The sequence below is a fragment of the Ipomoea nil genome, unplaced genomic scaffold (assembly GCF_001879475.1).
Source record: "Ipomoea nil cultivar Tokyo-kokei standard unplaced genomic scaffold, Asagao_1.1 scaffold1570, whole genome shotgun sequence".
Classification (NCBI taxonomy): Eukaryota; Viridiplantae; Streptophyta; class Magnoliopsida; order Solanales; family Convolvulaceae; genus Ipomoea; species Ipomoea nil.
The window spans coordinates 165,972-233,193 of record NW_017617998.1 but is presented as its reverse complement, the minus strand read 5'-3'; the positions used below and the strand labels follow the sequence as shown (position 1 = coordinate 233,193).

General features: G+C 37.6%; 16 non-coding genes across 16 annotated transcripts; all 16 read right to left on the bottom strand.

The window, feature by feature from the left end:
- Window positions 1–14,865: 14,865 nt before the first annotated feature.
- On the bottom strand, window positions 14,866–14,939 carry TRNAV-AAC. Its single transcript has one exon. It is a non-coding gene; the product is annotated as a tRNA-Val (tRNA).
- An 887-nt stretch (window positions 14,940–15,826) lies between these two features.
- On the bottom strand, window positions 15,827–15,900 carry TRNAV-AAC. Its single transcript has one exon. It is a non-coding gene; the product is annotated as a tRNA-Val (tRNA).
- Window positions 15,901–17,625: 1,725 nt separating this feature from the next.
- On the bottom strand, window positions 17,626–17,699 carry TRNAI-AAU. Its single transcript has one exon. It is a non-coding gene; the product is annotated as a tRNA-Ile (tRNA).
- Window positions 17,700–19,506: 1,807 nt separating this feature from the next.
- On the bottom strand, window positions 19,507–19,580 carry TRNAV-AAC. The gene has a single exon. It is a non-coding gene; the product is annotated as a tRNA-Val (tRNA).
- A 1,725-nt stretch (window positions 19,581–21,305) lies between these two features.
- On the bottom strand, window positions 21,306–21,379 carry TRNAI-AAU. The gene has a single exon. It is a non-coding gene; the product is annotated as a tRNA-Ile (tRNA).
- Window positions 21,380–23,675: 2,296 nt separating this feature from the next.
- TRNAV-AAC lies at window positions 23,676–23,749 on the bottom strand. Its single transcript has one exon. It is a non-coding gene; the product is annotated as a tRNA-Val (tRNA).
- Window positions 23,750–25,549: 1,800 nt separating this feature from the next.
- TRNAI-AAU lies at window positions 25,550–25,623 on the bottom strand. The gene has a single exon. It is a non-coding gene; the product is annotated as a tRNA-Ile (tRNA).
- Window positions 25,624–26,951: 1,328 nt separating this feature from the next.
- Window positions 26,952–27,025, bottom strand: TRNAI-AAU. Its single transcript has one exon. It is a non-coding gene; the product is annotated as a tRNA-Ile (tRNA).
- Window positions 27,026–29,285: 2,260 nt separating this feature from the next.
- TRNAV-AAC lies at window positions 29,286–29,359 on the bottom strand. Its single transcript has one exon. It is a non-coding gene; the product is annotated as a tRNA-Val (tRNA).
- Window positions 29,360–31,189: 1,830 nt separating this feature from the next.
- On the bottom strand, window positions 31,190–31,263 carry TRNAV-AAC. The gene has a single exon. It is a non-coding gene; the product is annotated as a tRNA-Val (tRNA).
- Window positions 31,264–34,357: 3,094 nt separating this feature from the next.
- On the bottom strand, window positions 34,358–34,431 carry TRNAV-AAC. Its single transcript has one exon. It is a non-coding gene; the product is annotated as a tRNA-Val (tRNA).
- Window positions 34,432–35,785: 1,354 nt separating this feature from the next.
- Window positions 35,786–35,859, bottom strand: TRNAV-AAC. Its single transcript has one exon. It is a non-coding gene; the product is annotated as a tRNA-Val (tRNA).
- A 2,288-nt stretch (window positions 35,860–38,147) lies between these two features.
- Window positions 38,148–38,221, bottom strand: TRNAI-AAU. The gene has a single exon. It is a non-coding gene; the product is annotated as a tRNA-Ile (tRNA).
- An 8,106-nt stretch (window positions 38,222–46,327) lies between these two features.
- Window positions 46,328–46,401, bottom strand: TRNAV-AAC. Its single transcript has one exon. It is a non-coding gene; the product is annotated as a tRNA-Val (tRNA).
- Window positions 46,402–46,802: 401 nt separating this feature from the next.
- Window positions 46,803–46,879, bottom strand: TRNAV-AAC. The gene has a single exon. It is a non-coding gene; the product is annotated as a tRNA-Val (tRNA).
- An 884-nt stretch (window positions 46,880–47,763) lies between these two features.
- Window positions 47,764–47,837, bottom strand: TRNAI-AAU. The gene has a single exon. It is a non-coding gene; the product is annotated as a tRNA-Ile (tRNA).
- Between the last annotated feature and the right edge of the window lie 19,385 nt (window positions 47,838–67,222).

Genomic DNA, 67,222 nt, shown 5'->3' with positions numbered 1-67,222 from the left:
TGGGAACGAAACGTGATAGATGAGAATAAAAATTAAATCAGCAATTTCAGTAGTATCATATTCAGAACAAAAAAAAAAAAAAAGGATGAGAAAGAAAAACTTCATAATAATCTGATTAGATGAATCTTGATTAAAAAGTCAATTTTTTAGTGAAATAAATTTTCATGCAAAAGGCAAATTTAACATTATTGGCTTCGCCCGGACTTGAACCGGAGACCTTCATATGTTAAATTGACGTGATAACCAACTACACCACCAAACCATTCGTGTTCCCATTGGCAATCAATAATTACGTTACTAGCAAGGGACCATATTAGATGGAGATCACTTTATTAGCGGGGTGATGCTTTTCCCCATACGTTTTGTTTAGTGTTGGAGAAATCCTTTTTTTTTCTGTGTGTTTTTATATCTCCAACTCCAAACATCAAAATGGATCCAATATGAATCAGGCCTGAGCTACCCTATTTTTTTTTTAGCTTGTGAGAATGGGATCGAAATGAGATAGATGAGAATAAAAATTAAAGCAGCAATTTCAGTTGTATCATATTCAGAACAAAAAAAAAAGGATGAGAAAGAAAAACTTCATAATAATCTGATTAGATGAATCTTGATTAAAAAGTCAATTTTTTAGTGAAATAAATTTTGCAAAAAGCAAATTTAACATTGTTGGCTTCGCCTGGACTTCAACCGGAGACCTTCATATGTTAGATTGACGTGATAACCAACTACACCACAAAACCATTCGCGTTCACATTGGCAATCAATAATTACGTTACTAGCAAAGGACCATATTAGATGGACATCACTTTATCAGTAGTGTGATGCTTTTCCCCATGCGTTTTGTTAACTGTTGGAGAAATCATTTTTTTTCTGTGTGTTTTTATATCTCCAACTCCAAACATCAAAATGGATCCAATATGAATCAGGCCTGAGCTACCCTATTTTTTTTTTAGCTTGTGAGAATGGGAACGAAATGAGATAGATGAGAATAAAAATTAAATCAGCAATTTCAGTAGTATCATATTCAGAACAAAAAAAAAAGGATGAGAAAGAAAAACTTCATAATAATCTGATTAGATGAATCTTGATTAAAAAGTCAATTTTTTAGTGAAATAAATTTTGCAAAAAGCAAATTTAACATTGTTGGCTTCGCCTGGACTTCAACCGGAGACCTTCATATGTTAGATTGACGTGATAACCAACTACACCACAAAACCATTCGCGTTCACATTGGCAATCAATAATTACGTTACTAGCAAAGGACCATATTAGATGGACATCACTTTATCAGTAGTGTGATGCTTTTCCCCATGCGTTTTGTTAAGTGTTGGAGAAATCATTTTTTTTCTGTGTGTTTTTATATCTCCAACTCCAAACATCAAAATGGATCCAATATGAATCAGGCCTGAGCTACCCTATTTTTTTTTTTAGCTTTTGAGAATGGGAACGAAATGAGATAGATGAGAATAAAAATTAAATCAGCAATTTCAGTAGTATCATATTCAGAACAAAAAAAAAAGGATGAGAAAGAAAAACTTCATAATAATCTGATTAGATGAATCTTGATTAAAAAGTCAATTTTTTAGTGAAATAAATTTTGCAAAAAGCAAATTTAACATTGTTGGCTTCGCCTGGACTTCAACCGGAGACCTTCATATGTTAGATTGACGTGATAACCAACTACACCACAAAACCATTCGCGTTCACATTGGCAATCAATAATTACGTTACTAGCAAAGGACCATATTAGATGGAGATCACTTTATCAGTTGTGTGATGCTTTTCCCCATGCGTTTTGTTAAGTGTTGGAGAAATCATTTTTTTTCTGTCTGTTTTTATATCTCCAACTCCAAACATCAAAATGGATCCAATATGAATCAGGCCTGAGCTACCCTATTTTTTTTTTTAGCTTGTGAGAATGGGAACGAAACGAGATAGATGAGAATAAAAATTAAATCAGCAATTTCAGTAGTATCATATTCAGAACAAAAAAAAAAAAAAAAAGGATGAGAAAGTAAAACTTCCTAATAATCTGATTAGATGAATCTTGATTAAAAAGTCAATTTTTTAGTGAAATAAATTTTGCAAAAGGCAAATTTAACATTATTGGCTTCGCCCTGACTTGAACCAAAAACTTTCAGTGTGTTAGACTGACTTGATAACCAACTTCACCATAAAACCATTCTTGTTCACATTGGCAATCAATAATTACGTTACGAGCAAACGACCATATTAGATGGAGATCACTTTATCAGTGGTGTGATGCTTTTCCCCATGCGTTTTGTTTAGTGTTGGAGAAATCATTTTTTCTTCTCTGTATTTTTGTATCTCCAACTCCAAATATCAAAATGGATCAAACATGACTCAGGCCTGAGCTACCCTATTTTATATTTAGCTTGTGAGAATGTGAACGAAACGAGATAGATGAGAACAAAAATTGATTCAGCAATTTGTCTAGTTTCATATTCAGGAAAAAAAAAAAAGATGAGAATGAAAAACTTGCTAATAATCTGATTAGATGAATCTTGATTAAAAAATCAATTTTTTAGTTAAATAAATTTTGCAAACGGAAAATTTAACATTATTGGCTTCGCTCGAACTTGAACCAGAGACCTTCGTTGTGTTAGATTAACGTGATAACTAACTACACCACGAAACCATTCGCGTTCACATTGGAAATCAATAACTAAGTAACCAGCAAAGGACCATATTAGATGGAGATCACTTTATCAGTGGTGTGATGCGTTTTCCCATGCGTTTTGTTTAGTGTTGGAGAAATCAATTTTTTTTTTCTTTGTCTTTTTATATCTCCAACTCCACACATCAAAATGGATCCAACATGACTCAGGCCTGAGCTACCCTATTTTTTTTTTTTAGCTTGTGAGAATTGGATCGAAACGAGATAGATGAGAACAAAAATTGATTCAGTAAGTTGAGTAGTGTCATATTCAGAAAAAACAAAGTTGAGAAGGAAAAACTTTCTAATAATCTGATTAGATGAATCTTGATTAAAAAATCAATTTTTTAGTGAAATAAATTTTACAAACGGCAAATTTAACATTATTGGCTTCGCCGGACTTGAATCGGAGACCTTCAATGTGTGTTAGACTGACGTGATAACCAACTACACCACGAAACCATTCGCGTTCACATTGGCAATCAATAATTACGTTACCAGCAAATGACCATATTAGATGGAGATCACTTTATCAGTGGTGTGATGCTTTTCCCCATGCGTTTTGTTTAGTGTTGGAGAAATCATTTTTTTTCTGTGTGTTTTTATATCTCCAACTCCAAACATCAAAAGGGATCCAACATGACTCAGGCCTGAGCTACCCTATTTTATTTTTAGCTTGTGAGAATGGGAACAAAATGAGATAGATGAGAACAAAAATTGATTCAGCAAGTTCAGTAGTATCATATTTAGAAAAAAAAAAAAAGATGAGAAAGAAAAACTTTCTAAGAAAACATTTCTAATAAGCTCGTGAGAATGGGAAATGTAACACCCCCGATTTCCATACCAAATTTAACCTTAAACATGCTGATAAGCTAACCATAAAACATACACAGCGGAAGACTAGATATGAAATAGATGGAAAACGTAGAGTGTCATGCCACGCTCACACAACGGTGAACGCACAGGCGTAAACATCTGCAACATAATCTATCAATCTCAAAACCAAAGTCAACGACATAACGTCTAAGTCTAAACAAAGGCACACCGGCCCAAACCAACATAAAGAGAAGGGGATATAATCTAACAGCTTCTAGACCGCGCCCTTATCTAATCAGCACCTGAAAGAAACACAGATATACATATTGGAAGACGCCCGGTCAGCGAATGATGCTGGTAACCCACCAATATATGTGAAATATCATATGCATATAGTTTATATGTATACAAAATCATTTGCGAAACAGGATATAGTATATATCAATTCAAAAGCCAAGATAGGGATCAACACAAGACTCTATGCACTCACAACAAAGATAAGGGAACACATCTCAAGACATCAAGAAGCAATAACGACTCACAAGAACGGCTCAAGGCATAATCTAACATCACACAGTAGATTAACACCCGACATGCATAACACAAGTGAATAAGGACACAACCATTGGCAACACATTGCCTTTGTGACAACACATGTCACAAATAGAGAAACACACAACAACGGCTACACAAGCCTTCGTGACATCACCCATCACGAATTGAGATGCCTACCTTGTGCCCGGTTCCAACCTTATGGCTACCCCCAACCTTATATCTAGTTTCAACCATTACCTCTAGGACCCCTGTACAACCAAGTCCAACCTTTTCCCTCTAGGGACCATCGTCCCCCACCAACAAGACCACTGATTCATAGTACACAAGGTACCGATCACAAACATGGCAACACATGCCACCCAAGAAATACGTGAACCCATCACACAGGTCACAAACTCCATAATCGCATCATGGCCAACACGAGGACCACTGCCGTACCTTGGTGACTCCATACCATTAATCTTGCAATCCAGGTACAGCCACACACACCACACCACAACAGGAATCAATCAACGGATCACAACGAAGATATGAAACCATACTCAATCAAGGAATGGATCACAATCCAACAACAACGATGATTAACACAAGTCATCATCCTCAATAGGATAGGACAAACAACACACACGCTAGCATTTAAACACCGAACTAGCATGCTTATCAAACGGGTATACCAAACATAGTTCCGAAGAACACACAAGACCCATCATGGTTCAAAGAATCACAAGGTTGAACACTTAGCACGATTCAAGACACCAAAACCTACATGGAATCCAACCATATAGTTCTAGACATACGAAACATCAAGAAGACACTCAAATAGTTCCACAAAAGAACACCGGGAAGTCAAAAGACTAAATACCGAGCTAAAAGAATCCCGGGGAACAAATCCCCAAACAACACCGTATACGTACCGCGGGTGGAGCCACGGGTGGACCTCCACCCGTGGTTCTGCCCCCGGGAACCACTCCCACAAGGCCTTGTACCCCGCGGGTGGGGCGATGGGTGGTGCCCCGCCCGCGGGTACACACCCTATACCAAAACAATCCCTTCGGGGATTTTCAACTCCAAACTCAAATTCAAGTTCAAAACATGCCAAAACTCACCAAATACAACAAAATGACTTGAATCAAAGGAATAGCCAAGCAATGGCATACATGAACCCTAATAACAAGCTCTAGATATGTACTTTCACAAGACAATGCATCAACAATCACATTTCATAGCAAAACACATGTAGAATCCAAGAAATCATCATATAGGTAAGAAAAATAGATTTTGTATAGCATGGGTTACCTCTTGTAGACAGAAACCTTCACTTAACACTTCACCAAGCCCCTAATAAGGTTCACCTTCCACACCCACTTCAAGAACACACCAAAAGATCATAAAGATTCTATCTTTAAGAAAAGACACCTTAGAAAACACTAAAAACACAAGATAAAAAAAGATCTTACCCTCCTAGATTCTCAAAGGTAGGAAAGGTGGAATCTTGGAGACAAACTTTGAAGATTTGGCAAAGCTCCAACATGGCTTGGAAGAAAAGTTATCTAACTTTTAGAGAGAAAGAGGAGCTCAAGTTTAGAAAGTGTAAGTGAAAAGAATGAGGGGTGTCCTCTAGGTTAGCTTGCAATTCTAACATAGGGTGAAATGTCTTTGCTACCCTTACTAAAATGAAGAGGTGTAAGGGAACAAGGGAACTACTCACAAAGCTTTAGATACAACACTTGACTTTGGGTTGACTAGTCAATTACTAGTCCCCGACTATTGAATTTTCAGGAATTTTAGGAATTAAATTATCAATTGAATTAGGATTAATTGCTTAATTAACCCCTTCATTGAATTTGGATTACGGGGTGTCACATCTTCTTCCCCTTCAAAGAAGCTTGGTCCCCGAAGCTTGTGTACGACGAATTAGATCAAACGATTAAATGGAACAACAATGTGACAAGAGTGTCAAGACCATCCTTATTTGGTCAAAACTCGAAGGATTCAAAAAGGTACCAAACATAAGCAAGAAGTCATGACAATCAAGAGTTGGAAAGAAATAAACAACGGAGATAAAGAGCATACCAAACTCTAAACCAAGCACAACCACCAACTTCTATCCAACCACCAAGGTCTAAACCTCTAACTTCTAGCACAACCCACTAATCCAACAAACCTACCAAACAAGCAAGCAAAACAAGCACACGAAGCAACCACAACAACTAGCAACGGTAGCAACAACTAAAAGATAGCACAAGCTAAGGAAAATGGGTGAACGGGGTTACCACAACACTGAGCTAGAACGACTTGCTCTCGAATCCGTCGGTGCTCTCCTCGGACCCATCGTCGTCTCCTCCTCTTCGGCTTGAGCTGGCCTCAATCTGATCTAGCCTCTGATGAACGGCAACAAACTGCGTCTTCATGAAAGCGAAGCCTTCTTCGATCATCCGGTTCTGTTGACGTAGCAAGGTGACCAAATGCTCCTCGTGCGTCATAGCGTAGTGCTCCCTTTTGGTTCGGGCTTCTCTTCTCCTTCTGTTTTATTCACTCTCGGAGTCACTTTCCTCGGCTTCGGCAGCTTCCCCCGCCTCGGTTTCCCCTTCTTGACCTACTTCTTCCTCATTCCCCATATCACCTCCTACGCTCTGAACTGCGAGGTTCAACTTTCCGACAGGGATCTCGAGCTCTGCAACGAACTCATCTCTTTCCTCAGACGGCTTCTAAGCAACCTCCTCCAGAGTGATATAATCACCATCGTCCAACTGAAACAAGTTGCAACTTCGTAGATTAATGGCATCCAACACCATTTTTCCCACGGGCTTCAGTATACAACCATCAACGCTCACACCCTTCTTGACAAGAATCCAGTTCAACACCATACCATATGGTAGACTCTTTCGGTTGTGATCACGGCAAAAGACCATATGTTGCAACATCAAGACTGGCAGATTGAACTTCAGCATGTTCATAAGACAAAAAGCAAAGGTGCACTCCAACTTTCCCAACAACCGACTTTTGTTGTTATTTAGCAACAAACAATCTGACACAAGCAAAACCAAAATCCTTTGCTCGACAGACAGCCACTTCTTCTCCGGTCTTGAAGCTTGAGTGAAACCACTCGTGCGACCCAACAAATAACTCAAATAGTCCTGGTACCCCATGGTATCCATACTAATCCATGAGTTACCACTGTACTAAGCAACTCCCGAAGCAGATAAACTCAAAAGCTGAGCTAGCCTCTTTTCAGACAAAACCACTTTCACGCCTCTCACTTTAGAGGTGATTTCAAGCTTACCACCATCCTTTGTCACAACCATGTGACGATAGAATTCCTTAACCAAACTTGGGTACGTCTCGGCCCTTATGGCGAGAAACCCATCAAGCAACCCTTGATATCTAAGCATATCCAACATAGAACTAGAGAAAGATTCCGGGTCGAAAGCATTACCTTCAAGAACGAGATAATGGGTATCCACCCATTCCGCTTTCCTTGCCAAACTTGACCTCCAAGGCATGATTGGAAATGACCCAAAACTCAACAAAAAGGACCCCAAGACTTTTCTCATCTTTTCTTCTTCACTCTCGCTGCCTCTCACTCTCTCGCTGCTCTCTCGGCGTCGCAGCAACATAGCAGGTCGACAGCGAAGCTCCGGCAGCAGCTGGCGACGGCGGCTTGGTCTCGGCGGCGACGGGTTGAGGGAGGGGGGTGGTCCGGCTGAACTCTACGGGTAGGGAGAATGGGAGGGAGAAGAGAGAAAATTTGGGAATTTAGGGATTTGGGAAAAATTGGGAAAAAGATGATTTAATTTGGGGATTTGGGTAAAGTGAGAATTTATGGTTTAGATGGAATTAAAATTGGGTAGGTTCTAAGAAGTATAATTAGCTTAAATGGTTAAAGGGTTGGGTTAGCAAATGGCACACTTGGGTTTAAAACTCAATGTTTACAAATAAAAGTCTATTTGTCTTTTAGGCTTCACAATAAAGGATTTTTATGGATTTTCCTTTCCAAGTTAAAAGAATTGCTTGGAGAATTTTAAGTGACTCACAAGAAGGAAAGGTTACAATTGTACATGTGCAACAATTATGGACTTAATCCAGTCCAAGCATGACTCATCTTAGGGATGAACAACTATCTCTATGAAAGGCTTGCACTTACAACTAAAAGAATCACTCATCAAGAAGGGCTTACACTTAGGTCCAAAAGAATCATTCACCAAAGAGGAAAACATAACAAGGATAACGAGAAGACTCCAACAGACAATCAAAGAAAACAAGGCAACACACGAAGGCACAAAGAACAAGACGCGTTCTAAAGATAATGGTAGGCTAGAAGAAGGTTACCTGCTAGCTCCTCCTCAACTAAGCCCTCGGTCTCTGCCTGTGATCGCCCCATCACGAAGACTCTCCCCGATGGCCTAGCCCTGGTCGCTCCACGGCTCGAGCTACCTCCTGCTGCTCCTCCGGCTCCTGGGGGTGGCGGCAAAGCCCTTTGATTGGCTTGCTAAGGGCACTCGGCGACCTTGTGACCCCTATCTCCGCAACGAAAACACCAGAGCGCTTGACCATGATAGTCCTGACCCGCATGCACCTTCCCACATCTACGACACGGAAACATCTTGGCTTGATTTCCAGGCTCCGCTCGATTGGGTCCTTGGGTTCGAGATGATGCATTCTTAGCTTGAAAACTCGGTCGCGGATTCTTGTAGTTGGAAGAATCTCCACTCTCGGTCCTTTTTCTTGCAAGCTCAAATGATCCTCGCTGTAGCTGCTGAACATGGTACAAATCCGTGGCACTCAGTTAAGCTTCTTTCAAAGAACTCGGCCTACTCATGGTTAGAGCCTTCCGAGCCTCGTAGTTCAAGCCAGCAATGAACTTCTCAACCTTGGCGAGCTCCGTAGGCACAAGCATCCGAGCGAAACGCGCAAGCTCTAGGACCCTCTTGTGGCACTCAACCACTGATAAAGATCATTGCTGGAGATGAAGGAATTCCTCGTACATTGCAGCTCTAACATGCGCCGGATAAAACCTCTCACGCATCCGATCCTTCAGAGCGGTCCAACCAAACTTAGGCTCCTCAAGGCAAGTTGGGCCCTCATGTATCCACCACAAATCGGCCTCAAGACTGAAGTAGAACATTGCAAGCTCTACTCTTCACTCTTCCGAACAACCAACAACCGAAAAGATGTTATCAAACGTCCTCATTCACTCTTCCAAGACAGTCGGGTCTTCTTCACCCGCGAAGGTCGGTGGCCTGTGACCCGACACGAGACGCCCCATGTCCCTATGCCCGGCAGGCTGAGGAGGTGGCACGGGATGGTTGTTCTGCAACAAGGACTCACTGAGGGTCTGCATCGTCTGCGTCAACTGCTGAAGGTTCTGGGAAAGCTGCTCATTCGTCGGGGTCTCCGGCGTACGTGCACGAGGACGAGGAGGCATCGCAAGTTTCTACAACAACAACACGATTACCAACACGACAACAAACAAGCAAACAACTATAAACAACGCTCAGCTCACCGCGCATCCTAAGAAATCCTATGCTTAAACACTTTAGATTCTTATGGTCACCTTATGGTCTCAACCCACACTTAGCCACTTAGAAGTCTAGACTCTATCATCCTAGGCTCAAACCTATGCTCTGATACCAACTGTAACACCCCCGATTTCCATACCAAATTTAACCTTAAACATGCAGATAAACTAACCATAAAACATACACAGCGGAAGACTAGATATGAAATAGATGGAAAACGTAGAGTGTCATGCCACGCTCACACAATGGTGAACGCAGAGGCGTAAACATCTGCAACATAATCTATCAATCTCAAAACCAAAGTCAACGACATAACATCTAAGTCTAAACAAAGGCACGCAGGCCCAATCCAACATAAAGAGAAGGGGATATACTCTAACAGCTTCTAGATCGCGCCCTCATCTAATCAGCACCTGAAAGAAACACAAATATATATATGGGACGACGCCCGGTCAGCGAATGATGTTGGTAACCCACCAATACATATGAAATATCATATGTAGATAGTTTATATGCATACAAAATCATTTATGAAACGGGATATAGTATATATCAATTCAAAAGCCAAGATAGAGATCAACACAAGACTCTATGCACTCACAACAAAGATAAGGGAACACATCCCAAGACATCAAGAAGCAATAACGACTCACAAGAACGGCTCAAGGCATAATCTACCATCACACAGTAGATTAACACCGACATGCATAAAACAAGAGAATAAGGACACAACCATTGGCAACACATTGCCTTTGTGACAACACATTTCACAAATAGAGAAACACACAACAACGGCTACACAAGCCTTCGTGACATCACCCATCACGAATTGAGATGCCTTCCTTATGCCCGGTTCCAACCTTTTGGCTACCCCCAACCTTATGTCTAGTTCCAACAATTACCTCGAGGACCCCTGTACAACCAAGTCCAACCTTTTCCCTCCTGGGACCATCGTCCCCCACCAACAACCACCAACAAGACCACCGATTCATAGTACACAAGGTACCGATCACACACACGACAACACATGCCACCCAAGAAATACGTGAACCCATCACACAGGTCACAAACTCCATAATCGCGTCATGGCCACCACGAGGACCACTACCGTACCTTGGTGACTAATGTCCCATACCATTAATCGTGCAATCCAGGTACAGCCACACACACCACACCACAACAATAATCAATCAACGGATCACAACGAAGATATGAAACCATACTCAATCAAGGAATGGATCACAATCCAACGACAACGATGATTAACACAAGTCATCATCCACAATAGGATAGGACAAACAACACAAACGTTAGCATTTAAACACCGAACTAGCATGCTTATCAAACGGTTAAACCAAACATAGTTCCAAAGAACACACAAGACCCATCATGGTTCAACGAATCACAAGGTTGAACACTTAGCACGATTCAAGACACCAAAACCTACATGGAATCATACCATATAGTTCTAGACATACGAAACATCAACAAGACACTCAAATATTTACACAAAAGAACACTAGGAAGTCAAAAGACCAAATACCGAGCCAAAAGAATCACGGGGAACAAATCCCCAAACAACACCATATATGTACCCGTGGGTGGAGCCACGGGTGGACTTCCACCCATGGTTCCACCCGCGGGAACCACTCCCACGAGGCCTTGTAGCCCGCAGGTGGGGCGACGGGTGGTGCCCCGCCCGCCGTTCCGCCCGCGGGTACACACCATGTACCAAAACAATCCCTTCGGTGATTTTCAATTCCATGCTCAAATTCAAGTCCAAAACATGCCAAAACTAACCAAATACAAAAAAATTACTTGAATCAAAGGAATAGCCAAGTAATGGCATACATTAACCCTAATAACAAGCTCTAGATATGAATTTTCACAAGACAATGCATCAACACTCACATTTCACATCAAAACACATGTAGAATCCAAGAAATCATCATATAGGTGAGCAAAATAGATTTTGTAGAGCATGGGTTACCTCTTGTAGACAAAAACCTTCACTTAACACTTCACCAAGCTCCTAATAAGGTTCACCTTCCACACCCACTTCAAGAACACACCAAAAGATCATAAAGATTCTATCTTTAAGAAAAGACACCTTAGAAAACACTAAAAACACAAGATAAAAAAAGATCTTACCCTCCTAGATGCTCAAAGGTAGGAAAGGTGGAATCTTGGAGACAAACTTTGAAGATTTGGCAAAGCTCCAACATGGCTTGGAAGAAAAGCTATCTAACTTTTAGAGAGAAGGATGAGCTCAAGTTTAGAAAGTGTAAGGGAAAAGAATGAGGGGTGTCCTTTAGGTTAGCTTGCAATTCGAACATCGAGTGAAATGTCTTTGCTACCCTTACTAAAATGAAGAGGTATAAGGGAACAAGGGAACAAATAACAAAGCTTTAGGTACAACACTTGTCTTTGGGTTGACTAGTCAATTGCTAGTTCCCGACTATTGAATTTTTAGGAATTTAAGGAATTAAATTATCAATTGAATTAGGATTAATTTCTTAATTAACCCCATCATTGAATTTGGATTACGGGGTGTCACAGTGTTAGGAATATATTGTAAATTTTGATGAGCCGAATGTATTTTTGAAAAATTAAGTAGTCCCCAATTTTATTCTATTTGAGTAAGTTTGAGTCTACAGAGTATGGTGCACCCATATCATGCAACCCATGTACAAGTCTGAAAGTTCATAATTTATTTGAAGAAGTTAAGCGGGATTATAGCTTAACACAATTATGATGTGGATAAATCACCAAGAACCATGCTAGAGGAGTTGGATGATATGTGTGTGAGATATGCTAAATGATCCTAAGTTTGAATCTCAAGTGAAGCATTTTTACTCCCTTACTTGGGAGACTAGCTAATACCGTATGGGAGACTATCTAAACCGTATGGAGACTAGCTACCGTATGGGAGACTATCTAAACCGTATGGAGACCAACCAACATGGGAGACTAGGCTCCAGTGGAGACTAGCTAGCTAGTCTAAAATGGCCAACATGGGAGACTAGGCTCAAGTGGAGACTAGCTAGCTAGTCTAAAATGGAGACTAACCTAGTTGGAGACTAACTAAGGAGAATGCACAAGGTATGGTGGACCAGATCAAGAAACACACCAAGTATGGTGGACCAAGCATAAAATCGAAATAGAGCATCTCACCATGAACAACAATAAAGCTTTTACAGAAGGTTCCAGTATATTATTCTATAAGGATCATGAAGGAGAAAATAACTGATATATTTTTATCTGAACATCAACTTTTTACGGTGGAACTGGAGACGCTCGAAGAAGGCTGATTCACGGAGAAATTGTTTCATACTCAAGCAAAAATCAGCAGATAAATTATTTGATCAACTTGACATGTCAGAGCATTTATGAAGGACAAGAAATATCAAGCTTGCCGCGCCGAACTTATTCAAATTTTGGAGGCTACAAAATTCAAGACACGGCAACGGGCAAAATGTTCAAATCATCTGACAAAAGGAGAAAAGACTTCTACCTAATATTTCATATCAAGTAGACAATATCATTTGATCAACTACAATTCAAAATGGACGATCGAGATCGAAAGTTGATCAACGGGCAAATAGCTTCCATTGGCTATAAATTGTCCAAGCAGACTTGAAGACTAGAACGACTTGAACAACGGCTAAGACATACAAGCAAAAGATACAAGCTATTTTTAATTAGCCGAAAAGGGGGAAACAAAGCTTCATAGAATTACATTCAAGTCTGAGTGAGAGGGAAATTTTATCTCTTTGTAATATTCTCTACTGAGTGTAGAAAGAGGGCGGAGTAACTAGAGAGAGTGAAAAACCCTGGTTGAGTGTAGCTTTGTGCGTAGCACTCGCTGTAAAGGGCAGAGTAACAAGAGGAGCTTGTGAAAACCCTGTGAGAGTGTAGCTTTGTGCGTAGCACTCGGTGTAAAGGGCATAGTAACAAGAGGAGCTTGTGAAAACCCTGTGAGAGCGTAGCTTTGTGCGTAGTTCTCGTGGTGTAGGAGTACAGCTTGGTGCGAAGTACTCGGGAAGGCGGAGTAACAAGAGGAGCTTGCGAAAAACCTTGGAGGAGTGTAGCTTTGTGCGAAGCACTCGGAGAAGTGTCGGTGGACACTTATTCACTATTGTATCTGGGTGATCGAAGAATAGTGAATTTCCTTCTTGAAGTGAAAGGAGAAGAGTGAACTAAGAGGATTACACCACCTCTGAACCACTATAAATCTCTCTCTCTATTTACTTACTGCTCATATATTTTGTGCATGCTTATTCTAACTGTGAACTAACTCGATTACGATTTATCGCATATCTTTATAGGTCTGGGTTTGATAGTTCCCATGTTTGCATGCAAGCCAAACTTTACGTATATCATCTTTGAACCATATCAAGTGTTTCTAACATGTTGCATGTCTAGAATCTCTCTTTGAGCACCGCACTATTAAGCATAACACTTTTTCGCTACCTATTCCATTGCACACTCTAAGTTGTTTAACTTGTTGATGCTTGTTACTTAGAGTTGAAATTACCAAAGCGTTATTTCCCTTGTGTGTTTACGAAGAAAGTTTAAAAAGTTAGAGAAGTCTATTCACCCCCCTCTAGACTTCTCACCACCCTTTCGGGACCAACACACAGGAACGAAATGAGACAGATGAGAACAAAAATTGATTCAGCTGGTTGAGTAGTATCATATTCAGGAAAAAAAAAGGATGAGAAAGAAAAACTTTCTAATAATCTGATTAGATGAATCTTGATTAAAAAGTCAATTTTTTAGTGAAATAAATTTTTATGCAAAAGGCAAATTTAATATTATTGGCTTCGCCCGGACTTGAACCGGAGACCTTCATATGTTAGACTGACGTGATAACCAACTACACCACAAAACCATTCGTGTTCACATTGGCAATCAATAATTACGTTACTAGCAAGGGACCATATTAGATGGAGATCACTTTATCAGCGGGGTGATGCTTTTCCCCATACGTTTTGTTTAGTGTTGGAGAAATCCTTTTTTTTTCTGTGTGTTTTTATATCTCCAACTCCAAACATCAAAATGGATCCAACATGACTCAGGCCTGAGGTACCCTATTTTATTTTTAGCTTGTGAGAATGGGAACGAAACAAGACAGATAAGAACAAAAATTAATTCATCAAGTTTAGTAGTATTATATTCAGAACAAAAAAGAAGGTTGAGAAACAAAAACTTTCTAATAATCTGATTAGATAAATCTTGATTAAAAAATCAATTTTTTTGTGAAATAAATTTTGCAAACGGCAAATTTAACATTATTGGCTTTGTCCGGACTTGAACCAGAGACCTTCAGTGTGTTAGACTGACGTGATAACCAACTACACCATAAAACCATTCACGTTCACATTGGCAATCAATAGTTACGTTACCAGCAAAGGACCATATTAGATGGAGATCACTTTATCAGTGGTGTGATGCTTTTCCTCATGCGTTTTATTTAGTGTTGGAGAAATCATTTTTATTCTGTGTGTTTTTAAATCTCCAACTCCAAACATCAAAATGGATTCAACGTGACTCATGCCTGAGCTACCCTATTTTATTTTTAGCTTGTGAGAGCGGGAACGAAACAAGATAGATGAGAACAAAAATTGATTCAGCAAGTTGAGAAGAATCATATTCAGAAAAAAAAAAAGGATGAGAATGAAAAACTTTCTAATAATCTGATTAGATGATTCTTGATTAAAAAATCAATTTTTTTAGTGAAATAAGTTTTGCAAACGGCAAATTTAACATTATTGGCTTCTCCCGTTTTTTATCCGGAGACCTTCAGTGTGTTAGACTGACGTGATAACCAACTATACCATGAAACCATTAGCGTTCACATTGGCAATCAATAATTACGTTTCTAGCATATGACCATAATAGATGGGGATTACTTTATCAGTGGTGTGATGCTTTTCCCCATGCGTTTTGTTTTGTGTTGGAGAAATCATTTTTATTCTGTGTGTTTTTAAATCTCCAACTCCAAACATCAAAATGGATCCAACGTGACTCAGGCCTGATTGAGTAAGAAAAAAGGTTGAGTAAAAATTAATTCATCACGTTGAGTAGTATCACGTTGAGAACAAAAATTAATTCATCACGTTGAGTAGTATCATATTCAGAACAAGAAAGAAGGTTGAGTAAGAAAAACTTTCTAATAATCTGATTAGATAAATCTTGATTAAAAAATCAATTTTTTTAGTGAAATAAGTTTTGGAAATGGCAAATTTAACATTATTGGCCTCGTCCGGACTTGAACCGGAGACCTTCAGTGTGTTAGACTGACGTGATAACCAACTATACCACGAAACCATTCACATCCACATTGGCAATCAATAATTACGTTTCTAGCAAATGACCATATTAGATGGAGATCACTTTATCAGTGGTGTGATACTTTTCCACATGCGTTTTGTTTAGTGTTGGAGATATCATTTCTTTCTCTGTGTCCTTTTATAACTTGAACTCCAAACATCAAAATGGGTCCAACATGACTCAGGCCTGAGCTACCTTATTTTATTTTTAGCTTGTGAGAATAGGAACGAAACGAGATAGATGAGAACGAAACGAGATAGGTGAATCTTGATTAAAAAATCAATTTTTTAGTCAAATAAATTTTTTAAACGGCAAATTAACATTATTGGCTTCGCCTGGACTGGAACCGGAAACCTTCCAGTGTGTTAGACTGACGTGACAACCAACTACACCACGAAACCATTCGCGTTCACATTGGCAATCAATAGTTACGTTACCAGCAAAGGACCATATTAGATGGAGATCACTTTATCAATGGTGTGATGCTTTTCCCCATGCCTTTTGTTTAGTGTTGGAGAATTCATTTTTTTTTCTGTGTATTTTTATATCTCCAACTCCAAACATCAAAATGGATCCAACATGACTCAGGCCTGAGCTACCATATTTTATTATTAGGTTGCTAGAATGGGAATGAAACGAGATAGATGAGAACAAAAATTAATTCAGCAAGTTGAGTAGTATCATATTCAGAACAAAAAAAAAAAAGTTGAGAAAGAAAAACTTTCTAATAATCTGATTAGAAGAATCTTGATAAAAAAATCAATTTTTTAGTAATAAAAATTTTGCAAACCGCAAATTCCTTCAGTGTGTTAGACTGACGTGATAACCAACTACACCACAAAACCATTTGCATTCACATTGGCAATCAATAATTATGTTACCAGCAAAGGACTATATTAGATGGAGATCACTTTATCAGTGGTGTGATGCTTTTCCCCGTTCGTTTTGTTTTGTGTTCCAAAAATCATTTTTTTTTTGTGTTTTTATATCTCCAACTCCAAACATCAAAATGGATCCAACATGACTCTGGCCTGAGCTACCCTATTTTATTATTAGCTTGCTAGAATGGTAATGAAACGAGACAGATGAGAACAAAAATTAATTCAGCAAGTTGAGTAGTATCATATTAAGACCAAAAAAAAAAAGGTTGAGAAAGGAAAACTTCCTAATAATCTGATTAGATGAATCTTTATTAAAAAAAAACTTTTTAGTTATATAAATTTTGCAAACCGCAAATTTTACAATATTGGCTTCGCCCGGCATTGGACCAAAGACCTTCAGTGTGTTAGATTGTCGTGATAACCAACTACACCACAAAACCATTGGCATTCACATTGGCAATCAATAATTACATTACCAGCAAAGGACTATATTAGATGGAGATCACTTTATCAATGGTGTGATGCTTTTCCCCATGCGTTTTGTTTAGTTTTGGAGAAATCATTAATTTTTTTCTGTGTGTTTTTATATCTCCAACTCAAAACATCAAAATGGATCCAACATGACTCAGGCGAAGTACCCTATTTTATGTTTAGCTTGTGAGAATGGGAACAAAACGAGACAGATGAGAACAAAAATTAATTCAGCAAGTTGAGTAGTATCATATTCAGAAAAAAAAAGGATGAGAAAAAAAAACTTTCTAATAATCTGATTAGATGAATCTTGATTAAAAAATCAATTTTTTATTGAAATAAATTTTGGAAACGACAAATTTAACATTATTGGTTTCGCCCGGTCTTGAACCGAAAACCTTCAGTGTATTAGACTGACGTGATAACCAACTACACCACAAAACCATTTGCATTCACATTGGCAATCAATAATTAAGTACCAAGCATAGGACCATATTAGATGGAGATCACTTTATCAGTGGTGTGATGCTTTTCCCCATGCGTTTTGTTAAGGGTTGGAGAAATCATTTTTTTTTCTGTGTGTTTTTATATCTCCAACTCCAAACATCAAAATGGATCCAACATGACTCAGGACAGAGCTACCCTATTTTATTTTTAGCTTGTGAGAATGGGAACGAAACGAGATAGATTATAACAAAAATTGATTCAGCAAGTTGAGTAGTATCACATTCAGAAAAAAAAATGGACACGAAACAAAAACTTTCTAATACTCTGATTAGATAAATCTTGATTAAAAAAATCAATTTTGGAAATGGCAAATTTAACATTCCAGGACTTGAACCGGAGACCTTCAGTGTCTTAGACTAACATGATAATAAACTACACCACAAAACCATTTGCATTCACATTGGCAATCAATAATTACGTTACCAGCAAAGGACTATATTAGATGGAGATCACTTTATCAGTGGTGTGATGCTTTTCCCCATACGTTTTTTTTAGTGTTACAGAAATCATTTTTTATCTGTGTGTTTTTATATCTCCAACTCCAAACATCAAAATGGATCCAACATGACTCAGGCCTGAGGTACCCTATTTTATTTTTAGCTTGTGAGAATGGGAACGAAACGAGACAGATAAGAACAAAAATTAATTCATCAAGTTGAGTAGTATCATATTCAGAACAAAAAAGAAGGTTGAGAAACAAAAACTTTCTAATAATCTGATTAGATAAATCTTGATTAAAAAATCAATTTTTTTTTGAAATAAATTTTGCAAACGGCAAATTTAACATTATTGGCTATGTCCGGACCTGAACCGGAGACTTTCAGTGTGTTAGACTGACGTGATAACCAACAACACCATAAAACCATTCACGTTCACATTGGCAATCAATAGTTACGTTACCAGCAAAGGACCATATTAGATGGAGATCACTTTATCAGTGGTGTGATGCTTTTCCTCATGCGTTTTGTTTAGTGTTGGAGAAATCATTTTTATTCTGTGTGTTTTTAAATCTCCAACTCCAAACATCAAAATGGATTCAACGTGACTCAGGCCTGAGCTACCCTATTTTATTTTTAGCTTGTGAGAGCGGGAACGAAACAAGATAGATGAGAACAAAAATTGATTCAGCAAGTTGAGAAGAATCATATTCAGAAAAAAAAAAGGATGAGAATGAAAAACTTTCTAATAATCTGATTAGATGATTCTTGATTAAAAAATCAATTTTTTTAGTGAAATAAGTTTTGCAAACGGCAAATTTAACATTATTGGCTTCTCCCGTTTTTTAACCGGAGACCTTCAGTGTGTTAGACTGACGTGATAACCAACTATACCATGAAACCATTCGCGTTCACATTGGCAATCAATAATTACGTTTCTAGCATATGACCATATTAGATGGGGATTACTTTATCAGTGGTGTGATGCTTTTCCCCATGCGTTTTGTTTTGTGTTGGAGAAATCATTTTTATTCTGTGTGTTTTTAAATCTCCAACTCCAAACATCAAAATGGATCCAACGTGACTCAGGCCTGAGTTACCCTTTTTTATTTTTAGCTTGTGAGAATGGGAACGAAACGAGACAGATGAGAACAAAAATTAATTCATCACGTTGAGTAGTATCATATTCAGAACAAGAAAGAAGGTTGAGAAAGAAAAACTTTCTAATAATCTGATTAGATAAATCTTGATTAAAAAATCAATTTTTTTAGTGAAATAAGTTTTGGAAATGGCAAATTTAACATTATTGGCCTCGTCCGGACTTGAACCGGAGACCTTCAGTGTGTTAGACTGACGTGATAACCAACTATACCACGAAACCATTCACATCCACATTGGCAATCAATAATTACGTTTCTAGCAAATGACCATATTAGATGGAGATCACTTTATCAGTGGTGTGATACTTTTCCACATGCGTTTTGTTTAGTGTTGGAGATATCATTTCTTTCTCTGTGTCCTTTTATAACTCGAACTCCAAACATCAAAATGGGTCCAACATGACTCAGGCCTGAGCTACCTTATTTTATTTTTAGCTTGTGAGAATAGGAACGAAACGAGATAGATGAGAACGAAACGAGATAGATGAATCTTGATTAAAAAATCAATTTTTTAGTCAAATAAATTTTTTAAACGGCAAATTAACATTATTGGCTTCGCCTGGACTGGAACCGGAAACCTTCCAGTGTGTTAGACTGACGTGACAACCAACTACACCACGAAACCATTCGCGTTCACATTGGCAATCAATAGTTACGTTACCAGCAAAGGACCATATTAGATGGAGATCACTTTATCAATGGTGTGATGCTTTTCCCCATGCGTTTTGTTTAGTGTTGGAGAATTCATTTTTTTTTCTGTGTATTTTTATATCTCCAACTCCAAACATCAAAATGGATCCAACATGACTCAGGCCTGAGCTACGATATTTTATTATTAGGTTGCTAGAATGGGAATGAAACGAGATAGATGAGAACAAAAATTAATTAAGCAAGTTGAGTAGTATCATATTCAGAACAAAAAAAAAAAGTTGAGAAAGAAAAACTTTCTAATAATCTGATTAGAAGAATCTTGATAAAAAAATCAATTTTTTAGTAATAAAAATTTTGCAAACCGCAAATTCCTTCAGTGTGTTAGACTGACGTGATAACCAACTACACCACAAAACCATTTGCATTCACATTGGCAATCAATAATTATGTTACCAGCAAAGGACTATATTAGATGGAGATCACTTTATCAGTGGTGTGATGCTTTTCCCCGTTCGTTTTGTTTTGTGTTCCAAAAATCAATTTTTTTTTTGTGTTTTTATATCTCCAACTCCAAACATCAAAATGGATCCAACATGACTCTGGCCTGAGCTACCCTATTTTATTATTAGCTTGCTAGAATGGTAATGAAACGAGACAGATGAGAACAAAAATTAATTCAGCAAGTTGAGTAGTATCATATTAAGACCAAAAAAAAAAAGGTTGAGAAAGGAAAACTTCCTAATAATCTGATTAGATGAATCTTTATTAAAAAAAAACTTTTTAGTTATATAAATTTTGCAAACCGCAAATTTTACAATATTGGCTTCGCCCGGCATTGGACCAAAGACCTTCAGTGTGTTAGATTGTCGTGATAACCAACTACACCACAAAACCATTGGCATTCACATTGGCAATCAATAATTACATTACCAGCAAAGGACTATATTAGATGGAGATCACTTTATCAATGGTGTGATGCTTTTCCCCATGCGTTTTGTTTAGTTTTGGAGAAATCATTAATTTTTTTCTGTGTGTTTTTATATCTCCAACTCAAAACATCAAAATGGATCCAACATGACTCAGGCGAAGTACCCTATTTTATGTTTAGCTTGTGAGAATGGGAACAAAACGAGACAAATGAGAACAAAAATTAATTAAGCAAGTTGAGTAGTATCATATTCAGAAAAAAAAAGGATGAGAAAAAAAAACTTTCTAATAATCTGATTAGATGAATCTTGATTAAAAAATCAATTTTTTATTGAAATAAATTTTGGAAACGACAAATTTAACATTATTGGTTTCGCCCGGTCTTGAACCGAAAACCTTCAGTGTATTAGACTGACGTGATAACCAACTACACCACAAAACCATTTGCATTCACATTGGCAATCAATAATTAAGTACCAAGCATAGGACCATATTAGATGGAGATCACTTTATCAGTGGTGTGATGCTTTTCCCCATGCGTTTTTTTAAGGGTTGGAGAAATCATTTTTTTTTCTGTGTGTTTTTATATCTCCAACTCCAAACATCAAAATGGATCCAACATGACTCAGGACAGAGCTACCCTATTTTATTTTTAGCTTGTGAGAATGGGAACGAAACGAGATAGATTATAACAAAAATTGATTCGGCAAGTTGAGTAGTATCACATTCAGAAAAAAAAATGGACACGAAACAAAAACTTTCTAATACTCTGATTAGATAAATCTTGATTAAAAAAATCAATTTTGGAAATGGCAAATTTAACATTCCAGGACTTGAACCGGAGACCTTCAGTGTCTTAGACTAACATGATAATAAACTACACCACAAAACCATTTGCATTCACATTGGCAATCAATAATTACGTTACCAGCAAAGGACTATATTAGATGGAGATCACTTTATCAGTGGTGTGATGCTTTTCCCCATACGTATTTTTTAGTGTTACAGAAATCATTTTTTATCTGTGTGTTTTTATATCTCCAACTCCAAACATCAAAATGGATCCAACATGACTCAGGCCTGAGGTACCCTATTTTATTTTTAGCTTGTGAGAATGGGAACGAAACGAGACAGATAAGAACAAAAATTAATTCATCAAGTTGAGTAGTATCATATTCAGAACAAAAAAGAAGGTTGAGAAACAAAAACTTTCTAATAATCTGATTAGATAAATCTTGATTAAAAAATCAATTTTTTTGTGAAATAAATTTTGCAAACGGCAAATTTAACATTATTGGCTTTGTCCGGACCTGAACCGGAGACTTTCAGTGTGTTCGACTGACGTGATAACCAACAACACCATAAAACCATTCACGTTCACATTGGCAATCAATAGTTACGTTACCAGCAAAGGACCATATTAGATGGAGATCACTTTATCAGTGGTGTGATGCTTTTCCTCATGCGTTTTGTTTAGTGTTGGAGAAATCATTTTTATTCTGTGTGTTTTTAAATCTCCAACTCCAAACATCAAAATGGATTCAACGTGACTCAGGCCTGAGCTACCCTATTTTATTTTTATCTTGTGAGAGCGGGAACGAAACAAAATAGATGAGAACAAAAATTGATTCAGCAAGTTGAGAAGAATCATATTCAGAAAAAAAAAAAAAAAAGGATGAGAATGAAAAACTTTCTAATTATCTGATTAGATATGATTAAAAAATCAATTTTTGTAGTGAAATAAGTTTTGCAAACGGCAAATTTAACATTATTGGCTTCTCCCGTTTTTAAACCGGAGACCTTCAGTGTGTTAGACTGACGTGATAACCAACTATAGCACGAAACCATTCGCGTTCACATTGGCAATCAATAATTACGTTTCTTGCATATGACCATATTAGATGGGGGTCACTTTGTCAGTGGTGTGATGCTTTTCCCTATGCGTTTTGTTTAGTGTTGGAGAAATCATTTTTATCCTGTGTGTTTTTAAATCTCCAACTCCAAACATCAAAATGGATCCAACGTGACTCAGGCCTGAGGTACCCTATTTTATTTTTAGCTTGTGAGAATGGGAACGAAACGAGACAGATGAGAACAAAAATTAATTCATCACGTTGAGTAGTATCATATTCAGAACAAGAAAGAAGGTTGAGAAAGAAAAACTTTCTAATAATCTGATTAGATAAATCTTGATTAAAAAAATTAATTTTCTAGTGAAATAAATTTTGCAAACGGCAAATTTAATATTATTGGCTTCGCCCAGAGTTGAACTGGAGACCTTTAGTGTTTTAGACTGACGTGATAACCAACTATACCATAAAACCATACATGTTCACATTGGCAATTAATAGTTACGTTACCAGCAAAGGACCATATTAGATGGAGATCACTTTATCAGTGGTGTGATGCTTTTCCTCTTGCGTTTTGTTTAGTGTTGGAGAAATCTTTTTTTTTTTTTTCTGTTTGTTTTTAAATCTCCAACTCTAAACATCAAAATGGATCCGATGTGACTCAGGCCTGAGGTACCCTATTTTATTTTTAGCGGGTGAGAGTGGGAACGAAACAAGATAGATGAGAACAAAAATTGACTCAGCAAGTTGAGAAGTATCATATTCAGAAAAAAAAAAAAAAAAAGGTTGAGAATGAAAATCTTTCTAATAATATGATTAGATTATTCTTGATTAAAAAATCAATTTTTTTAGTGAAATAAGTTTTGGAAATGGCAAATTTAACATTATTCGCCTCGTCCGGACTTGAACCGGAGACCTTCAGTGTGTTAGACTGACGTGATAACCAACTATACCACGAAACCATTCGCGTCCACATTGGCAATCAATAATTACGTTTCTAGCAAATGACCATATTAGATGGAGATCACTTTATCAGTGGTGTGATGCTTTTCCACATGCGTTTTGTTTAGTGTTGGAGATATCATTTCTTTCTCTGTGTCCTTTTATAACTCGAACTCCAAACATCAAAATGGGTCCAACACGACTCAGGCCTGAGCTACCCTATTTTATTTTTAGCTTGTGAGAATGGGAACGAAACGAGATAGATGAGAACGAAAATTAATTCATCAAGTTAAGTAGTATCATATTCAGAACAAAAAAAAGGTTGAGAAAGAAAAACATTATAATAATCTGATTAGATGAATCTTGATTAAAAAATCAATTTTTTAGTGAAATAAATTTTTTAAACGGCAAATTAACATTATTGGCTTCGCCTGGACTGGAACCGGAAACCTTCCAGTGTGTTAGACTGACGTGACAACCAACTACACCACGAAACCATTCGCGTTCACATTGGCAATCAATAGTTACGTTACCAGCAAAGGACCATATTAGATGGAGATCACTTTATCAATGGTGTGATGCTTTTCCCCATGCGTTTTGTTTAGTGTTGGAGAATTCATTTTTTTTTCTGTGCATTTTTATATCTCCAACTCCAAACATCAAAATGGATCCAACATGACTCAGGCCTGAGCTACCCTATTTTATTATTAGGTTGCTAGAATGGGAATGAAACGAGACAGATGAGAACAAAAATTAATTCAGCAAGTTGAGTAGTATCATATTCAGAACAAAAAAAAAAAAGTTGAGAAAGAAAAACTTTCTAATAATCTGATTAGAAGAATCTTGATAAAAAAATCAATTTTTTAGTAATAAAAATTTTGCAAACCGCAAATTCCTTCAGTGTGTTAGACTGACGTGATAACCAACTACACCACAAAACCATTTGCATTCACATTGGCAATCAATAATTATGTTACCAGCAAAGGACTATATTAGATGGAGATCACTTTATCAGTGATGTGATGCTTTTCCCCATTCGTTTTGTTTTGTGTTGCAAAAATCATTTTTTTTTTTTGTGTTTTTATATCTCCAACTCCAAACATCAAAATGGATCCAACATGACTCTGGCCTGAGCTACCCTATTTTATTATTAGCTTGCTAGAATGGGAATGAAACGAGACAGATGAGTACAAAAATTAATTCAGCAAGTTGAGTAGTATCATATTCAGACCAAAAAAAAAAGGTTGAGAAAGGAAAACTTTCTAATAATCTGATTAGATGAATCTTTATTAAAAAAAAACTTTTTAGTTATATAAATTTTGCAAACCGCAAATTTTACAATATTGGCTTCGCCCGGCATTGGACCGAAGACCTTCAGTGTGTTAGATTGTCGTGATAACCAACTACACCACAAAACCATTGGCATTCACATTGGCAATCAATAATTACATTACCAGCAAAGGACTATATTAGATGGAGATCACTTTATCAATGGTGTGATGCTTTTCCCCATGCGTTTTGTTTAGTTTTGGAGAAATCATTAATTTTTTTCTGTGTGTTTTTATATCTCCAACTCAAAACATCAAAATGGATCCAACATGACTCAGGCGAAGTACCCTATTTTATGTTTAGCTTGTGAGAATGGGAACAAAACGAGACAGATGAGAACAAAAATTAATTCAGCAAGTTGAGTAGTATCATATTCAGAAAAAAAAAAGGATGAGAAAAAAAAACTTTCTAATAATCTGATTAGATGAATCTTCATTAAAAAATCAATTTTTTAATGAAATAAATTTTGGAAACGACAAATTTAACATTATTGGTTTCGCCCGGTCTTGAACCGAAAACCTTCAGTGTATTAGACTGACGTGATAACCAACTACACCACAAAACCATTTGCATTCACATTGGCAATCAATAATTAAGTACCCAGCATAGGACCATATTAGATGGAGATCACTTTATCAGTGGTGTGATGCTTTTCACCATACGTTTTGTTTTGTGTTGGAGAAATCATTTTCTTTTTCTGTGTGTTTTTATATCTCCAACTCCAAACATCAAAATGGATCCAGCATGACTCAGGCCTGAGCTACCCAATTTTATTTTTTGCTTGTTAGAATGGGAACGAAACAAGATAGATGATAACAAGAATTGATTCAGCAAGTTGAGTAGTATCATATTCAGGAAAAAAAAAGATGAGAAAGAAAAACTTTATAATAATCTGATTAGATCAATCTTGATTAAAAAATCAATTTTTTAGTGAAATAAATTTTGCAAACGGCAAATTTAACATTATTAGCTTCTCCCCAACTTGAACCGGAGACCTTTAGTGTGTTGGACTGACGTGATAACCAACTACACTACAAAACCATTCACGTTCGCATTGGAAATCAATAATTACATTAGCAGTAAAGTACCATATTAGATGGAGATCACTTTATCAGTGGTGTGATGCTTTTCCCCATGCGTTTTGTTAAGGGTTGGAGAAATCATTTTTTTTTCTGTGTGTTTTTATATCTCCAACTCCAAACATCAAAATGGATCCAACATGACTCAGGACAGAGCTACCCTATTTTATTTTTAGCTTGTGAGAATGGGAACGAAACGAGATAGATTATAACAAAATTTGATTCAGCAAGTTGAGTAGTATCAAATTCAGAAAAAAAAATGGACACGAAACAAAAACTTTCTTATACTCTGATTAGATAAATCTAGATTAAAAAAATCAATTTTGGAAATTGCAAATTTAACATTCCAGGACTTGAACCGGAGACCTTCAGTGTCTTAGACTAACATGATAATAAACTACACCACAAAACCATTTGCATTCCCATTGGCAATCAATAATTACGTTACCAGCAAAGGACTATATTAGATGGAGATCACTTTATCAGTGGTGTGATGCTTTTCCCCATACGTTTTGTTTAGTGTTACAGAAATCATTTTTTATCTGTGTGTTTTTATATCTCCAACTCCAAACATCAAAATGGATCCAACATGACTCAGGCCTGAGGTACCCTATTTTATTTTTAGCTTGTGAGAATGGCAACGAAACGAGACAGATAAGAACAAAAATTAATTCATCAAGTTGAGTAGTATCATATTCTGAAAAAAAAAAGGATGAGAAAAAAAAAACTTTCTAATAATCTGATTAGATGAATCTTGATTAAAAAATCAATTTTTTTGTGAAATAAATTTTGCAAACGACAAATTTAACATTATTGGTTTCGCCCGGTCTTGAACCGAAAACCTTCAGTGTATTAGACTGACGTGATAACCAACTACACCACAAAACCATTTGCGTTCACATTGGCAATCAATAATTACGTTACCAGCAAAGGACCATATTAGATGGAGATCACTTTATCAGTGGTGTGATTCTTTTCACCATGCGTTTTGTTTAGTGTTGGAGAAATCATTTTTTTTTTCTGTGTGTTTGTATATCTCCAACTCCAAGCATCTTAATGGATCCAACATGACTCAGGCCTGAGCTACCCTATTTTATTTTTTGCATGTGAGAATGGGAACGAAACGAGATTGATGATAACAAAAATTGATTCAGCAAGTTGAGTAGTATCATATTCAGGAAAAAAAAGGATGAGAAAGAAGAACTTTCTAATAATCTGATTAAATAAATTTAACATAATTGGCTTTGCCCAGATTTGAACCGGAGTCCTTCAGTGTGTTAGACTAACGTGATAACCAAATACACCACAAAACCATTTGCGTTCACATTGGCAATCAATAATTACGTTACCAGCAAACGACCATATTAGATAGAGATCACTTTATAAGTGGTGTGATTCTTTTCACCATGCGTTTATTTAGTGTTGGTGAAATCATTTTTTTCTGTGTGTTTGTATATCTCCAACTCCAAACATCAAAATGGGTCCAACATGACTCAGGCCTGAGCTACTCTATTTTATTTTTAGCTTGTGAGAATGGGAACGAAACGAGATAGATGATAACAAAAATTGATTCTGCAAGTTGAGTGTTATCATATTCAATCAAAAACAAAAGGATGAGAAAGATAAACTTTCTTATAATCTGATTAGATGAATCTTGATTAAAAAATCAATTTTTTAGTGAAATAAATTTTGGAAATGACAATTTTAACATTATTCGCTTTGCCCGAATTTGAACCAGAGACCTCCAGTGTGTTAGAATAACGTGATAACCAACTACACCGCAAAACCATTTGCGTTCACATTGGCAATCAATAATTACGTTACCAGCAAAGGACTATAATAAATAGATATCACTTTATCAATGGTGTGATGCTTTTCACCATGCGTTTTGTTTAGTGTTGGAGAATTCATTTTTTTCTGTGTGTTTGTATATCTCCAACTCCAAACATCAAAATGGATCCAACATGACTCAGGCCTGAGCTACCCTATTTTATTTTTTGCATGTGAGAATGGGAAAGAAACGAGATAGATGATAACAAAAATTGATTCAGCAAGTTGAGTGTTATCATATTCAGAAAAAAAAAGGATAAGAAAGAAAAACTTTCTAATAATCTGATTTGATGAATCTTGATTAAAAAATCAATTTTTTAGTGAAAAAAATTTTGGAAATGACAAATTTAACATTATTCGCTTTGCCCGAATTTGAACCGGAGACCTTCAGCGTGTTAGAATAACGTGATAACCAACTACACCGCAAAACCATTTGCGTTCACATTGGCAATCAATAATTACGTTACCAACAAAGGACTATAATAGATGGATATCACATTATCAATGGTGTGATGCTTTTCACCATGCGTTTTGTTTAGTGTTGGAGAATTCATTTTTTCTGTGTGTTTTTATATCTCCAACTCCCAACATCAAAATGGATCCAACATGACTCAGGCCTAAGCTACCCTATTTTATTTTTAGCATGTGAGTATAGGAACGAAACGAGATAGATGATAACAAAAATTGATTCAGCAAGTTTAGTTGTATCACATTCAGAAAAAAAAAAAAAAAAAAAAAGAGGACAAGAAAGAAAAAGTTTCAAAAAATCTGATTAGATAAATCTTGATTAAAAAAGCAATTTTTTAGTGAAATAAAATTTAGAAACGGCAAATTTGAGATTATTGGCTTTGCCTAGACTTGAACCGGAGACCTTCAGTGTGTTAGACTGACGTGATAACCAACTACACCATAAAAACATTAGTGTTCACAATTGCGATTAATAATTACGTTACCAGCAAAGGACCATATTAGATGGAGATCACTTTATCATTGGTGTGATGCTTTTCCCATGCGTTTGGTTTAGTGTTGGATAAATCATTTTTTTCTATGTGTTTTTTTTATCTCCAACTCCAAACATCAAATGGATCCAACAGGACTCAGGCCTGAGCGACCCTATTTTATTTTTAGATTGTGAGAATGGGAACAAAACGAGACAGATGAGAACAAAAATTAATTCAGCAAGTTGAGTAGTATCATATTCAGACAAAAAAAAAAAGGTTGAGAAAGAAAAACTTTCTAATAATCTGATTAGATGAATCTTGATTAAAAAATCAATTTTTTAATAAAATAAATTTTGAAACGGCAAATTTAACATTATTGGCTTCGCTCAGACTTGAACCGGAGACCTTCAGTGTGTTAGACTGACGTGATAACCAACTACACCACAAAACCATTTTCGTTCACATTGGCAATCAATAATTACGTTACCAGCAAAGGACCATATTAGATGGAGATCACTTTATCAGTGGTGTGAAGCTTTTCCCCATGCGTTTTGTTTAGTGCTGGAGAAATCATTTTTTTTTTCTGTGTGTTTTTATATCTCCAACTCCAAACATCAAAATGGATCCAACATGACTCAGGCCTGGGCGACCCTATTTTATTTTTAGCTTGTGGGAGTGCGAACGAAACGAGATAGATGATAACAAAAATTGATTCAGCAAATTGAGTAGTATCATATTCAGAACAAAAAAGAAAGGTTGAGAAAGAAAAACTTTCTAGTAATCTGATTAGATGAATCTTGATTAAAAAATTAATTTTTTAGTGAAATAAATTTTGCTAACGACAAATTTAACATTATTGGCTTCGCCCGAACATGAACCAGAAACCTTCAGTGTGTTAGACTGACGTGATAACCAACTACACCACGAAACCATTCGCATTAACATTTGCAATCAATAATTACATTAGCAGTAAAGGACCATATTAGATGGAGATCATTTTATCAGTGGTGTGATGCTTTTCACCATGCGTTTTGTTTCGTGTTGGAGAAATCATTTTTTTTGTGCGCTTTTATATTTCCAACTCCAAATATCAAAATTGATCCAACATGACTCAGGTCTGAGCTACCCTATTTTATTTTTAGCTTGTGAGAATGGGAACAAAACGAGATAGATGATAACAAAAATTGATTCAGCAAGTTGAGAAGTATCATATTCAGAAAGAAAAAAAGATGAGAAAGAAAAACTTTCTAATAATCTGATTAGATGAATCTTGATTAAAAAATTAATTTTTTTAGTGAAATAAATTTTGGAAACGGCAAATTTAACATTATTGGCTTTGCCCGGATTTGAACCGGAGACCTTTAGTGTGTTAGATTAACGTGTTAACCAATTGCACCGCAAAACCATTTGCGTTCACATTGGCAATCAATAATTACGTTACTAGCAAAGGACCATAATAGATGAAGATAACTTTATCAGTAGTGTGATGCTTTTCACCCTGCGTTTTCTTTAGTGTTGAAGAATTCATTTTTCTCTGTGTGTTTTTATATCTCCAACTCCAGACATCGAAATGGATCAAACATGACTCAGGCCTAAGTAACTCTATTTTAATTTTAGCTTGTGAGAATGGGAACGAAATCAGATAGATGATAAAAAAAATTGATTCAGCAAGTTAAGTTGTATCACATTCAGAGAAAAAAAAATGGACAAGAAAGAAAAACTTTCTAATAATCTGATTAGATAAATCTTGATTAAAAAATCAATTGTTTAGTGAAATAAATTTTGGAAACGACAAATTTATCATTATTGGCTTCGCCCGGACTTGAACCAGAGACCTTCAGTGTGGTCGACTGACGTGATAACTAACCACAGCACAAAACCATTAGTTTTCACAATTGCAATCAATAATTACGTTACCAACAAAGAACCATATTATATGGAGATCACTTTATCAATGGTGTGATGGTTTCCCCTTGCGTTTTGTTTAGTGTTGGATAAATCATTTTTTTTCTGTGTGTTTTTATATCTCCCACTCCAAACATCAAAATGGATCCAACATGTCTCAGGCCTGAGCTACCCGATTTTATTTTTAGATTGTGAGAATAGGAACGAAACGAGATAGATGATAACAAAAATTGATTCAGCAAGTTGAGTGTTATCATATTCAGAAAAAAAAAGGATGAGAAAGAAAAATTTTCTAATAATCTGATTAGATAAATCTTGATTAAAAAAAATCAATTTTTTAGTCAAATAAATTTGGGAACGGCAAATTTAACAATATTGGCTTCGCCCGGACTTGAACCAGAGACCTTCAGTGTGTTAGACTGACGTGATAACCAAATACACCACAAAACCATTAGCATTCACATTGGCAATTAATAATTACGTTACCAGCAAAGATCATATTAGATGGAGATCACTTTATCAGTGGTGTGATGCTTTTCCCCATGCGTTTTGTTTAGTGTTGGAGAAATCATTTTTTTTTCTGGGTGTTTTTATATCTCCCACTCCAAACATCAAAATGGATCCAACATGACTCAGGCCTGAGCTACACTATTTTATTTTTAGCTTGTGAGAATGGGAACGAAACGAGATAGATGATAACAAAAATTGATTCTGCAAGTTGAGTGTTATCATATTCAAGGAAAAACAAAAGGATGAGAAAGAAAAACTTTCAAATAATCTGATTAGATGAATCTTGATTAAAAAATCAATTTTTTAGTGAAATAAATTTTGGAAACGACAAATTTAATATTATTGGCTTCGCCCGGATTTGAACCGGAGACCTTCAGTGTGTTAGATTAACGTGATAAACAAGTACACCCCAAAACCATTTGCGTTCACATTGGCAATCAATAATTACGTTACCACTAAAGGACCATATTAGATGGAGATCTCTTTATCAATGGTGTGATGCTTTTCCCCATGCGTTTTGTTTAGTGTTGGAGAAATCATTTATTTTTTCTGTGTGTTTTTATATCTCCAACTCTAAACATCAGAATGGATCCAACATGACTCAGGCCTGAGCGACCCTATTTTATTTTTAGCTTGTGAGAATGGGAACGAAACGAGATAGATGATAACAAAAATTGATTCAGCAAGTTAAGTGTTATCATATTCAGAAAAAAAACGATGAGAAAGAAAAACTTTCTAATAAACTGATTGGATGAATCTTGATTAAAAAATCAATTTTTTAGTGAAATAAATTTTTGAAACCGGAAATTTAACATTATTGACTTCGCTCGGACTTAAACCGGAGTCCTTCAGTATGTTAGACTGACGTGATAACTAACTACACCACAAAACCATTAGCGTTCACATTGGCAATCAATAATTACGTTACTAGCAAAGGACCACATTAGATGGAGATCACTTTATCAGTGTTGTGTTACTTTTCCCCATGCGTTTTGTTTAGTGTTGGTGAAATCATTTTTTTTTCTGTGTGTTTTTATATCTCCAACTCCAAACATCAAAATGGATCGAACATAACTTAGGCCTGAGCTACCCTATTTTATTTTTAGCTTGTGAGAATGGAAACGAAACGTGATAGAGGAGAACAAAAATTGATTCAGCAAGTTGAATGTTATCATATTCAGAAAAAAAAAAAAAAAAGGATGAGAAAGAAAAATGTTGGTCCCGATAGGGTGGTAAAAAGTCTATAGGGGGAGGGGGGGGGGTGAATAGACTTTTTAAACTTTTTCACAATTAATAACACTTTGGTAATTTCAACTCTAAGTAACAAGATATGAAACTTAGATGCGCTGCGGAATAATTAAAACAACCAAGTGTTACATAAAATCAAAGAGATATATCACATGCAATATTATGGATATGCTTGCAAAGGCTCAAATAATAAGTATGCAAAATTTGTGCCCACATGCAAACGTGAAATCTACTAGACCCAGATGAATAAATTCGAACAGTATATAAAATGGGTCAGTCAAATATTCAACATGCAAGATAACAAAATATTTAAAGAGATGGTTCACTCAATATGTGTGTGATGTCACGTGTGAATCAATGAATGAATCCAAAAGGAATTGTGTCTGCATGCACTTGTAAAGTCACATAACCCAATGAATAAGACGAATAGTAAATGGGTTACTATGCATGCAATAATAAATAAGGCAGTAAGTAAATGAGAGAGAGGCAATTTATAGTGGTTCATAGGTGGTGTAATCCTCCTAGTCCACTCTTCTCCTTTCACTCCAAGGAGGAAATTCACTATCTCGTTCACCCAGATACAAATAGTGAATCAAGTGCACACAGGCACTTCCCGAGTGTTTTGCACACAGCTACACTCAATCCTGAGTATCTCGCACAAAGCTATACTCCCGAGTATCTTGCACAAAGCTATACTCCTACACCAACTAAGTGTCTTGCACCCAGCTACACTTAGTACCACCGAGTGTCTCGCACACAGCTACACTCAGCAACCACGAGTGTCTCGCACAAAGCTACACTCACGAGTGTCTCGCACAAAGCTACACTCAACAGGGTAGTGTCTTGCACAAAGCTACACTCAACCCTCTTTCTACACACAGTAGAGGTAAGTTTAAGAGAAAACAAATTTCTCTTCTAATGACTTGAAGAATCTTCTCGTGTAAGCTCAAAAATGGATATTTCGAATTTTTGCTTTTCTTTGTATTGCCTTGCCTTCTCTGCTTCATGTCTTCAAGTCTTCTTGGTATATATAGCTGAAGAAGCTATATTACCGTTGTAGCATCAGTTGATCTTGATCGTTCATTTTGATCATCTACACATTATTGCCAACATGCATTGCGGTGATTTAATGCAAGAGATGGGCTTCCACAGTGAGTTTGATAATCCTCACCTGACAAATCTTCAAAAGTCATATATATCGGCTCATCAGCTGAATCTTCTCCGAAAAATAATTACCTTATCTTGACGGATTCAAAATGATGAAATCTTCCAAAAGATTTTCTGCTGATTCTTGCTTGAGTAAAAATTATATCTTCGTCCATTTCTCCTTAAGAAGATGTGTAGAAGAATTCATGTGCATCTTTCTTATCATGTCCACAAGCTTCCAAACTTGTAGTCAATTTAGTATGACATGTGTCCACATTGTAGCATGCACAAGTAATGCTTCCAATGGGATTTGATGACGAGCCCAATCAGATTTATCTTCCAAGCTTGTACCACTATGCTATATTAACTCATTAGTTAATATTTCTGGATTTAATCTTTATTCCCAGAATGGCTTTAGTAGAATTTCACATTAATTCGTAAAATAATCCGAGTCTGCCCCTATCAGCCCCTTCTTTATCTCTTACACAAGAATGTAAAGACTGAGTCTCGAACCCATAACCTCTAACTTTGGCTCATCAAAACTATTACAATTTATTCATAACAAAAAACTTTCTAATAATCTAATTATATGAATCTTGATTAAAAAATTAATTTCTTAGTGAAATAAATTTAACATTAGAGGCTTTGCCCGGACTTGAACCGGAGACCTTCAGTGTGTTAGATTGACGTGATAACCAAATACACCACAAAACCATTAGCGTTCACATTGGCAATTAATAATTACGTTACCAGCAAAGATCATATTAGATGGAGATCACTTTATCAGTGGTGTGATGCTTTTCCCCATGCGTTTTGTTTAGTGTTGGAGAAATCATTTTTTTTCTGTGTGTTTTTATAACTCCAACTCCAAACATCAGAATGGATCCAACACGACTCAGGCCTAAGCTACACTTTTTTATTTTTAGCTTATGAGAATGGGAACGAAACGAGATAGATGATAACAAAAATTGATTCTGCAAGTTGAGTGTTATCATATTCAAGGAAAAACAAAAGGATGAGAAAGAAAAACTTTCTAATAATCTGATTAGATGAATCTTGATTAAAAAAATCAATTTTTTAGTGAAATAAATTTTGGAAACGGAAAATTTAATATTATTGGCTTCGCCCGGATTTGAACCGAAGACCTTCAGTGTGTTAGACTAACGTGATAACCAAGCACACCCCAAAACCATTTGCGTTCACATTGGCAATCAATAATTATGTTACCAGCAACGGACCATATTAGATGGAGATCACTTTATCAGTGGTGTGATGCTTTTCACCATGCGTTTTGTTTAGTGTTGGAGAAATCATTTTTTTTTTTACTGTGTGATTTTACATCTCCAACTCCAAACATCAAAATGGATCCAACATGACTCAGGCCTGAGGTACCCTATTTTATTTTTAGCTTGTGAGAATGGGAACGGAACGAGATAGATGAGAAAAAAAAAATTAATTCAGCAAGTTGAGTAGTATCATATTCAGAACAAAAAAAATGTTTGAAAAAGAAAAACTTTCTAATAATCTGATTAGACGAATCTTGATTAAAAAAATCAATTCTTTAGTGAAATAGCTTTTGAAAACGGCAAATTTAACATTATTGGCTTCACCCGGAGACCTTCAGAGTGTTAGACTGACGTGATAACCAACTACACCACAAAACCATTTATGTTCACATTGGCAATCAATAATTACGTTACCAGTAAAGGACCATATTAGATGGAGATCACTTTATCTGTGGTGTGATCCTTTTCCCCATGCGTTTTGTTTAGTGTTGGAGAAATCATTTATTTTTTCTGTGTGTTTTTATATCTCCAACTCCAAACATCAGAATGGATCCAACATGACTCAGGCTTGAGCGACTCTATTTTATTTTTAGCTTGTGAGAATGGGAACGAAACGAGATAGATGATAACAAAAATTGATTCAGCAAGTTGAGTGTTATCATATTCAGAAAAAAAAAAACGATGAGAAAGAAAAACTTTCTAAAAAACTGATTAGATGAATCTTGAATAAAAAATCAATTTTTTAGTGAAATAAATTTTTGAAACGGCAAATTTAACATAATTGGCTTCGCCCGGACTTAAACCGGAGTCCTTCAGTATGTTAGACTGACGTGATAACCAACTACACCACAAAACCATTAGCGTTCACATTGGCAATCAATAATTACGTTACTAGCAAAGGACCACATTAGATGGAGATCACGTTATCAGTGGTGGGTTGCTTTTCCCCATGCGTTTTATTTAGTGTTGGCGAAATCATTTTTTTTTCTGTGTGTTTTTATATCTCCAACTCCAAACATCAGAATGGATCCAACATGACTCAGGCCTGAGCGACCCTATTTTATTTTTAGCTTTTGAGAATGGGAACGAAACGAGATAGATGAGAACAAAAATTAATTCAACAAGTTGTGTAGTATCATATTCAGAACAAAAAAAAAGGTTGAGAAAGAAAAACTTTATAATAATCTGATTAGATGAATCTTGATTAAAAAATCAATTTTTTAGTGAAATAAATTTTACAAACGGCAAATTTAACATTATTGGTCTCGGCCGGACTTGAACCGGAGACCTGACGTGATAACCAACTACACCACAAAACCATTCGCATTCACATTGGCAATCACTAATTAAGTTACCAGCAAAGGACAATATTACATGGAGATCACATTATCATTGGTGTTATGCTTTTCCCCATGCGTGTTGTTTAGTGTTGGAGAAATCATTTTTTTCTCTGTGACTTTTTATAACTCCAACTCCAAACATCAAAATGGATCCAACACGACTCAGGCCTGAGCTATCCAATTTTATTTTTAGCTTGTGAGAATGGGAACGCAACGACATAAATGAGAACAAAAATTAATTCAGCATGTTGAGTAGTATCATATTCAGAACAAAAAAAAAGGTTTAAAAAAAAAAACTTTCTAATAATCTGATTAGATGAATCTTGATTAAAAAATCAATTTTTTAGTGAAATAAATTTTGCAAACGGCAAATTTAACATTATTTGCTTCACCCGGACTTGAACCAGAGACCTTTAGAGAGTTAGACTGACGTGAAAACCAACTACACCACAAAACCATTTACATTCACATTGGCAATCAATAATTACATTACCAGTAAAGGACCACCATATTAGATGGAGATCACTATATCAGTGGTGTGATGCTTTTCCCCATGCGTTTTGTTTAGTGTTGGAGAAATCATTTATTTTTTCGGTGTGTTTTTATATCTCCAACTCCAAACATCAAAGTGGATCCAACATGACTCAAGCCAAAGCTACACTATTTACTTTTAGCTTTTGAGAATGGGAACGAAACGAGACAGATGATAACAAAAATTGATTCAGCAAGTTGATTATTATCATATTCAGCAAAAAAAAAAAAATGGATGAGAAAGAAAAACTTTCTAATAATCTGATTAGATGAATCTTGATTAAAAAATTAATTTTTTAGTGAAATAAATTTTGCAAACAGCAAATTTAACATTATTGGCTTCCGCCGGACATGAACCGGAAACCTTAAGTGTGTTTGACTGACGTGATAACCAACTCCACCACGAAACCATTCGCATTCACATTGGCTATCAATAGTTACATTAGCTGTAAAGGACCATATTAGATGGAGATCACATTATCAGTGGTGTGATTCTTTTCACCATGCGTTTTGTTTAGTGTTGGAGAAATCATTTTTTTTCTGTGTGTTTTTATATCTCCAACTCCAAACATCAAAATGAATCCAACACGACTCAGGCCTGAGCTACACTATTTTATTTTTAGCTTGTGAGGATGGGAACGAAATGAGATAGATGATAACAAAAATTGATTCAGCAAGTTGAGTAGTATCGTATTCAGAAAACAAAATGGACAAGAAAGAAAAACTTTCTAACAATCTGATTAGATAAATCTTGATTAAAAAATCAATTTTTTAGTGAAATAAATTGAACATTCTTGGCTTCGCCCGGACTTGAACCGGAGACCTCCAATGTGTTAGACAGACGTGATAACCAACTCCACCACAAAACCATTAACATTTACATTGATAATTAATAATTACGTTACCAGCAAAGGACCATATTAGAATGAGATCACTTTATCAGTGGTGTGATGCTTTTCCCCATGCGTTTTGTTTAGTGTTGGAGAAATCATTTATTTTTTCTGTGTGTTTTTATATCTCCAACTCAAAACATCAAAATGGATCCAACATGACTCAGGTCTGAGCTACACTATTTTATATTTAGCTTGTGAGAATGGGAACGAAACGAGATAGTTGATAACAAAAATTGATTCAGCAAGTTGAGTGTTATCATATTCAGGAAAAAAAAAAGGTCGAGAAAGAAAATTTTTCTAATAATCTGATTAGATGAATCTTGATTAAAAAATCAATTTTTTAGTGAAATAAATTTTGCAAACAGCAAATTTAACATCATTGGCCTCGGCCGGACTTGAACCGGAGACCTTAAGTGTATTAAACTGACGTGATAACCAACTACACCACAAAACCATTCACATTCACATTGGCAATCACTAATTAAGTTACCAGCAAAGGACCATATTAGATGGAGATCACATTATCAGTGGTGTGATGCTTTTCCCCATGCGTGTTGTTTAGTGTTGTAGAAATCATTTTTTTCTCTGTGTCTTTTTATATCTCCAACTCCAAACATCAAAATGGATCCAACATGAATCAGGCCTAAGCTACCCAATTTTATTTTTAGCTTGTGAGAATGGGAACGAAACGAGATAGATGAGAACAAAAATTAATTCAACTAGTTGAGTAGTATCATATTCAGAACAAAAAAAAAAGGTTGAAAAAGAAAAACTTTCTAATAATCTGATTAGATGAATCTTGAGTTAAAAATCAATTTTTTTAGTGAAATAAATTTTGCAAACGGCAAATTTATCATTATTGGCTTCACCTGGACATGAACCGGAGACCTTCAGAGTGTTAGACTAACGTGATAACCAACTGCACAACAAAACCATTTACGTTCACATTGGCAATCAATAATTACGTTACCAGTAAAGGACCATATTAGATGGAGATCACTTTATCAGTGGTGTGATGCTTTTCCCCATGCGTTTTGTTTAGTGTTGGAGAAAGCATTTATTTTTTCTGTGTGTTTTTATATCTCCAACTCCAAACATCAAAATGGATCCAACATGATTTAGGCCTGGTTACGGTAATTTGGGGCAAACAAATGATACCCGGAGTATTCAGGTAGTCGAACCACAAGGAGATGGGGTACTAATCACTAGTTACTCGCTTACTCATTAGAACAAGTCTGGTCGAAACTTGAAGGTTGGTTGGTTGCATAAAATAACAAGCAGAATAAAATAAGTAACAAGGTTTTGTAGACAATAGAGCAAAACAGGATTCTTGGGATCACAATGTTTAATCACCTAGTGCCAATTAACGTTTGTAATATTTGGTTTGGAATTAAGATCTGTGTGGGAATGCAAAGTGGAATCGAATTACTCCCGTAATCTCTATTCCTAGTGAATTTCCACTCCCGTGGCTTAAACACCCGATAAGATCGAAGATCAGCATTCCATTATTCCTAATTACTACCATCTCCCGATGAGCAACAATCTAGAATAAACTTCCCCTAATTAGTTCCCCTTTCCCAAGGTCCAACCATTAGGTGCAATCGTGTGTGCCCTAATTTATGCCCCAATTCCCATCGGTGACACAAATATGACTATGAAGCTAGTAATTTAAGCCTTTAATTACCAACAACAACAGGTTAAAAATAAGATTGCAACACAAATCATAAAACCAAACATAAATATATTAAGAAATTAACGAACTAGGCACATAGGTTTATAAACAAATTCACCCAAAAATCCCTAAGGAATTTAGCCAAGCATGGCTAAATTATACATAGCAAATATAAATAAAGAATTACAAATCATCAAAAGAGTACAAGAATTGACCAAGCGATTCTCCCAAATCTCCTTGGCTTCCTCCTTGCTTCCAAAGACAACTTGAGGCTCTTGATTTCTCTCTTTCTTGTATACAAAGAACTCTAAAAATCTCTGTTTCCAAATCTCCCTATTAGGGTTGAGGAAGGTGGGATTTTATAGTAGGTATAAAGCTGAAACGGAATTGAAATATTCCTAAATTAAATAAGAAATTGCCGTCCCACTTAATTGGAATATTTTCTAATTTTTGATTTTGGAAACTTAAATAAAGCTTTGGAAATTGAAATTGAATTGGAAATTGAAATTGAATTGGACGTTGAAGATGCTGAAGCCAACGCCCTTTTGTAATTAAGCTGGCGACTTCGTGCTTCGCTCGACGCGTCGAGCCAAGTCTCGACGCGTCGAGACCTGCTGGTCTCGATCATAAAACATTCTGGAAATTTTCGACGCGTCGAGTCCTCTGGGTCCCGAACTTGTCCAAAATTGCTCCAAAGTCATCCTTGAACTCCCCTTACTCATATCTTTGACCTAAAATGGTTCAAAAACACTAACAAACACCGTAAAACATTCAAAACAAGTGCGAATCATAATTAAATGATAATAGCAAGGAAAACATGTATTAAATAAGCAAAATTAAAGAACTTAATTACTGTGATGATTCAAAGTAATTATAAAAACAAGCACAGATGTGATAACATCACCCCCTCACACTTAAGCCTTTGCTTGTCCTCAAGCAAAACTAAGGAATAAAATCACAAGTCAAAACATACAAATTACTCATGCTCTCTCTTGCACAACCTTTCAAACCACCAACCCACCTGCTACAAAACAACAAGCTTCAAGAATCAAATTAGTTTGGCACATAAGAGACCCATTTCCAAGCCAATAACCAAGCACCAAGAATTTAAAGTGTGTGAGGATCAAGTGTGTACAAGTACTCAGTTGAGATTATGCGGCTCATGAATGAGATCCCATAGGCTTGCCCTTCATACTCCCCTAGATCAAATCTAAGAATTCATGCTAAGATCAAATAGGACTTTATTTAGCTTGTAATGGGGCTACGGGTGATAGCTAACAAAGAAGTGGTATGGAAAAATTAATCAAAAAGAGAGAATGTCACAATTTATCTAAACTTTTCAAAATTTGGAAGAGATGAGATAATCAAAATTTTAAGGAGAAAATTTCTTTTAGCAACTTTTTGGTAAAGTGGGGATCCAAATTCAAAAACTTTCAATCTTTTTTTTTTTTTTTTTTTTTTCGTAGCACAACTCCATAAAAACTCTTCTTACAAAAAAGATAAAGATAAAAGTTTCATTCTCTCAAGGGAGGAAGGGAAATATTTGGCCAAGGGCTCAGGGTTATAATAATGGGGTAAATCAAAGAAAAGCAGTCACAAAGAGGGGATAAGTGCTTAGCACTTATTTGAACAAACAAAAGGCACAATGGGGACACGAAGGATAAAAATATATATAGGGACAGGTTTAAAGGCTATGGCTAAACAAAAATGGCCTAAATCACTTCAAAACACGCAAAACTTAGACATCACTTAGGGAGTAATGAGGCAAGTTCTAGCAAAACACCCATGACCGGAATCTCACATAGGCCTTCACTAGCAATGCAAAACACAAGATCAAGAAATAATCCAATTATTAAGTGGTTAACAAAGCTATTGGCAAGGGAATAGATCAAATATGTGTTACACCTCAAATCATCCATCACAAATTGAGATGCAGCAAGCACCACTAAAACAAACCACAAACCAACAAGAGAGAGTAATTGTAACTGCATGCTAAGACAAGTAACTTATTCACCAAAAATAGCATATGAGTCATCCAAGCAAAAGCAAAAATTTTTAAAATTTTAGAAATATCCCCAAATTAATGACTCCTCCCCCTCACACTTAAAACTTTGCATCGTCCCTGATGCAAAACAAAAGAAAAGTAGAACAAGTGAAAAGAGAAAACTAAAAAGCAATAAAATAATCACGAACTAGAAAGCAATAAAACTAAATAAAACGAATCTAGAAAGCAATAAATATGAAAGAAATAAAAGATAACATGGGGTGCCTCCCATGAAGCGCTAAGTTTAACGTCGCTAGCTCGACCTAACCTGGTTATGGAGTGCTCATCCTGGTTGATCCGCGAGTTTGACCTCATCACCCCATAGACTATTCAAATGCAAATACTCATCATGTGTCACCTTGAGAGTAGGGTCGATGTGCAAAATTCACTTGCAATCAATGATTTTTGTCTCATCAAGAACATTAAATTCCACCTTTTCCTCCCCAAAGTAAAAAATCATGGACCCTTTCCTTGCATCAATCATTGCTCCAATAGTGGCTAGGAAGGGTCTCCCCAAAATGAGTGGAACGTCTGGGTTCTTTTGGACATCTATCACAATAAAATCACAAGGCACAAAATACTTGGCCACACGAACTGGGACATCTTCAAGACTTCCAATAGGCTTTACGATGGATCTATCCATCATTTCTAAAGTGAATTGGATTGGTTTTGGTTCTCCCAACCCTAACCCTTGACAAAGAGTAAGAGGCATAACACTCACATTGGCTCCTAAATCGCAAAGGGATCCCTTTAAAGGTCGGCCTCCAATCACACAAGGAATTGTGAACTTCCCCGGATCTCTATGCTTAGGTATATTCCTCCCAATTCCTGGGGTCAACGCTCGATATTCTTGTGCCACAGCTACCATCTCTCGTTCCCCATATTTCTTTTTCTTAGCTAGAATCTCTTTCAAAAATTTTCCATAAGAGGGAACTTGTGAAAGCAAATCAAGTAAGGGAACTGAAACTTTCAAACTCTCAACAATCTCCAAAAACTTTTTCCACCTACTTTCTTTCGTTGTTTCAAATTTTTGAGGAAAAGGCAATGGTGATACATACCTTCTCACGGGCTTCTCTACTTCCTTTTGAACTTGTGGATTATTTTGCACAACAATTGGCTCATCTTCTATACCATCAAGTATTTCTTCAATCTTCTCCTGAACTGTCTTTTTAGGAATTGATGCTTTGATTGGAAAAGGTGGCTCTTCAAGTACTTTGCCACTCCTTGTAACAATTGCATTTACATGCTCCCTTGGATTTTCAGGCATAGCTGGCAACTTCCCTGTGACTATAGTACTTGATATAGAAGGTTGATTTGCTAATTGCTTTTCAACCATATTTTGGCGAGCATCCATCTTATCCATCCTTTCTGTAATCTCTAACGGACCTTTTATCAATTTTTCCAACAATACTTCCATACTCGATTGTGGTGGGGCCTCTGAAACGGGAAATTTAGATTGAACTTGAGTACCTTGAAAACCCAGAGGACCTCTATTAACAAAGTGTTGAGGGTTGGCAGCTCCCATTGGGTTGCTCCATGAAAAACCGGGATGGTTCCTTGAATTATTAGGATGGTAGGTCCCTTGAGGTTGGAAAGACTGTTGATGAGGCCTATTATATCCCACCATATTAACTTGCTCCATAGAGGTTTGAGAATTTAACTCGTCGAGACAATCCCCTGACTTATGTCCACCACCACAAAGTTCACACATCAAAACTCGACCAAGAGTAGGAGAGTTAGAAACATGACTCACATTGTGATTTTGGATGGTGATTTGGGCAAGTTTTTGAACCATGGAAACCACATTATCCAACTTTGTTGACAAATCGGTTAATTGCCCCGCATTATGAATTTCTCCTACAAGCTTTTGTGGAGACTTCTCCGTGTACCAAGTAGATCCATTCATAGCAATTTTCTCCAATAGTTCCTCAGCTTGTGTTGGCTCTAGAATCGTGAACGAACCACCCGAAGAAGCATCCACCAAAATCCTAGAATTATCAAGCAATCCTTCATAGAAAGACATCATCAAATCCCAACTTTGAAATCCATGGTGTGGACATTGCCTCTTCAATTCCTTAAATCTCTCCCAAGACTCAGTGAGGGACTCAGTTGCCAGTTGCTTAAAGTTTTGAATTGCCCTTCTCATCCTTTGAGTTTTGGAGACAGGATAGAACTTCTTCAAAAATTCTCCATGTAATTTTTCCCCAGTGTCAAAATGGTTATCTTGATGTGAGGATAACCAATCTTCAGCCCTGTCCTTCAGTGTAAAGAGGAAAAGCCTAAGTCTGACAGCATCTTGAGTGACTCCATTCATCTTGAAAGTGCCACAAAGTCGTAGGAACTTGGTGGTGTGAGCATTGGGATCTTCCGTGGGTATCCCTCCAAATCGACCCGTCGCAGCCATGCTGAGTATGGCCGGATTGATCGCAAAGTTATTGGCCTCCACATTTGGAATATTGATGCTACCATGCTCCTCAACATCCGGAGCAAGGTAGTCAGACATTGATCTCCCTTCAACTTGGTTTTCTTGTACCTGTGCCATCCTAGTTTGTTTTCTAAGAAACTTGGCTTTTTTCTCAATCTCAAGATTCAAAGGTAATAATCCTTCTTTCCCAAAAGATCGTGTACGCATACAAAGCCAAGTTCTTAGATTCAAAGCAAAATCACACTTCAAGAACAAGGAACTTGTTATGGGTTAGAAAATAAATAAAATAAAATAAAATAAAATAAATGGACTAGACTCCTAAAGTAAGACTTTCACTAATGTCAGTACGTAACGCCACCTCCCCAGCAACGGCGCCAATTTGGTTACGGTAATTTGGGGCAAACAAATGATACCCGGAGTATTCAGGTAGTCGAACCACAAGGAGATGGGATACTAATAACTAGTTACTCGCTAACTCATTAGAACTAGTCTGGTCGAAACTTGAAGGTTGGTTGGTTGCATAAAATAACAAGCAAAATAAAATAAGTAACAAGGTTTTGTAGACAATAGAGCAAAACAGGATTCTTGGGATCACAATGTTTAATCACCTAGTGCCAATTAACGTTTGTAATATTTGGTTTGGAATTAAGATCTGTGTGGGAATGCAAAGTGGAATCGAATTACTCCTGTAATCTCTATTCCTAGTGAATTTCCACTCCCGTGGCTTAAACACCCGATAAGATCGAAGATCAGCATTCAATTATTCCTAATTACTACCATCTCCCGATGAGCAACAATCTAGAATAAACTTCCCCTAATAAGTTCCCCTTTCCCAAGGTCCAACCATTAGGTGCAATCGTGTGTGCCCTAATTTATGCCCCAATTCCCATTGGTGACACAAATATGACTATGAAGCTAGTAATTTAGGCCTTTAATTACCAACAACAACAGGTTAAAAACAAGATTGCAACACAAATCATAAAACTAAACATAAATATATTAAGAAATTAACGAACTAGGCACATAGGTTTATAAACAAATTCACTCAAAAATCCATCAGGAATTTAGCCAAGCATGGCTAAATTATACATAGCAAATATAAATAAAGAATTACAAATCATCAAAAGAGTACAAGAATTGACCAAGCGATTCTCCCAAATCTCCTTGGCTTCGTCCTTGCTTCCAAAGACAACTTGAGGCTCTTGATTTCTCTCTTTCTTGTATACAAAGAACTCTAAAAATCTCTGTCTCCAAATCTTCCTATTAGGGTTGAGGAAGGTGGGATTTTATAGAAGGTATAAAGCTGAAACGGAATTGAAATATTCCTAAATTAAATAAGAAATTTCCGTCCCACTTAATTGGAATATTTTCTAATTTTTTGATTTTGGAAACTTAAATAAAGCTTTGGAAATTGAAATTGAATTGGAAATTGAAATTGAATTGGAAGTTGAAATTGAATTGACGCGTCGAGTCCTCTGGGTCCCAAATTTGTCCAAAATTGCTCCAAAGTCATCCTTGAACTCCCCTTACTCATATCTTTGACCTAAAATGGTTCAAAAACACTAACAAACACCGTAAAACATTCAAAACAAGTGCGAATCATAATTAAATGATAATAGCAAGGAAAACATGTATTAAATAAGCAAAATTAAAGAACTTAATTACTGTGATGATTCAAAATAATTATAAAAACAAGCACGGATGTGATAACATCAAGGCCTGAGCTACACTATTTTATTTTTAGCTTGTGAGAATGGGAACGAAACGAGATAGACGATAACAAAAATTGATTCAGCAAGTTGAGTGGTATCATATTCAGGAAAAAAAAATGGATGAGAAAGAAAAACTTTCTAATAATCTGATTAGATGAATCTTGATTAAAAAATCAATTTTTTAGTGAAATAAATTTTGCAAACAGCAAATTTTAAATTATTGGCCTCGGCCGAACTTGAACCGGAGACCTTAAGTGTGTTAAACTGACGTGATAACCAACTTCACCACAAAACCATTCGCATTCACATTGGCAATCAATAATTAAGTTACCAGCAAAGGACCATATTAGATTGAGATCACATTATCAGTGGTGTGATGCTTTTCCCCATCCGTTTTGTTTAGTGTTGGAGAAATCATTTTTTTCTCTGTGTCTTTTTATATCTCGAACTCCAAACATCAAAATGGATCCAATATGACTCAGGCCTGAGCTACCCTATATTATTTTTAGCTTGTGAGAATGGGAACGAAACGAGATAGATGAGAACAAAAATTGATTCAGCAAGTTGAGTAGTATCATATTCAGAACAAAAAAAAAAAAAAAAAAGGTTGAGAAAGAAAAACTTTCTAATAATCTGATTAGATGAATCTTGATTAAAAACTGAATTTTTAGTGAAATAAATTTTGCAAACGGAAAATTTAACATTATTGGCTTCGGCCGGACTTGAACCGGAGACCTTAAGTGTGTTAAACTGACGTGATAACCAACTACACCACAAAACCATTCGCATTCACATTGGCAATCAATAATTAAGTTACCAGCAAAGGACCATATTAGATGGAGATCACATTATCAGTGGTGTGATGTTTTTCCCCATGCGTTTTGTTTAGTGTTTGAGAAATCATTTTTTTTCTCTGTCTTTTTATATCTCCAGCTCAAAACATCAAAATGGATCCAACATGACTCAGGCCTGAGCTACCTTTTTTTATTTTTAGCTTGTGAGAATGGGAACAAAACGAGATAGATGAGAACAAAAATTGATTCAGCAAGTTGAGTAGTATCATATTCAGGAAAAAAAATGGACAAGAAAGAAAAACTTTCTAATAATCTGATTAGATGAATCTTGATTAAAAAATCAATTTTTTAGTGAAATAAATTTTTCAAATAGCAAATTTAACATTATTGGCCTCGGCCGGACTTGAACCGGCGTTGACCTTAAGTATGTTAAACTGACGTGATAACCAACTACACCACAAAACCATTCGCATTCACATTGGCAATCACTAATTAAGTTACCGGCAAAGGACCATATTAGATGGAGATCACTTTATCAGTGGTGTGACGCTTTTCCCCATGCGTGTTGTTTAGTGTTGGAGAAATCATTTTTTTCTCTGTGTCTTTTTATATCTCCAACTCCAAACATCAAAATGGATCCAACATGACTCAGGCCTGAGCTACCCAATTTTCTTTTTAGCTTGTGAGAATGGGAACGAAACTAGATAGATGAGAACAAAAATTAATTCAGCTAATTGAGTAGTATCATATTCAGAACAAAAAAAAAAAAGGTTGAAAAAGAAAAACTTTCTAATAATCTGATTAGATGAATCTTGATTAAAAAATCAGTTTTTTTATTGAAATAAATTTTGCAAACGAAAAATTTAACATTATTGGCTTCACCCGGACATTAACCGGAGACCTTCAGAGTGTTAGACTAACGTGATAACCAACCGCACCACAAAACCATTTACGTTCACATTGACAATAATTAATTACTTTACCAGTAAAGGACCATATTAGATGGAGATCACTTTATCAGTGGTGTGATGCTTTTCCCCATGGTTTTGTTTAGTGTTGGAGAAATCATTTATTTTTTGTGTGTGTTTTTATATCTCCAACTCCAAACATCAAAATGGATCCAACATGACTCAGGCCTGAGCTACACAATTTTATTTTTAGCTTGTGAGAATGGGAACGAAACGAGATAGATGATAATAAAAATTGATTCAGCAAGTTGAGTGTTATCATATTCAGGAAAAAAAATGGATGAGAAAGAAAAACTTTCTAATCAACTGATTAGATGAATCTTGATTAAAAAATAATTTTTTTATTGAAATAAATTTAGGAAACGGAATATTCAACATTATTGGCTTCGCCCGAACTTGAACCAGAGACCTTCAATGTATTAGACTGACGTGATAACCAACTACACCACAAAACCATTAGCATTCACATTGGCAACAAATAATTATGTTACCAGCAAACGACCATACTAGATGGAGATTACTTTCTCAGTGGTGTGATGCTATTCCCCATGTGTTTTGTTTAGTGTTGGAGAAATCATTTATTTTTTCTGTGTGTTTTTATATCTCCAACTCCAAACATCAAAATGAATCCAACATGACTCAGGCCTGAGCTACACTATTTTATATTTAGCTTCTGAGAATGGGAACGAAACGAGATATATGATAACAAAAACAGATTCAGCTAATCTGATTAGATGAATCCTGATTAAAAAATCAATTTTTTAGTGAAATAAATTTTGCAAACAGCAAATTTAACATTATTGGCCTCGGCCGGACTTGAACCGGAGACTTTAAGTGTGTTAAACTGACGTGATAACCAACTACACCATAAAACCATTCGCATTCACATTGGCAATCAATAATTAAGTTACCAGCAAAGGACCATATTAGATGGAGATCACATTATTAGTGGTGTAATGCTTTTCCCCATGCGTTTTGTTTAGTGTTTGAGAAATCATTTTTTTGTCTGTGTCTTTTTATATCTCCAACTCCAAACATCAAAATGGATCCAACATGACTCAGGCCTGAGCTACCTTTTTTTATTTTTAGCTTGTGAGAATGGGAACAAAACGAGATAGATGAGAACAAAAATTGATTCAGCAAGCTGAGTAGTATCATATTTAGGAAAAAAAAATGGACAAGAAAGAAAAACTTTCTAATAATCTGATTAGATGAATCTTGATTAAAAAATCAATTTTTTAGTGAAATAAATTTTTCAAATAGAAAATTTAACATTATTGGCCTCGGCCGGACTTGAACCGGCGGAGACCTTAAGTGTGTTAAACTGACGTGATAACCAACTACACCACGAAACCATTCGCATTCACATTGGCAATCAATAATTACATTAGCAGTAAAGGACCATATTAGATGGAGATCACTTTATAAGTGGTGTGATTCTTTTCACCATGCGTTTTGTTTAGTGTTGGATGTAATTTTGCATATTCTCTTTTTAGATAGATTAACAGAATTAATCAACTGTCAAAGATTACTGATTGATTCAGTTACGAAGTCAGTCAGTAATAATAAATAGTGGAGAAGATGTAACAGAAATATAAGAGTACACACCCAACGACAAAGAATATTTACCTAGTTCGATACAGTGTGTATCTACGTCTGGGGGACGATCACATAGGCGTCCAATCTACTAAATCGTAATCCAATGTACAAAGGTAGATATACAACAATCTTACCCAAGTGCCCCACACAAGGTACATACCCATTCTACACCGGTTTAGTGGATTGTTGAAGATGGAGAGCCATGCATACAGAAGTCCAATGAAATCCCTTCACTTGGAGAGCCCACTCTGATGCAGTCCACTTCAATGACGCTCTTTATAGTTTTTCCCACAACAGTGTGATCACAGTGTCCTTTCGTTTAAGCAGTAGTGATTCTTCTCAAGTTCATCATCTTAATCACCTTGAACATATTGTATTGAGAAGATACATGAAAATCAAAGATCTAATCTCATATAGCAGATGGGGAGTGTTTCATCATATATTCAGCGTAACCCTAAATCTCTTAGAGTACGGGTACTTATAGATTCTTCAATAAACCCTCTCCATAAAAGACTTTGATTGTAGAAGGTAGGACTATAAAAGAGGAATGTAATCTCAGAAGATTAGGTCCATATCTTTCTTGAAAATATACGCTAATCTTCTTTCCAAACTTGTCTGATAATACCGCGTAAGACTTTTAGAAATCAGCTTCCTAAATCAGATCTTCAGTGTCAGTCCTTCTATTGTTGCTTCTGATTGATCAGTCGTCTGTAGAGCTGGACGGACAAACTCTAAACCTATCTTAGTATTCCATAATAATATTGTCAATTATAATATGGGGATTTTGAACATTTAAAAACACTAACAAACTCCCCCTTTGGCTATTATTTGGCAAAACAACTCGACTATATAGATAGACAAAACATAAAGATCTAAGATAGGTTATTATAAAGAAGCAACCCATGAGTCTGATCTGATTACATAGAACAAAAACAAAAACATAAGATCCAAAACAGTTTATGATCAAAAGCAAGAAATGGTGTCATCAAAAACAACGCCCAGACAGGGCCAGAAGGTACCCAAACACAAAAACTCCCCCTGAGTTCATACTACTCCTCCTTTTTTCCAATGATAGCCAAAGGTCAAGCATTGGAGGGAGTGTCGCTGTCAGACTTCGCAGGATCAGCAGCAGCAGCAGATTCTGATAGGCTTAAACGAAGTAGAACGATTGCTAGCTCAGTACGGGCCCCTGTCAGTTGCTTTGCAATAATGCCATGTACTGTCTCAAGATCAGCGACCCTTGCCTTCAACTGTATGGAAAGCTGAACATCCTTAGCATGAGGAGAATCATCAGACACAGCATCAGGTTCAGAATTGGATGGGGCAGACACAGGAACAACATCCCGAATGTGATCTCCAGTCAGTAGACGTTTATCAACAGTATAGAGCAGTGTTGGACTGATCACCTCACTGGGCATAGGCTCAAGACCCTGAGTGGTAAGAATGCCAAAAATCAGATTTGGGAAGGGTAGTCTTACCTTCTATTCCCGTGGATGAATTAAGGTAAGAATGTGATAGTAAATCCATTTTCCCAGATCAATTGGCATTTTCGTTCCAATGCGAAATAAGAAGCCTGCCAGTAACTTGCCAACAGTGTGGAAATGGGCTGATGGGAGCCAATTGTGAAGTGCCAGCCGATGTAGAATCACATATCTGGATGTGAGATGCGAGCTCTGCAGATAGTCCTTATCTCCTGTAGGCCATGATTTTGTCTGTCCACCAGTAAGAGTTCTGGCCACCAAGTTCCAGTCAGTGACAGGGTCTTCTTGCACAGCAGTCAAACCATAGTATTCATTGATCATGTCCGGCCCAAAAACGTACCACCTTCCTCTAATGAAAATCTGCATCGGTCGTGGCCCAGATAGGATGTCAATCTCGTCATTGAGATTACAATAGAATTCATACGTGAGAAGCTTAGAGTATGGGCAGATGTTCGTGACAGTCTTCAACAAACCGACTTCAATCAGCAAAGGTAAAATGCCACAAACAGAATTCAGCTGGTTCTCATCCACAGATCCTTGAACAATAAGATCCCTTCTAACCATGGTAGACCATTTGGTCTGAGCAGCAGGAGAAATAAACTGAGGCTTTTTGCTTAACAGACGATCGCAGAGTCTTGAACACTTGTTGAATAGGCGGATTTTCTTCCGGCTTAACACCCTCACTCGACTTCCTTTTCTTCTCAGGCTGATCCACATCAGCACTGTCATCACTAGTCTCAACAACAACCTTTACTAGAACGTTCTTCCTTTTAGACCTTCTTGTTTCATTGGATGGGGATTGAACAGGAGTCACAGAATGACTGGAATCAGAAACATTGGCAGATGAGCTCCCAATAATATTCGAAATTTCTCGAATTTTGAAAGTCGTGGAGTCAGGATGAGCAGTGGCCTCAACAGTTGGAATAACAGATGGAAGTGTTTGAGATCCATACACTTCAGCCAGTATTTTATCTTCTTTGCTGGAAGATTCGGAAGGGTGAATCACTTGATACGGTTGAGGGATTGAAGCAGATGGTAGACTAGCAAAATGTCGCACATGTTCCAGACTTTCGCCCAATGATGTGGCAGTGCAGACTGGGATACCACCGGTTTTCTTAGACTTATGGGGGCTTGATAGATCTACAGGTTCAACATTAACAAGTAAGACAGGAGTGTCAACGACAGAACAGACTTCCTTAGGGTCATCAGCAATTTCAGTCGGAGGCAGAGCAACATTATCAGAAGCAAAAACAACTAAACTCAATTTATTTGGCTCATCAGAGGACTTTTCTTTCTCATCACACACATGCAAGACATCAGTTTTCACACCAACAGACTCACTCACAGGCAGAGATGTAGAATCAACATTCACAGGGGGATTCTCGGAATCCAAAGCAGTTAAATTTTTAGAAATAACAGGCACACAAGATGGGGTAGCAGAAACATCAAGTTTATCTGGTGAAATTTTAGTAGGAGTTTCAGAATTGTTTGACCTGTTTCGGAGGATCTCCTGTCTGTGTTTTGCCTCTTTCTGAGCAGCTTCGAGATACAGAGGGTGCGCCTCCGCTTGCTGTCGAGAGACCTCAACCAATTCTAGGGCACGATGTGCAAAGTATTGAAGGAATGCCCCGGCCCGATTTCCATCCAAGGGTTCGGGAATATATACTAGAGAAACTTCATCACTGGCTTTAGAAACCATTATAAGCAGTTCAGTCGCATCATCTTCAGACCATTCTGCATAAAACTCTGGGTAATAGGTCATCACAGTTACTAAAATCTCGTCGCGAAGCAGAGGATCAAGTTTGAGCTTCTTCTTCATAGCGAACTGCAATAGCGTCTGAATGTGCTTAAGGGCCACCTCCGGAGAATGTGTCTTGCTTCCAAGCTTGATGATGATATTTCTTACCGGGTCCGCCATTGGAAAAATTTTTGTGTGAGGAGAGAAATACAATTCTGAGAGCAGATAAGCTAAGAGAGAAAGGGTTTGAGTGCTGAGATGATTGAAAGCCTGTTCTCTTTGTGGCCCGGTATCAAATAGACTAAAGGGTGAAGAACTCTAATCAATGCGGCTTGTCAAATATCATGCATACGCGATTGATTGACACAACGGTACAACTTCTTTTTAGGAAGGAAACGGAACCCAAGGACATTTGAATTTTGAAAAAAAAGATTAAAATCTTTTTGAGATATCATTAAGGACAAAATAACACCACTTAACTAAAATAGAGAGGAGTCTTCAAAAAGTCAAATCATAATACTGACCCGTGTACAACACTCCTCTCTAATTGACCAACTGCTTTAATTAGTCAATTCTGCAAATTCCCAGAGCAGACCTGAGAATTTCAAAACGATTGGCGTCCAGTAGCTTAGTTAGAATATCCGCCAGTTGTTTGTTAGTTTGAATGTATTCCAATTCAATTTCCTTGGATTCAACCAAGTCTCTAATGTAATGATGCCTGATGTCAATATGCTTTGTTCTGGAATGTTGAACTGGATTTTTGGAAATATTAATAGCACTGACATTGTCACAATAGAGTGTCATTATCCCTTGTGTGAGACCATAATCTAGGAACATATGTTTCATCCAAACCAACTGAGTACAACATCCTCCTGCAGCTATGTATTCTGCCTCTGCAGTGCTTAGTGAAATTGAATTCTGTTTCTTGCTTAGCATGATACTAAGTTTTTACCAACAAAGAAACATCCCCGGAAGTACTCTTTCGGTCATCAATATTTCCTGCCCAATCAGCATCACAGTAGGCAACCAGACTTAGTTCACTGTCCTTGGAGTACCAGAGACCATACTGCATCGTTCCTTTAACATATTTCAGAATGCGTTTTGCAGCTATCAAGTGTGATTCCTTTGGGTCAGATTGATACCTTGCACAGATTCCAACACTGAACATTATGTCTGGTCGACTGGCTGTTAGATACAACAGACTCCCTATCAAGCTGCGATAAACTGTGTTATCCACTGATACACCAGTTTCATCTTTCGATACTTTTGTGGAGGTGGAGATTGGTGTCCTGGATGATGTACATGATTCCAGATCAAACTTTTTAACTAGATTCTTAGCATACTTCTCTTGTGAAATAAAGTACCCCTCAGGACTTTGCTTGACCTGTAGACCTAGGAAGTATGTCAGTTTACCAACCATGGACATTTCAAACTCTTCCTTCATCACTTTTACAAACTCGTCAGTGTATTTCTGTAAGGTTGATCAAAACACGATGTCATCAACATAGATTTGGGCAATGGTTACATGACTTCCAGTAGCTTTTACGAACAGGGTTTTGTCAACACTTCCTCGTTTATACCCATGCTGGAGCAGATACTGTGTTAGTCGTTCATACCATGCCCGTGGGGCTTGTTTGAGACCATAGAGAGCTTTTTGAAGCTTATAGACATATGAAGGATAATCTGGATCTTCGAACCCTTTAGGTTGGGCCACATAGATATCTTCATGGAGATAGCCATTCAGGAATGCTATTTTGACATCCATCTGAAACAATGTGAATCCAAAAATGCATGCGACAGCCAACAAAATCCTGATTGACTCGAGTCTAGCTACAGGAGCAAAAGTCTCATCATAGTCAATTCCTTCAATCTGAGTATACCCTTGAGCCACTAACCGAGCTTTGTTCCTTACTATATTCCCTGCTTCATTAGTTTTATTTTTAAAGATCCACTTCGTTCCAATTACGTTAACACCATCCGGTCTTGAAACTAGATCCCAGACATGATTCCTCTCAAACTGATGTAGCTCCTCCTGCATTGCCTTGATCCATAGATCATCCTGTAAGACTTCTTTAACATTTCTGGGTTCTATCTTTGAGGTATAACAAGTAGACCCAGATACTTCTGTCAAATTATTTCTTATTCTGCTCCTGGTCTTCATCCCATCTGATGGATCTCCAATAATGTTATCTGATGGATGGTTTTTCTGAGTTCTGGTGGGTTTGTCTTTACCTGTATCATTTATGAGGTTTGTCTCTTGATTCGAACTTTCTTGATCTTCATCTGACGATTCCTGTGGTTTGGGCTGACTGTTGCTATTAGTGGCAATTGTATCACTGAGATGAAGTTCTGTCACTGAATCTGTCACTGTCGTGTCTACTGACTCTTCTGGACTGTCATCTAAAACCACATTTATTGACTCCATCACAGATTGAGTCCTCTTGTTATAGACTCTGTACGCACGACTGTTTGGAGAGTATCCAAGGAAGATGCTCTCATCACTCTTTGGTTCGAACTTCCCTCTTTGCTCTCTATCAGCTAACACATAACACTTTGTCCCAAACACATGAAAGTACTGCAGATTTGGCTTCTTACCCTTCCAGATCTCATATGGAGTTTTAGTTGTTCCTGGTCTAAGATAGACCCTATTTATGGTATGACAGCCTGTGTGTACTGCTTTGGCCCAGAAGCGCTGCGGCAGATGCGAGGCATGTAGCATTACTCTAGCCATTTCATGTAAAGTTCGATTCTTTCTTTCCACTACTCCATTCTGTTGAGCAGTCCTAGAGGCTGAGAACTCATGTGATATACCGTGCTCGGAGTAGAAGTCTGAATATAGTGAGTTCTCAAATTCCTTTCCATGATCGCTCCTCAATCTCTGAACATTTATTATAGACTCATTTGTTTCCTTCTGAACTCTTATACACAAAGTTTTAAAAACCTTGAAAGCTTCTGTCTTTTCTCTCAGAAAGTATACCCAGCTGTATCGAGAGAAATCATCTACACACACAAATATGTATTTCTTTCCCCCAATGCTTTCAGTTTGTGTTGGCCCCATGAGGTCTATGTGGACAAGATCTAGGCACTTCTCAGTGGTGATGCCTCTTACTGCTTTGTGTGGAGTTCTGATTTCTTTCCCAATAGCACATGCAGCACAGATTTTTTTCGGATCTATTCTGATCTTAGGTACACCCTTCACTGCTTCCAGTTTTATCAACTTATCCATATCTCTGAAGTTTACGTGACCCAGTCGTCTATGCCAGAGTTTTGATTCATCAGATTTGGATAAGTGACAAGTAGTTCCATTTGCCAAGACGTAACAATTGTCTGAGGACCGAGTTCCTTCCATGACTAGTTGATTTGCTTTGTCACTAAGTCTGCAGCAGTTACGATCGAAGCACACATTCCAATTTTGATCACACAACTGACTGATGTTAATAAGATTCGCTTTCAACCCACTGACAAGCAGGACTTCTTCTAATTGAGGTAAACCTGGTACATTTTGGACACCTTTCCCAACTATTTTCCCTTTTTGTCCATCTCCATATGTTACAGCTCCACTGCTAGGTTGAACAGCCATTAGACACTTAACATTTCATGTCATATGTCTGGAACACCCACTGTCAAAATACCATCTAGCGTCAGTTGTAGATGCGGTCAGAACAATGGTGGGGTAGCAGATAACTTCTGACTTCCTAACCCAAACTTGTCAAGTGAATGGTGTAATGGTCTTATTCTGATATTTTTCCTTCCTTTGATCTCTGTAGAAAAAATAGCACTCAGGCCGAGTATGACCTTTCTTTTGACAGTAATGACAAACAGGGGTGTAATATTTAACTTTGACAATCTTATTTTTGAACCTTGAATAATGAGATTGATGAGTTAATCTGCCCAGGCCAGTATTAGTAGTCTGGTCGTACCTCTTACCCTTGTTCTGCACTGACTGAGATGACTGTCCTTGTTCATAGTTGTGATCAGTTGTGATCTTAGACATACCCTCTTTGATGAACTTAGGTGCGTTATTCGAGGATTCACCTCGTTCAAATCCCATACCCTTTTTGTCATTAGGATTTCTGCCAGAGTCTAGAATCTTGTCTAAGGTAGATGTGGTGTCCATCATCTGGATATTTTTCTTCAGACTCTCCAATTCCTTGATCAGTTTTCCTTTTCTGGACCTTATATGTGTGATGAGATCTTCTTTTATGACCAAATCTGTATTCAGTTTCTTTATAAGATCATCTCTTTGCTTCAGCTCTTCATTCAGATTCTTATTCACTTTCACAAGTTGTTCCCAGCTAGTAACAAGTTTTGCAAATTCTGTTTCAAGTTGAGTATGTCTCTCTTCAAAATCATCAGTTGATATGTATGATTCTTCATCTGATTGATCTCCGTCTGACTGAAGGTCTGTAGCAGTAAAGAAGGCTACAAAGTTTCCCACATTATCATCTGACTGTTCATTTGAAGTTTCCTCCTCATCATCGCTTAAAGTAGCTACCGACATAGCCTTTTTCCTTTTGAGATACGTTGCACATTCAGCCTGTAAGTGTCCATATCCTTCACATTCCCTACACTGTACTGACCGGTTGAGGGATTTAACTGTGTCTGTGGAACTGTTTCTGTTTTGTCTGGTTCAACCAGTCTGAGATTGATTGTTCTGTGAGAAAGGTGATGTTTCAGCCTTTTGATATGAGGAGTTGTTGCCTTTGTATTGTGTCCTGTAGACTGACCTTGTCCCTTTCTGTTGAAACCTTTTAAGATTTTCTTGAAATTTTTGGTTAGAAGAGCCAAGGTTTCATCATCTATGTCGTCTGTGTCAGATTCTCAATCAGCCTCAGCCACAAAGGCCACTGACTTTCCTTTTCTGTTGCTTCCAAGATCATCATCAGCAAGAACTTCTAGTTCATATGTGTAAGCTTTACATAAGTTCTCCGACAGTCTTCTTTTCCCAACCTGTGTGTTCCTGAATAGCAGTTACTTTCATTTGAAAGCGTTTAGGTAAAGATCGAAGGATCTTTTTGACCACTCTTTCATCAGTGAAAGGTTCTCCAAGGATTGAGGCTCGGTTCATAAGATTCTGAACTCTACTTTGGAAGGTCGAAATGGTTTCTTCTTCAGTCATTCTGAGTACCTCGAATTCTGACAAAACCATTTGTATCTTTGACTGTTTGACATCACTAGTTCCTTCAAATCTGGTTTCAAGAATTTCCCAAACACGTTTAGCATCTTTTACTCCTGTGACAAGAGTAAATACAGATTCATGCAAAGATCCTACAATTGAATTTAATGCCTTGTTGTTTAGATCCGAGGCATTCATTTCATCGTCTGTCTAGGTCTCCATGGGCTTATCTTCAGTAACTCCATGTGCATTCTGAGTAGTGGGACGACTCCAACCAGTTTGGACAGTACGATAAACCCTGGTACCTTGTGCTTGAAGATATATCTCCATGCGAGCCTTCCAGAAAGAGTAGTTATGACCATCTAGTTCTGGTGGTTTCATACTTGCATCCATCCTGAATACAAACAACCAGCCAACGAACACACAGAAAGAACTTGCGAAAAAATAAAACAGAGAAAATGCAAAACAAAAAACAACCCGTCGGATCAAGTCACTATGTAGACTTAAAAGCTCTGATACCACATGTAATTTTGCATATTCTCTTTTTAGATAGATTAACAGAATTAATCAACTGTCAGAGATTACTGATTGATTCAATTACGAAGTCAGTCAGTAATAATAAATAGTGGAGAAGATGTAACAGAAAGATAAGAGCACACACCCAACGACACAGAATATTTACCCAGTTTGATACAGTGTGTATCTACGTCTGGGGAACGATCACATAGGCGTCCACTAAATTGTAATCCAATGTACAAAGGTAGATATACAACAATCTTACCCAAGTGCCCCACACAAGGTACATACCCAGTCTACACCGGTTTAGTGGATTGTTGAAGATGGAGAGCCATGCATAAAGAAGTCCAATGAAATCCCTTCACTTGGAGAGCCCACTCTGATGCAGTCCACTTCAATGATGCTCTTTATAGTTGTTCCCACAACAGTGTGATCACAGTGTCCTTTCGTTTAAGCAGCAGTGATTCTTCTCAAGTTCATCATCTTAATCACCATGAACATATTGTATTGAGAAGATACATGACAATCAAAGATCTAATCTCATATAGTAGATGGGGAGTGTTTCTTCATATATTCAGCATAACCCTAAATCTCTTCGAGTACGTGTACTTATAGATTCTTCAATAAACCCTCTCCATAAAAGACTTTGATTGTAGAAGGTAGGACTATAAAAGAGGAATGTAATCTCAAAATATTAGGTCCATACCTTTCTTGAAAATATACGCTGATCTTCTTTCCAAACTTGTCTGATAAGGCAGTCATTCTGTTGTTGCTTCTGACTGATCAGTCGTCTGTAGAGCTGGACGTACAAACTCTAAACCTATCTTAGTATGCCATAATAATATTGCCAATTATAATATGGGGTTTTTGAACATTTAAAAACACTAACATTGGAGAAATCGTTTTTTTCTGTGTGTTTTTATATCGCCAACTCCAAACATCAAAATGGATCCAACACGACTCAGGCCTGAGCTACACTATTTTATTTTTAACTTGTGAGAATGGGAACGAAACGAGTAGATGATAACAAAAATTGAATAAGCAAGTTGAGTAGTATCATATTAAGGAAAAAAAATGGACAAGAAAGAAAAACTTTCTAATAATCTGATTAGATAAATCATGATTAAAAAATCAATTTTTTTGTGAAATAAATTTAGGAAACGGAAAATTTAACATTATTGGCTTTGCTCGGACTTGAACCGGAAACTTTCAGTGTGTTAGACTAACGTGATAACCAACTACACCACAAAACCATTAGCGTTCACATTGGCAATTAATAATTATGTTACCAGCAAAGGACCATATTAGATGGAGATCACTTTATCAGTGGTGTGATGCTTTTCCCCATGCGTTTTGTTTAGTGTTGGAGAAATCATTTATTTTTTCGGTGTGTTTTTATATCTCCAACTCCAAACATCAAAATGGATCCAACATGACTTAGGCCTGAGCTACACAATTTTATATTTAGCTTGTGAGAATGGGAACGAAACGAGATAGTTCATAACAAAAATTGATTCAGCAAGTTGAGTGTTATCATATTCAGGAAAAAAAATAGGTCGAGAAAGAAAAACTTTCTAATAATCTGATTAGATGAATCATGATTAAAATATCAAATTTTTAGTGAAATAAATTTTTCAAATAGCAAATTTAACATTATTGGCCTCGGCCGGACTTGAACCAGCGGAGACCTTAAGTGTGTTAAACTAACGTGATAACCAACTACACCACAAAACCATTCGCATTCACATTGACAATCACTAATTAAGTTACCAGCAAAGGACCATATTAGATGGAGATCACTTTATCAGTGGTGTGATGCTTTTCCCCATGCGTGTTGTTTAGTGTTGGAGAAATCAGTTTTTTCTCTGTGTCTTTTTTATATCTCCAACTCCAAACATCAAAATGGATCCAACATGACTCAGGCCTGAGCTACCCAATTTTATTTTTAGCTTGTGAGAATGGGAACGAAACGAGATAGATGAGAACAAAAATTAATTCAGCTAGTTGAGTAGTATCATATTCAGAACAAAAAAAAAAAGGTTGAAAAAGAAAAACTTTCTAATAATCTGATTAGATGAATCTTGATTAAAAAATCAATTTTGTAAATGGCAAATTTAACATTATTGGCTTCGCCCAGACATGATCCGAACACCTTCAGTGTGTTAGACTGATGTGATAACCAACTACACCAAGAAACCATTTGCGTTCACATTGGCAACCAATAATTACATTACCAGCAAAGGACCATATTATATGGAGATCACTTTATCAGTGGTGTGATGCTTTTCCCCATGCGTTTTGTTTAGTGTTGGAGAAATCATTGTTTTTTTTTCTGTGTGTTTTTATATCTCCAACTCCAAACATCAAAATGGATCCAGCATGACTCAGGCCTGAGCAACCCTATTTAATTTTTAGATTGTGAGAATGGGAACAAAACGAGATAGATGAGAACAAAAATTGATTCAACAAATTGAGTAGTATCATATTCAGAAAAAAAAAAAAAGGATGAGAAAGAAAAACTTTCTATTAATCTGATTAGATGAATCTTGATTAAAAAATTAATTTTTTAGTGAAATAAATTTTGCAAACGACAAATTTAACATTATTGGCTTCGCCCGAACTTGAACCCGAGAGCTTTAGTGTGTTAGACTGACGTGATAACCAACTGATGGATTATATGAACCCGGTGGGCACGGATTATACAACCCGAATATGTGTTTGAATATAATAAATAAATAACAAATGATAAGTATTGTTTTAATTGTGCGTATAATGCTATTAGAGAGGTTTGGGACGTGTAATAACGTTACAAGTATTGTATGAAAGGTAGAAGATGTCTGGTTAGGACATCGGGGGGTGTTTATATACCCCTGGGCGCTACGGGCCCTGGGCCCGCGGGAGGAGCCGTGGGACTCGCTCCACGCGGACTCGGCCCTTGGCCGAGCACTGAGCTCGGCCAAGGGGCCGAGGCTGAGCCCATGGGGCTCGACCGAGCTCGGTGAGGCCGGCCACGCCGACCCCCCGTTGGGCCAACCCCGGGGTGGTTGGCCGACCCCGGGGTGATTCGCCATGCTACGCGGGTGAACGCGGGATCCGATCCGATTCGGTGATTATTCCATCATAAGTCCCCCACTCTCGGGGCTGCGAGAAGTCGTCAGCGTGAGAGAGTAAAACAAATTTAATAATTACGGGACCCCAAATCGCATTCCAAAAAATCCAACCCAGCCTCCTGTAGAATTCTCTTCGCGATAGGACTCCTAACCAAACTGGAATTTAAACTTGTGTTCATCTTTATCAGCTTAAGAATCCTTATCCTACCATAACCCTTCAACTTCCCCTTTAAATACCACCCCCATCTTCCCAAACCCCTCATCACATTCCCCACACCACACTTTTTCCTCTCCCCAAATTTTCCCCCTTTTCCCAAAAAATGTCCACTCTTTTTCCCCCCCCCCCTTTTTCCCCCTCTCTCCTCTATATAAAGTAGCCCCCTCTTCACTCCCCCCACACACAACCAAGCTCCCAAATTCTGAAAAATCTCCCTCCCCTCTCCCCCTAGTTTTTCCGATCGTTCGAACCGCCGCCGACCGCCGACCCCAACCCCGGCCGAGGCCGACCTCACCCTACCGGCCGACCCCGATCCCACCCGAGGCCGACCCCGACCCGTCGGTCGACCCGAATTAGCCACCGGCCGACCCCGCCGTGTCTTCCTATCGCGTCTCCTTTGCTCATCTCCTCCTTGCTTGAGTCGGGTGAGTTTCGTTGCACACCCTCTTTAGAGTTCCTTAGTTAGCTTTTTATGAGTATAGTGCCTCTTGCTGAGGATGCACACCCCATAAATTTACCCTTGTTTTTCGATTATTGGACTGTCTTAGATTCTATTGATTATGCGGACCTCCCACCTAGTGATGACGAGTCCGTTGACTTAGATCCACTATCCCCTTACGTTGAGAATTATTACCTTGAGTACCCCTATATAGATCCACTAGCCACGCACCCCCCTTTCATGTTGACTCCTACGCCTCTTCCGGATCCATTCCCGTTGAGACGGTACACTGTGCTCGACTCCGCCATCCCCCAGGGATTCTGGTCTTCTTTGACCCCCCATGATATCGCCTTGGCGAAGGCCTTGGTCAGCCCGACCGCTGTGGTCCACGTTTCTCCTCCCGGAATGAGTATAGTGGAGCCTCCCGGACCTAACTTCTTTGGTGTCCATATCACCCGGGACCAGCAACCAGCTACACGCCCATCAGCATGGTGATCCCATTCTCACGGTGGGGGATCGACATCGTCGGGGCCCTACCCATGGGGTCCGCAAAGAGGAAGTACATAATAGTCGCCATAGACTATTTTAAAAGTGGGTCGAGGAGGAGCCCCTCGCCACCATAACCAGCACCCGGTGCACGGAGTTCATACGCAGGAACATTTTGTATCGCTTTGGGGTCCCCAAGCAAATCATCTCTGACAACGGGCGTCAATTTGAGAGCAAAGAGTTTAAGGCGTTCTGCGACCAATGGTACATAAAACACACCCGCGTGGCGGTGGCATACCCACAACAAACGGACAGGTGGAGAAGGCCAACAGAACAATAGTGGACGGCATCAAAAAGAACCTGGACGCATCCGGAGGAACATGGGTGGAGGAGCTGGACACCGTCCTAGGGGCGTACCGCACCACCCCAAGAAGGGCCACCGGGGAGACACCGTTTGCGTTAGCATATGGGTCCGAGGAACGAGCCCCCACCGAAGCTGCAATACCATCCTATCGGGTCACGATGTACGACCCTGACCTCAATGAGGAACACCACGTCGCCGACCTCCACCTCATCGACGACAGAAGGGAGGACGCCATGGTTCGCGTGGAGAATTACCAGTGTCAAGCAAAGGCATACCACGACAATAGAGTTCGACCCCGCTACTTCCAGGTCGGCAATTACGTCCTTCGGAGGAGGGAGGCAAGCCGACCCCAGGACGGAGGCAAATTTGCTAAGAAATGGGAAGGACCGTATATGGTTGACGCCATAGTACGACCAGGCAGCTACAAGTTAAGGACCACATCAGGCAAGATGGTGGACAAGGTGAGGAACTCGGAGCACTTGCTGAAGTTTTACCAGTAGAAACCCATTTGTACAGCCTGCCCCATCCCCAATAACAGGTCGGCTCCCCATAATAATGTTTGCTTTCTCTCGTAATGAAATAATGATTTTGTTGAACAATTATCCTACATCGAGTTGGGGGCGAACACAAGCACGTCTAGGCTCGAGTACTCGAGCGCCACAAGGCCGGCCTACTCGAGGTCGGCCGGTCGGCCAACACGAGGTCGGCAGAGGTCGGCCAACACTTGGACATAACGCACGCACTAGGGGTAGTGCGAGGTCCGACCCCGCCTACCGCCGAACGGAAGGATTCGGGGTACGATTCAAGAGACTCCATCCCAAGAATCGCTAAGGCGTCCTAGGGGCGGTTCGAAGTCCAACTTCGCCTATCGCCGGACGGATGTAACGCAATTTTAACACCCTAGGGGTGGTACGAGATCCGACCTTGCCTACCGCCAAACGGAAGGATTCGGGGTACAAGTCAGGAGAATTCATCCCAAGAATCGCTAAGGCGTCCTAGGGGCGGTATAAGGTCCGACCTCACTTGTCGTCGGACGGGCGCAACGCAACCTTAACACCCTAGGGGTGGTACGAGGTCCGGCCTCACCTACCACCGGACGGGTAACACAACTATGAGCGTGAACCAGCCGAGCTCACGAGATTGACCAATCGACCTCGCGAGTTGTGGGTGTTCGACCCGGATCTTGTCATCGCTACGCATGTAGGATAATCGGGAGAGCGCTTAAGCTTGTACAACCGCTCTCAATAAGAGCACCAATGATGAATTATATGAACCCGGGGGTCCGGATTATACAACCCGAATATATGTTTGAATATAATAAATAAATAACAAACGATAAATATTGTATTAATTGAGCGTTGCTATTACAGAGGTTCGGGACATGTAATAACGTTACAAGTATTGTATGAAAGGTAGAAGATGTCTGGTTAGGACACCGGGGGGGGGGTGTTTATATACCCCCGGGAGGAGCCGCGGTCCGCGCCGCGGGACTAGCTCCATGCGAGGACCCGGCCCTTGGCCGAGCACGGAGCTCGGCCAAGGGGCCGAGCCCGAGCCCACGTGGCCGAGCTGAAGGGGCTCGGCAGAGCTCGGTGAGGCCGGCCACGCCGACCCCCCGTTGGGCCGACCCCGGGGTGGTTCGCTATGCTACGCGGGTGAATGCGAGGTCCGACCCGGTTCGTGTTGTCCTGCTCCGATCCGGTTCCGTGATTATTCCATCACCAACTACACCATGAAACCATCCGCGTCCACATTGGCAATCAATAATTACGTTACCAGCAAAGGAACTTATTACATGGAGATCACTTTATCAGTGGTGTGATGCTTTTCCCCATGCGTTTTGTTTAGTGTTGGAGAAATCAATTTTTTTGTGTGTGTTTTTATAACTCCAACTCCAAACATCAAAATGGATCCAACTTGACTCAGGCCTACGCTGCCCTATTTTATTTTTAGCTTGTGAGAATGGGAACGAAACGAGATAGATGAGAACAAAAATTGATTCAGCAAGTTGAGTAGTATCATATTCAGAACAAAAAAAAGGTTGAGAAATGAAAACTTTCTAATAATTTGATTCGATGAATCTTGATTAAAAAATCAATTTTTTAGTGAAATAAATTTTGCAAGCGGAAAATTAAACATTATTGGCTTCACCCGTTCATGAACCAGAGACCTTCAGTATGTTAGACTGACGTGATAACCAACTGCACAATGAAACCATTTTCGTTCACATTGGCAATCAATAATTACGTTACAAGCAAAGGACCATATTAGATGGAGATCACTTTATCGGTGGATTGATGCTTTTCCCCATGCGTTACGTTTAGTGTTGGAGAAATCAATTTTTTTTCTGTGTGTTTTTATATCTCCAACTCCAAACATCAAAATGGATCCAACATGACTCACGCCTAAGCTACCCTATTTTATTTTTAGCTTGTGAGAATGGGAACGAAACGAGATAGATAATAACAAAAATTGATTCAGCAAGTTGAGTGTTATCATATTCAGAAAAAAAATTAAAGGATGAGAAAGAAAAACTTTCTAATAATCTGATTGGATGAATCTTGATTAAAAAAATCATTTTTTTTAGCAAAATAAATTTTGGAAATGGAAAATTTAACATTATTGGCTTCACCCGGAGACCTTTAATGTGTTAGACTGACGTGATAACCAACTACACCACAACACCATTAGCGTTCACATTGGCAATCAATAATTTCGTTACCAGCAAAGGACCACATTAGATGGAGATCACTTTATCAGTGGTGTGATGTTTTTGCCCATGCGTTTTATTTAGTTTTGGAGAAATAACTTTTTTTTTGTGTGTCTTTATATCTCCAACTCCAAACACCAAAATGGATCCATCATGACTCAGGCCTGAGCTACCCTATTTTAGTTTTAGCTTGTGAGAATGGGAACAAAACGAGATAGATATGAACAAAAATTGATTCAGAAAGTTGAGTAGTATCATATTTAGAAAAAAAAAAAGGATGAGAAAGAAAAACTTTCTTATAATCTGATTCCATGAATCTTGATTAAAAAAAAAAAAAATTTAATAATCTGATTCGATGAATCTTGACTAAAAAATCAATTTTTTAGTGAAAAAAATTTTGCGAATGGAAAATTTAACATTATTGGTTTTGCCCGTAATTGAAACAGAAACCTTCTGTGTGTTAGATTGACGTGATAACCAACTACACCATGAAACCATTTGTGTTCACATTGGCAATCAATAATTACGTTACCAGCAAAGAACCATATTAGATGGAGATCACTTTATCAGTGGTGTGATGCTTTTCCCCATGCGTTTTGTTTAGTTCTGGAGAAATCACCTTTTTTTCTGTGTGTGTTTATATCTCCAACTCCAAACAGAAAAATGGATCCAACATGACTCAGGCCTGAGCTACCCTATTTTATTTTTAGCTTGTGAGAATGGGAACGAAACGAGATAGATGAGAACAAAAATTTATTCAGCAAGTTGAGTAGTATCATATTCAGCACAAAAAAAAAAGGTTGAGAAAGGAAAACTTTCTAATAATCTGATTCGATGAATCTTGATTAAAAAATCAATTTTTTAGTGAAATAAATATTGCAAGCGGCAAATTTAACATTATTGGCTTCGCCTGTACATGAACCGGTGACCTTCAGTGTGTTAGACTAACGTGATAACCAACTACACAATGAAACTATTTGCATTCACATTGGCAATCAATAATTACGTTACCAGCAAAGGACCATATTAGATTGAGATTACTTTATCAGTGGTGTGATGCTTTTCCCCATGCGTTTTGTTTAGTGTTGGAGAAATCATTTTTTTTTCTGTGTGTTTTTATATCTCCAACTCCAAACATCAAAATGGATCCAGCATGACTCAGGCTTGAGCTACCCTATTTTATTTTTAGATTGTGAGAATGGGTGTGACACCCCAAAAATCCACATTCAATCCATGGATTAATTGAGTAATTAATCCTATTTTATTTGAGGAATTAATTCCTAAAATCCTTATTTTTAATACTCAAGGACTTGTATTTGACTAGTCAACCTTAAAGTTGTGTTGTACCTTGAGCTTTGAGGTGAGTTCCCTTGTTCCTTACACTTTCTAAGGGTTAGTAAGGGTATTCTTGACTTTTCACCAAGAGTTAGTATTGTAACCTAACCTAGAAGACTTCTTCATTTCATTCCTTACAATTCATAGAAATTAGCTCTACCTTCTCTCTAGAAAAGAAGTGTAGCTTATTCTCCAAGCCAAGTTGAGACCCTTGTCAAGATTCCAAGATTTGCTTCCAAGATTCAACCTTTCACCTATTTGGGCATCTAGGAGGGTAAGATCTAAGTTCATCTTGTGTTTTTGGTTCCATCTTAGTTGTCTTTTTCTTAAAGTGGGTTTGGAAAGTAAGCTTTGTGGGGAGCTTGTTGTGGTGTAAAGTGAAGTTTTTTGGTCTACAAGAGGTAACCCATGCTCTACAAAACCTATTTTGCTTACCTATATGTGATTTCTTGGATTCTACACGTGTTTTGCTATGAAATGTGAGGGTTTATGCATTTGTCTTGTGATATTGCATATCTAGAGCTTGTGCTTAGGGTTCCTTTGTTCTATTGCTTGGCATTTTCCATGGTTCAAGTCATTTTGTTGTATTAGGTGAGATTTGACATGTTTTGGACTTGAATTTGTGTTTGGAGAAGAAAATCCCCGAAGGGATTTGTTGTGGAACAGGAGTGTTCCCGCGGGCGGGACGGCGGGCGGGGCACCACCCGCCGGCCTACCCGCGGGTACAAA